Genomic DNA, 70,397 nt, shown 5'->3' on the forward strand with positions numbered 1-70,397 from the left:
ACACATGATGCTTCCATCCACGTCACTGCCCGAATCAGAAACCTACTCTGCCTCACCACTGACATTCCATTAATCCCCAATCCCTATCTTCTCTGGAAGGTGTCCACTTCTCTCTAATCCCTGCCTCATGGCTCCAGGCACTAGCTCTCTCCTAGGGATTGCTGCACTTGTCTAAATGACCTCCTAGCCTCCAGGCTCAGCCTGTTACAGTCCATCCTGCACACATAGTCTTTCTGAAATGGAAATCTGAAAGCGTGCCACTCTCCTGCTTCACATTTCTTCCATGGGTTCCTGGGCTTAGAGGTAGGAGGTGTGGAATTTGAGCCATTCTGCTCAGATCTTCCAACGTCCTTGAATCACAGCTTTGCTGTTCGACCTTGGGCAGGTTATTTAAGCAGTCTTTGCAGCTTCCTGATCTACAAAGAGGGGATCACAACAGTAATTCATTTTATAGTAGTTGGGGGGATTAAATGATTCCAGATCCTCCTCTCTTATGTGAAGTCTTAAATTTGGAGTGTCCCTGGAATCTGGTTCTCTTATCTCTCCACACTCCTTCCCTCAGTCATCTCGACAGGTCCTACTACTTTAAATATCCATATACTGAAAACACCCAAATTTATATCTCAAGCTCAGCCCACTCTCCTGAACACTGGACTTATATGTCCAGTTGCCTTCTCAACATCTCCACTTGGATAGCTAATGGAGCTCACAGATATATTGATATACTTTGGATGTTTGTCCCCTCCAAATCTCATGTTGAAATGTGATCCCCAGTTTTGGAGGTGGGTCTAGCAGGTGTCATGGGGTTGGATCCCTCGTGAATGGCTTGGTGCCCTCCCCATGGTAATGAGTGAGTTCTCACTCTGTTGGTTTATGAGAGAGCTGGTTGTTTAAAGAAGCCTGGCACCTCCTCTCTCTCACTCCTGCTTTCACCATGCAACTGCCCGCTCTCCTTTCACCTTCTGCCATAAGTAAAAGCTTCCTGAGGCCTCACCAGAAGCTGAGCAGATGCTGGTGCCATGCTTGCATAGCCTACAGAACCATGAGCCAAATAAACCTCTTTTTTTTAATATCATAAATTACTGAGTCTCAGGTATTCCTTTATAGCAAGCTTGTCCAGCCCAAGGCCCATAGGCTGCATGCAGCCCAGGATAGCTCTGAATGCAGCCCAACACAAACTCATAAACTCTCTTGAAACATTATCAGATTTCTTTGTGATTGCTTTTTTTTTTTTTTTTTTTTTTTTGAGGCGGAGTCTCGCCTTATTGCCCAGGCTGGAGTGCAGTGGCACAATCTCGGCTCACTGCAACTTCCACCTCCCAGGTTCAAGCAATTCTTTTGCCTCAGCCTTCCGAGTAGCTGGGATTACAGGTGTCCACCACCACACCTGGCTAATTTTTGTATTTTTAGTAGAGACAGGGTTTCACCATGTTGGCCAGGCTGGTCTCGAACTCCTGACCTCAGGTGATCCACCTGTCTCAGCCTCCCAAAGTGCTGGAATTACAGGCATGAGCCACCATGCTTGGCCTACCCATAGTCTTTCTAGTCTCAGTTGATGAAACTATCCTTCTCCATGCTGAAGCTCAGTGGCCCTCCCTTCTCTCTTGTTCTCATTCCCCACATCCCATCCATCTGGAAATCCAGCTGGCTCCTCCTGGAGACTACATGCACAGTCCACCTCCTCCTCACCACCTCCATGGCTACAGCCTGGTCTGAGCTCCATCACCTCTCGCCTGGGTCACTGCAGCGGCCTCCTCACTAGTCTTCTTGCACAGTCTTCTCAATCCAGATGACTGATAAATCAGATCCCATCACCCCTTTGTCCAAACCCTCCATGGGCTCTCTCTTTCACAACCATAATCTTTAAAAGAGCTTTCCAGCCCCTTTGTGATCAGGCCGCTCACCCTGTAACCTTGTCTCCTCCTTTACCCTGCGCTCATTTCACTCCAGCCACTCTGTCACCCTTCCTGCTCCAGCAACTCCCCAGGAGCATTCTGGCCTTACAGGCTTTGCAGTGCCTGTTCCCTTTGCTGGAATGCTCTCCCCTGAGATCTCCCTATAGTTAACTCTTCTGCCTTCTTCAAGTCTTTGCACTAATGTCTCTTCTCAATGAGGCTTATTCTCACTACTCTTTTAAAAACTGTAATTTACCCTCCAATCCCATAACACTCCTGGTAGGTTTTTTTTTTATTGCACATGCCATCTTATAACCTACTATATACTTTATTTATGTATATTGATTATTATCTGTCTTTCCCCACTAGAATATAAGCTTCACTAGGACAGGGAATTTTTTTTTTTTTTTTTTGAGACAGTCTCACTCTGTCGCCCAGGTTGAAGTGCAGTGGTGCAATCTTAGCTCACTGCAACCTCTACCTCCTGGGTTCAAGCGATTCTCTTGTCTCAGCCTCCTGAGTAGCTGGGACCACAGGCACGTGCCATCACGCCTGGCTAATTTTTTTAATTTTAGTAGAGACAGGGGTTCATCATGTTGGCCAGGCTGGTCTTGAACTCCTGACGTCAAGTGATCCGCCCACTTCAGCCTCCCAAAGCGTTCGGATTACAGGCGTGAGCCATCGTGCCCAGCTCCAAGGGATTTTTGTCTTTTGTTTACTGGTGTTATGTATCCAAGCACTGGAACAGTGCCTGGCACATGGTAGGGCTCACTAAATATTTATGGAATGGTACTTACAAATTATAAAACACAGTGTATGGCACACAGTGTTTTATAAATATTAACATTTCCAAGGTTCACAACCACTTGGCTCCTACTTACCTTTCCAGCCTGATCTCCCTGCGCTCTTCCTATCATTCCAGCTCAGCTATACTTAACTTGCTCATCTGCAGAGCCTTCCTTATGTACTTTTTTCTCTGTCCATCTATCCCTGCATTTGAGGGATCCATTCTCATTTTCAGGTTTCAAGGTAGAGGGTCTTCCCTGACTCTAGGTCAGCCATCTCTACAGCACTCCTCCCACTCCCTATGCGTCCCTTATTCATCACACTGCATTGCAATCCCTTGCTTCTCATTATTTGTCTTTCCTGCTGGGCCCTGTAACCACAGGGACAATGCCTGTGACAGCAGACATCGCAACATCTCCAGCATCCAGAACAGGTCGATACGTGGGGGTTTTCGGCAAATGTTAATTCAGTGAATGAATGAGAAATTCTCACGGCAGCGACTGCATTTCTGCACCTTCGACACACATTATCACATGTTATTGTATCTTGTGCTGTTCCTTAGGGCATAACAATTGCTAGCATTTTCTAACTCAATCCTCACAACTCTAGGAGGGAGGTACTATTCACGTCCTTATTTGAGAAGTGAGGAAGTTTGAGAAGTGAGAAGTTAGAGGAGTTAAAGTTCCTTCTCACGGTCACCCAGGTTGTAAGTGTTGGAGTGAGTTCAAGCCAAGTCCTCTGGCACCAGCGTCCCTAAGCCCACCCAGAGTCATACCATTCTGCCATTGTTTCTGGCTTTTCTCCTTAGTTCAAAGTCAGCCAACTACCTGCCCTTAGCAAGCGTGGAGAGAACCCCCCGCACCACCTCAGCAAAGGGCTGTGTGTGGAGGAGCTGCCACCTACGCTCCATTTCACCAAAGTGAAAACTAATGCCAGGGAGGGAGAACCCCTCATCGGCGAGGTGGCCACTGTCACCAGCGCCCACTGCTGGGTCCAAGGCTGGCGACGCCTCACCGCATCTGCGCCTGACTTCCTGCGTCACTGGGGCGACCCCTGGTCCTGACTTCCACTCCACGCCTTCGTGGATCATGACGACTGGGACCACTCAAAAGCGTATCCAAGTCCTGAGGTCTCCAAAGCGGTGGAGAGACCCGCCCAGCCCCTCACTCCCCGGCTGGGAACTGAGATTCTGGAGGGTGGGCGCCCTGCCGCGGCCCAGTGGGGCTGGGGGCCTCCAGAGTCGGGGTCCAGGGCTCGGCGTCCGAGGCTCCACCGCCAGCCGCGCCGACCTGACCCAGGGCCCGGTACAATAGAGAAGGTGGCTCTTCCCAAAGGCACCGATGGAATGGAGGGTAGCCGCCGCCCTCAGGATTTATCACCCGCAACTCGTGCCCGGAAGCCACCCCGCCCCGGCACACACATACTCCAGCGCCCCCTCCAGGCGCACTCCGCAAACACGCGAGCGCGGCGGCCGCCCCAGCCCTTTGTGACTGGATGAGTGGGGCCGAACGGCCCGCTGTCTTCGACCTCCAATCAGGGCTCGGGGCCTCGGAGCTGCACCAATCGGAGATGACGGTGGCCTCAACAGGGCCAATCGGGGGACTCGAGCCCGACAACAGGGAAGCCGCCAACAGCGATCAATCAGAGGGGAGGAGCGGCTCCCAGACGCCCAATCAGCGGCCTTCAGGCGCAGATCGTGGGCGGAGCGGTAGCGAGGCCAGAGGGCCGGCCAATCAGCGGGCGAGCGGCTGCCTCAGCGCGCGCGGTGGGCGGGGCGGGGCCTGTCCGCGCCTAGGAGCAGTGGGCGCTGCGAGCAGCGAGGCCGGGTGAGGAGTAGGGACGACCCCGAGCTTGGGGCGGGGGCAGAAGCGGGGGCGCGCGAGGGTCGGAGCGGCGTCTCAGGATGCAGCCGGGCGGCCTCTCAGGGCTGCGGGACGCGGCGGGGAGAGGTGAGGGGCCGGGTTTAGGGCTCGGGGAGGGGGTCCGCCCGGGCGCCGCGGCTGCGGGCGGAGGGGACACTGTTGCCATGGCAGCGCACGTGCGCTCGCTGGCGCGGCCCAGCGCCCCTGCGCTCTTCACCCCGGAACAAGCGTGCCCCTTCAGCCAGGCCTCTGCCCGCCTGCGCCCCGCGGCCTCTGTCGCCGCCGGCTCTGGGCCGGGGCCAGCGCAGGGACCGCCCGCCTAGGCCGCCGCCTCTCTCTCGCACCCCCGGCTGCCCGGCTGTCCCTCCCTCCTGCTGTCTCGTCCGGGCAGCGCTGGGCACCGCAGGCCTCTGCGTTTTGACCACCCGCGCCGGTTCGCGGAATGGCCACATCCTGGCGACTGGCACCGGAGAGATGCAACCGTCTGAGGGCCTTGGGATATCTGTCCCCCAGGGGAATTTTTTTTTTTTGGAGTTGGGGGGGGGGGGGGTCTCGCTCTATTGCCCAGACTGGTCTCGAACTCGTGAGCTCCAGCGGTCTGCCCGCGGAGGCCTTCCTAAGTGCCTTTTAAATGTCTTTTTAAATGTCTTACTGCTTTAACAAGTGCCTAAGGAGTGCTCAGAGAATAGCTCTGATTGGATGAATAAAGACCCCCAAGGGCAGCTTTCCATTCCTCCCACCAATTCTGGCGGGCAGAAATAGAAAGCAAACCATATATATAATTGTACATGTTCTGGTAACCACTTTAAAATAATAAAACAGGTTAAATTAATTTAATATATTTGATTTAACCCAGGATATCCAAAATGTTATTACAACATATAATCAATATTAAATTATTGGTAAGATATTTGAAATTTTTTTTCTCATACAAAGCCTTCCAAATTTGTAGTGTGTCTTACACTTACAGCACATCTCAGTTCGCACCAGCCACCTTTCAAGTGCTCGCTGGTCCCATAGTGGCTATCGTATTAAGCTGCACATTTCTTGTGTATGTGTGAGCTGTTGCCAAAACATGACATCAAATTCAGTGTTCTTCGAAGCCCTCTTCAAAGAACACTGTGTTGCAGTCAGGCAACGCAAAACATGAGGCACGGCTGTTTTCTTCAAGGACTTTGCAGTTCGGTTGAGAAAACAGACACCCACAGATAAGTAGTATTTTAAATGGATGCAATTTGGGCGATAGTAAAGATAACTGGGAGTATATGATTGACAGTCAGATGACTGATCATTATCCTTTCGAATTCAAGGGAGGGCTATCTTCAGGCTCATGCAGGAGGGGAAGATTGGGCCTGGTCTTGAAAGATGAATAAATCTTGGACTGTTGGGAAAAGATGGGGAGGGCGTTTTGGTTGAATGGAACTGAATATCGCTGCTTTTGTTTTTAGAGTTGAAAATTTACAGAGTCCTGAGGCTTTCAGACTGAAAAAGGCTTTCTTCTGTCACTGACAATCGCCACCATGATCCATAGTCTTTTCTTGATCAACTCCTCTGGAGACATTTTCCTGGAGAAACATTGGAAAAGTGTGGTCAGCCGTTCTGTTTGTGATTACTTTTTTGAGGCGCAAGAGAGAGCTACTGAGGCAGAAAATGTGCCTCCAGTTATCCCTACCCCTCACCACTATCTCTTAAGTGTTTACCGCCACAAGATCTTTTTTGTGGCCGTGATCCAGACGGAGGTCCCCCCTCTGTTTGTCATTGAGTTTCTTCACCGAGTGGTGGACACATTTCAGGTTCGTGAATGTGGGAAAGTTCGTATATGTAAACCGTGAAGTGCCTTTATAGTCCTGTTCCCATTGTATAAAGCCTGCATTAAGAAACTTAAAAAAAAAATCAAAACTCTGGTATTACTCACTTCCTCTCCCATCTGATAAGATTCTGGTTTCTATTTATTGAATTGGCTGCATACAAAATGACAAATGGAATACTTTTGATCCTCTTGCGTGGGAAAGCCATCCTATTTGCGATGACTATATATAGCCTTTCTAGTTCTGATTCTACTTTTTGCTCACAAATTAGAGTTTAGATTGTTTTTGCCTGGTGGTCTTGATCCTAACCATTGTTATCTGCATTGCTTTGAGTTGCATCAGAAAGTGATTGTATAAAGTTTTAGAGAAGAAAAAGTAGAAAAAGCTAAGGATTGCTTAATTTAACTCTCCCAGTCAGGGGTAACTCACGAACCTGTACTAGTTCTCAGGTTTGGGGTGGTTCTTTATAGTGAGAGAGTGCTACTGATGAGCTCTGCTTGCAAAGATGAGATTGGGAAATCTCATGTGCCTATAAGAATTTAAGTGAGCCATTTTATGAGGCAGTTTTCATGTTAAGCTTTTTCTTCAGGAATAGATTTTAAGAACTTAGGGGGTGATGTCTAAGGGAGGTCAGTGATAACAGGACACGACACCACTTGCAGCACAGGAGTTCAAACTGTACCAGCCCTGGATTCACACAGAGGAACCTCCTCCCAAAAGAACCAATCAACTTTTAACTATTGTGGTTATTTGCATAACTCAAATGAGAAGCAAAGGCCCTTTGGTTTAACTTCTGTGTCATATGAGGTCTGGAATGAGTCATATGAACACTGGAATTGTGGAATTGGAGAAGAGAATGAGGACCCACACACTATGATAAAAAGCAAGTCAAAGAGTTCCTTCTCTTGTACTCATAGCTGCACCACGTCTAGAACAACTTCCCTTCCCAAGAGAATTAAAATATGTTTTATGTTTTTCCCTGCAATACTCTGATAGTACTACTATTCTGGAATTTCAATTCTCATGCAACATACCAGCCCCTTTGCACAGTGAAAACGTTAAGTATGATAAGCCCCGGTATGTGGAAGAACTAGAGGAACCCAGGAGTTGTGATCCTAAACAACTTTAACTGGGCCTTGTTATGATTTCCACATGTGATACTTTACCCATTCTGAGATTAACAGTCCCACTGGTGAAACTGACAGCCGCTATATGGCCATACTAATGTAACTTATTACAAGACAGGAAGTGAGAAGAGTTGTTTGATCTAGTTGAAACCATGGAGGAATTTGGGAAAGCAGAGTAAAGTTGCTAATTTGGAAGTCTGAGACTTCAGAGCTTGTTATTCTTGAAGCAGTTGTTAAAAGTCAGTGGATATCCTGATTCTCAGGTCTCCGATGTGCATCCTCTCCGGCAGCATGATTTTTCCAGGACCAGAATGTGACAGGAGCGGCCCCGCAATAGAATTGCAGGCTCACAGGCTGGCTGCAGCACTTGGCCGTATTGCGAGGCTCCTTTCCAGCTGCTTAGTTCACGTGACGCCTGGTTTATAAAACCTAGTGAAGTGTTTTATTTTTTAAAAATAAATCACTTTTGGGAAGGAAATGTGTGACTTTTTCTTCTTTTAAATTCTCATTAAAGATGAGAATTTTCCTCTTAAAAAGAGGAAATCTTTTTGTTTTAGGAATACGTTCCTGACTCTTAGGTGACCCGGGTGTTGGAATCTTGTGGATAATTGACGTTATCTAATGTAATTTAGACTCTGGTAGAGTCTGTTCAGTTTTGGATGTCAAAGAAATGGAAAGATGGTGAAACAACCTGGAAACCATATCTTATCATGAACAGCGGAAGTATCTTGGAAGTGTGGCCCTGAGAAGAAAAAAACTGAAGTGAAACTCATAGTTTTCAAATAATTGCAGGGCTGTTATGTACACTTGCTCTGTAAAACAGAGCTAGGAGGCAAATTTCAGTTTAGCAAAAGAAAGAACTTTGGAATGATCAGAGCTGTTCATGAATAGAATGGACGTTCTCAAAAGCAGTAAATTTTCCTTCATTCTATGAGTTCAAGAGGGTTGCGTGGCCCTCTCAGAGGTCCTGGAAAAGAAATACTGACATTGCTGGAAGGGAACATTGAATAGCCACAAACATTTCTTGCTAAATAATGATCACGCATTCCATTTTGTAGTGCTTTATAGTTTACAAAATACATTCATGAGCGTTAGTGCTTAATTAGTCATGCCTAGTTCTTACAGCCCTGTACCTCCAGTGGTGTTATCCTGATTATACCATTAAAGAATCAAGATCAAAATTAATTAACATGAATTAATCTACAAATGACAAAATTATAATCCAGGTCTTCTGGTTTGAAATCCAGTGCTTTCCCACAATCCAGATAATTTAGCACCTAACGATAGTCTTTTAAATACAAGGACAAAGTTCTTGGAATGTTAGCATCTTAAAGATAGTCCAAAGGAATTTTCAGATGTGCTAGCTTGTCCCCCTCATTTCATTTTTTTCCCCCTCTCAACTCTTATTCACTGCATGAATGTTAAGAAATAGCACAGCAGTAGGGGTAAAGATTTTCATGTACTGTTCTTTATTATATCAAGTATTATTTTGTATAATTCTTTCAAATTCTTGTTGATAAGCACATATAATCAAGATTCAATTTTGTATTCTGTGTATTTTATCAAGTTGAGGAAATTAACCCAAAAGATTTAAGTTCCTCTTGTTTGTAGAAGCAGCTAGTAATGACGGTAGTACCATAAGCCAGTCTAGTGCTTTCTACCAAACAGACTGCCTAAGAGAACTATGGTTATGCTGCATTCCCTCATTGTAGAAGAGTAGCCCAGAAACACATGGACAGGACAGATCCTTATTCTCTGTAGGCACATTCTTTTATTTATTTATTTATTTTACAGTATCTGAGTGATCAATGCGTATATTCTGTCTCCATCAGGATTATTTTGGAGTCTGTTCAGAGCCAGTGATCAAAGACAATGTAGTTGTGGTTTATGAGGTATTGGAAGAGATGCTTGACAATGGTTTTCCATTGGCTACAGAGTCGAACATTCTTAAAGAACTCATAAAGCCTCCCACTATCCTTCGAACGGTTGTCAACACCATCACAGGTATGGCGGAGGGGGAAACTGATAGAGAGTGGCCATCCTGCAGCCTGAGTGGCTTAGTCCAGTGTCGCACATTGTTTTGAGTGTTTGTCTTTGGGGATCTCAGGTGTCCCGGTGCTTTAATTTTGCTCTTTGTAGTTTTTTTTTTTTTTGAGACAGAGTCTCCCTCTGTCACCCAGGCTGGAGTGCAGTGGCGTGATCTTGGCTCACTGCAACCTCCGCCTCCTGGGTTGAAGTGATTCTTCTGCCTCAGCCTCCTGAGTAGCTGGGATTACAGGCATGCACCACCACACCCAGCTAATTTATGTATTTTTAGTAGAGATGGTGTTTCACTATGTTGGCCAGGCTGGTCTTGAACTCCTGGCCTCAGGGGATCCACCTGCCTCGGCCTCCCAAAGTGCTGGGATTACAGGCGTGAGCCACCGCACCTGGCCGCTCTTGTAGACTGAGTACAACCTGAAATAATATTTTTGCTTTGTGGAAAATACCCTGATTTTAATGACAAAATGAAGTGTTCTTTAAAAATATTTTTTTTCTGATTACAGAAGAAACACATGATTATTGTAGAAACTTCAGAAATACAGAAAAGCACAAAGAATGCAAAAATTACTCTTAATCCCACCACACTTTTAACGTGATATTTTATGAACATTATCCCATGATGATGTCTTCTACATGGTTCTTTTTTTTTTTTTTTTTTTTTTTTTGAGATGGCGTCTTGCTCTGTTGCCCAGGCTGGAGTGCAGTGGTGCGATCTCAACTCACTGCAACCTCCGCCTCCCGGGCTCAAGTGATTCTCCTGCCTCAGCCTCCCGAGTAGCTGGGATTACAGGCACACGCCACCATGCCCAGCTAATTTTTGTATTTTTTAGTAGAGATGGAGTTTCATCATGTTGACTATGCTGGTCTCTAATGCCTGACTTCAAGTGATCCACCCACCTCGGCCTCCCAAAGTTCTGGGATTACAGGTGGGAGCCACTACGCCTGGCCTTCATTTTTAATAATTTATAGTTTTCTTCCATGTGGAGTGGACCCAAAGTTATGTACTGAATCCGTATTTATGATGTTACTGATTTTTTGTTCTTTTAAATAACAAGGATTACCATTCTTATACTTGAACCTTGGTGCACATCTGGGATGATTTCTTTAAAGTAGTAGAGGTAGCAATGCTGTGTCAAGGGGTGTATACATTTTAAGTACTGTAATGTGTTGCCCTCCAGAAAAGTTAGGCCAATTTATACTTTCAGTAACAATTTCAAAGCACTGTAGTGAACCCTATTATTGTCATTAATAATTTTTTAGAAACATTGGCAATTTGATAGTTTCTTGATATCTTGTATTTACACAGTCGTTTTTTGTTATTAAGGAGACTAAAATCTTTTCAAGTATTTATTGACTGTTTTTCCTCTATTGTGAATTACCTTTTCATGTCCTTTGTTCATTTTTTTGTTGTTGAAATGTATTTCTTTTTTCATGTGGATTTAAAATCTCTTTTATGGGAGATCTTTATGTCTTTTGATTACTGCATTGCAGATATTTTCCTACAGTCTGTCACTTGTGATTTAGCTTTGTTCTGATGGTGTTTAGCCACATTTTAAATGTTTTGATTTAATCAAATTAATCATTCTGTTTCATTAAGGTTTTACATTTTGAGTCTTGTTTAATGCATAAGCAAGCATTTTCATGGAATTTTATAAACTGATTGAAAAATACATTTTAAAAGTATAAATATTGCAAGAATAGCCAGGACAGTTTTGGAAAAGAATTACAAAGGGGTTGTTGGGAGTATTTGCCCTGTCAAATATCACGACAAGTTAAGTTTGTATAGTACACAAGACAAATATTCATACAGTAGACATCCTATAAGACCCAAGAGAGTTTTGAAAATGATATTTTTAAAAAGAGGAAAGATAAAATGTGTCCTACCAGATATCAGATATATTACAGGTTTAACATCCCAAATCCAAAATCCAGAATGCTCTACAATCCAAAACTTTTTGGACACTAACATGACACTCAAAGGAAATGCTCATTGGAGGATTTCAGATTTTTGAATTTGGGATGCTCAACTGGTATAATCCAAATATTCCAAAATTTAAAAAAATCAAAAATTTGAAAAACTTCTGGTCCCGAACATTTCAGGTAAAGATTACTCAATCTGTATGAAGTTTGGGTAGTTTTTAAAATTTGATATTTGTCTGTAACAGACAGGTAGGTCATTGGGATAAAATAGTCCAGAAACAGACCCTTGCTTTTATAGGAATTTGGTGTAGATAGATGTGGTCATTTATCAAATCAGTGGACCAGGGGCTGATTGTTAACTATATTGTATTAGGACAGTCAGTTTCAATATGGAAAAAATTAAGTCCCTCCACTTCACACTATACACAAAATAAAGTCTAGCTAGGTTAAGGAGTTAAACACAAACTTTATAATTATTAGACAAAAACAGGAGAATGTCTTTTTGATCTCAGAGAAGGGAAGATCTTTTTTAGAAGTCTAGTTTGTGATTTTATTTTTGGATTTAATTATTTAATCCATTTGAAAATTATCTTGGTGTGCAATAATGTTTATTTCTTCAAAAGAGTTTTCCTAGCACCATTGTGTAATTTATCCTTTTCCCCTGTTTTAGAATGACATTTATCTTGTCCTGTCATTATGGATTCTTGGTCTGTTTTTAGGCTTTCCTGCCTTTTCCCTAGACTGCTTTGATTATTGTATCTTGATGATACATTTTAATACATAGTTCCTCTTTTTAAGGAAACAAATTTGGTGGTTTCTTCAATATGCTGAGTTCATTTTAAGCCTTAAAAGCTTTGTTAGTGCCTGAATCATTTACGAATATTATGAAGTGAGTTAAGCCTGTATCTCACTTTAATCTAGAAAAGGGTATCCAAGAACCACTTTTGAAAAGTTGAAATGGGCCTGACATATTGGCTCACGCCTGTATCCAGTACTTTAGGAGGCTGAGGCGGGAGGATCACTCAAGCACAGGAGTTCGAAACCAGCCTGGGCAACTTGATGAAACCTTGTCTTTACAAAAAATACAAAAATTAGCCAAGCATGGTGGTGCATGCCTGTGGTCGCAGCTACTCTGGAGGCTAAGGTGGGAGGCTCACTTGAGCCCAGGAGGTCGAGGCTGTAGTGAGTTATGATTGTGCTCGTGAATAGCCACTGAACTCCAGCATGGGCAACATAGGAAGACACTATCTCTTAAAAAAATCTTTTAGCTGGGCACAGTGGCTCACACCTGTCATCCCAGCACTTTGGGAGGCCGAGTCGGGTGGATCATTAGGTCAGGAGTTCAAGACCAGCCTGGCCAACATAGTGAAACCCTGTCTCTACTAAAAATACAAAAATTAGCTGGGTGTGGTGGCACGCACCTTGTAGTCCTAGCTACTCGGGAGGCTGAGGCAGGAGAATTGTTTGAACCCGGAAGGCAGAGGTTACAGTAAGCCAAGACTGCACCACTACACTCCAGCCTGGGCGATAGAGCGACGAGACTCTTATCTAAAAAAAAAAATTTTTTAAAGACAGAAAATAAAAGGATCCAGGTAATGGAAGAGGGAAATAGAATTTAAATTAATGTATTTTATTATGTCAGTATAAAACCTTTTAAATTAAAAAAAAATTTATGCCTGTAAAGGAGAAAACAAGTGAAGGAATTGATCTACAATTCTTAAAGACAGGGAGAGATCAACTTTGTATTCTTTTCCTAAGTTTCAGTGTTGGAACTTAGGAATGAGACAGATCGTATTGATATGTACATTTTAATACCTACCATAAATGTACCTAAGAACCTACCTCAGGCTCAAATACTGTTTTTACCCATGAAATTTTTATATCGATATGTAGATTACGAACTCTACTGAAAGCCAATACATTATTTAAGCTGCAAGCTATTGTGGAATCTGAGATACTAAGTTCAGGTTACTTTCAAAACCAAAATATGATATCTGTTTCTCAGGTAACTTTTTCTTAAACCTTTGTTCTGTTTGAAGAGGCAGACCAGATGGCAACAAGGGGTTTTAAAAATAGACTAGGTTACCCCATATAGAAGTTGGGAAAAACCTCATCTTCTGTTTGAAAAATTCTTCAATTGAGTGCATGAATAGTGGGAGCATAGAAACTTCTAGGGAGGTGTTCTGTGGTTTCTAGAGTCAAAATGGTGTTAAAATACAGTAATATTAATTGCCTCAGGAAGCACGAATGTGGGTGACCAGCTTCCCACTGGGCAGCTGTCAGTGGTGCCTTGGCGACGGACTGGGGTGAAATACACCAACAATGAGGCCTATTTTGATGTGATTGAAGAGATTGATGCCATTATTGATAAATCAGGTAGGTGCTTTTAATATGTTCTCAGAAATATGAAAATAGAAAGGGGCCTCTTTCATATGATGCTTGTAGTTTCAGAATTAAGCCCCATTCAAGGTCATCCACTTTAATTTAGTGCCTACTTTGTGCCAGGCACTGTGCTGGGTACTGGGAATGGACGTTAATATTATGATGCAGACCAGGGTTTATTTCATACTTTTACTTGCTTTATTGGTCTTATCCTCTTGAATAAAAAAGAGAAGTAACAGGCCAGATGCAGTGACTCACCTGTAATCCCAGCACTTTGGGAAGCCGAGGCGGGAGGATTGCTTGAGCCCAGGAGTTTAAGACCAGCCTGAGCAACATAGTGAGACCCTGAGCAACATAGTGAGACCCCATTTCCACAAAAAGTGAAAAAAATTACCTGAGCGTAGTGGTGCATGCCTGTATTCCTAACTTCATGAGGGGCTGAGGTAGGAGGATTGCTTGAGCCTGGGAAGTTGAGGTTGCAGTAAGCCCTGATCATGACACTGCACTCCAGCCTGGGCAACAGCAAAACCCTGTCTCACAAAAAAAAAAAAAAAAAAAAAAAAAAAGAAGTAACAAATTAATTTCTTATTGACTAAATTTTCTTCTCGAAAGTATTTGGCTCCCAGTTCTGATGGCAGAACTAAAGTTGTAATCTCAAAATTCAGGGAGCCGCCTTTTTTATGTGTTCTGAATTAGGTAAATATGACTAAAGTCCTGGAGCTTCAGAATTTGTAGAAGCCAGTCATGATGGTATGAGCCTATAGTCCCAACTATTGGGAGGCTGAGGTGAGAGGATCACTTAATCCCAGTAGTTGGAGACTGCAGTGAGCTATGATTATGCCTGTGAATAATAGCTGCACTCTAGCCTGGGCAACATAGTGAGACCCTGTCTTTAATCAAAAAGAAAAAAAATTGTAAAAAGTCCTTTTCACATTAGTGAACTTATTAAATTCAACAGATGTTTATTGAAAACTTGCATCATAGCACAGTGCTAGATAGTGGGCACTCGATGATGAATAAGACATAGTCTGTGGCTGCAGAAAGCTTAGTTAAGTCTAGTGAGGGAGAGAGGAAGGTAAAAAGGTGGAGCATATGAGAGGTACCCACCCCTGAGCAAAGTGCAACAGAGAGATGGGGGTGTTTATGCTTCATCGGTGGATTGAAATGAAGTTATTAAGATGTGTGGATTTGGGAGCAAAGTATGCACAAACATCACAATATTGAGCAAAAAATCAGATGCATAAGATTATAGACAGTGGGATTACATGTATATGAAGTTTGAAAACAGATGCAATTTAGTTTAAGGTAATAGAAGTCAGAATTTTGGGGATGTGGATTACCTGGGATGGGTACCAGGGAGCACTTGGATGCTGAAAATGTTCCGTATCTTGCTGTAGCTAGTATTTGCATAAATGTATATATATTTAAAAATTCATTGAGCTGTACACTTTAAGATTTTTACATTTTACTGTTTACCTCAACGAAAAAGTAAAATATATATGGCCAGATCATGAAGAACCTTGCCTGCCAGTTTAAGGAGGGCAGATATGAGTGATTGAAGAGTTTTAAGTTGGGAATGACTTGATGAGACTTGTAGTTTAGAGCGATGAGTCTGGCTGCTGTACGAAGAATGGCCTGAAGTGGGGTGGGCCTGAAGGCAGGGAGCAGCTAGGAGGCTGAAATCCAGGCCCAAAACATAGACGTCCATAGTGCAATGAGGCCAGAGAGGAATGCACAGACCGGAGAGAGGTGAGTCCTCGAAAAGAAAGGAGCTGATCATTGGCTGGATGTGGGCGGAGGAAGTGGACATCGTCAGGGATGCATCTGTGTTTCTGTCTTAGGCAGCAGGATAGATGGTGCCATCACACAGATGTGGAAATGGGAGCACCGGGTTCAGGGCATGAGAGAATGGACTCATTTCTGACATGTGCCTCAGTGTCATCCAAGTGGAGATGTCCATTAGGCAGGAGTGGGGCTGAACTTGAAAAAAGAATGGGTAATAATAGGCCGTAAATGAACATTGAAGCCTTGGGAAGTAGGTAAAATAACCCAGGAGAGTGTGTAAAATGAAAGAAAATAGAAGTTCAGAACTGAAAAAGCATTTAAGGGATGTGCAAAGAAAAAGAACCTGCCGAGGACACTGAGGAAGAGGAGCTGGGAAAATAGGAGGACACCAGGAGAGGTTAGGAGGGAGGGACGTTTGAGAAGGCAGAAGTGATTGACAATGACACATGCCACATAGAGGACCTGTAGAATAGAGACCGGGAGTGACCACTCACTTTAGCAGCAGAGCTCATTGGCGACCTTAGGGAGAACAGTTTCTGATAGGAAATTTTCTGAACCATTGGCTAAAATAATGATGCTCTGTTTAATTCTGATATTAGACTGAAAACTCCTTTAGGCTAATAACTACCTCATTAATCTTTTTATCACCGTTACCTCACCATAGTGTCTCATACTTGATGTGCAGTTGATAAATGTTCAGAATGATGGATAGATGGATTGTATAAATGAATTGGATGGCTAGGCAGAAGGAAAGAAGGAGAGAGAGGAAGGGGAGGGAGAGAGGAAGAGAAGGAGGGAAGAGATAAGTTTGTTGAGAAGGACAGAGAAGTATTCAGTAATCTGTGTTCTTTTTGTCTTATTTCTGTCTCAGGCTCCACAATTACTGCTGAGATCCAGGGGGTGATTGATGCCTGTGTCAAACTGACTGGCATGCCAGACCTTACACTTTCCTTCATGGTAAAATCCTGGGCCAGAGATTAAGTTCTTGGGATGAGAAATTAAATGCTGCTGGAAAGAGAGTAGTGGGAATGGAATAGAACAAGAAGAAATAATTAGGACAGCCACGAAGCTTGTCTCAGGCTTGAATTTTCTAGAAGTTACTGCATGATTTCTGTGTGTGTGTGTGTGTGTGTGTGTGTGTGTGTGTGTGTGGTGTGTTTTAATTAAAAACAGCATTTAAATTGCTTTCCTGAAAGCACTGCGGGTGTTTAATGCCCACTTCTTGCTTCTCCTCTCCTGGTGACTGTAGAACCCTAGGTTGTTGGATGATGTCAGCTTCCATCCTTGTGTTCGTTTCAAGCGCTGGGAATCTGAGCGCATCCTCTCCTTCATCCCTCCTGATGGAAACTTCCGCCTGCTGTCTTACCATGTCAGTGCACAGAAGTAAGCAGCTCTTATAATTAAGAATGGAATCTGTGTATGTACATGTATGTGGAAACCGTATCTGTAGTGATTAAGAACTCAGGCTCTAGAGTTACCTGGGTTCACATTCCAGCTTCTGTGGTTACTAATTGGGTAACCTCGGGTGAGTTGCTTAACCTCTATGTATCTCTTTTCTCATCTGTAAATTGAAAATAATAAAAGTACCTTGTTCTGAAGATTGAATAAGAGAATCTGAATAGTGCTTAACACAAAGAAGTGCTCATTAAGTTTGCTGTTATTTTTGTTGTTATGTGTCTAAACAAGAACATTATTTTCTCAAATCAGAATCTGGGCATACTGTGTTCAATGTCCCTGATCTGAAAGAAGCATTAAGTTATGCTATGAAAAAGCATAAAACACAGTGATTTTTGGTCTTGAACATTCTCTTTAATTTGGAATCTAAAGGCTTTTGGAAGCGGTTTTGTATAGTATAAGGTATGCAGACAGAAGAGAGTCAGGAGGCCTCAGAGCCACCAGTCCCTTCCCGTGTGATGTGGAATGAATCATTTGGGAAAATATCTGAGTGCTTGAGGTCAAAGCCTCTGGAATCAGACTCCCTGGACTTAAACCGCATCTTCAGTACTTAGAACCTTGGGCAAGTTACTTAATCTCAGTTAAGTATAAGGACATCAGTATTCATCTATAAAATCAGTACCTACTGCAGAGTTACAGTAGCAGTATCTACTTCATACTTACTGGGAGGATTAAACACGGTAGGAGTTAAATGGATAGAAACCATTTAGCATAGTGACTGGCAAACAGGAAGTACTCAATAAATGTTAGGAACTGTTATTACTTCAGGGTTATTCCGTGACTTCTCTGAATCCTTTTCTTCTGTCAAATCATGACAGCCTACCCTACCTTATGGGGTTTTTGTAAGGACCAGATGAGGTCAGATGAGAGCATTCTAAAAAAATTAGACAAGAGGATCACTTGAGCTCAAGAGTTCAAGACGAGCATGGGCAACATGGCCAAACCTTGTCTCTACCAAAAAAAAAATAAAAATAAAAATAAAAATTAGTGGGGTGTGATGTTGTGTGCCTGTGGTCCCAACTACTCCGGAGGCAGAGGTGGGAGGATCACTTGAGCCTGGTAGGTCGAGGCCGCAGTGAGCTATGATCGTGCCACTGCACTCCAACCAGGCTGACCGAGCCAGACCCATCTCAAAAAAAAGAAAAAAAGAAATTATAAAAGGTCCATGAGCTATGAATATTATTCTCCCCAGTGCAAATGATGATTGGTCACATGTTACAAGTTAAAAACAGAGACATAATGACAATACATTTTTGTACATTATGCCTTTGTCATAGTAGTATACTTTTTGATTTTGTTTATATTATTTAGTCATTAGAAAAGTTAATTACTAGACAGTAGCTTTTCAAAAAGAAAAAATTAGATTACTGGGGTTTTTTTCTGTTTATTTTTTCAGATAAAAAGTAAGGACATAGTTAAGGGAGAAGAAGCTACCCACAGGGCAGAAAAAGCATCATGTGAAAGGAAGAACTACCATTTTCCCAGTGCACGAATGAAATGGCTCTTTGTCTCTCATTTCCAGTCTGGTTGCAATCCCAGTGTATGTCAAACATAACATCAGTTTCCGGGACAGTAGTTCCCTTGGACGCTTTGAAATAACAGTGGGACCCAAGCAGACGATGGGGAAGACCATCGAGGGAGTGACTGTCACCAGCCAGATGCCCAAGGGGGTCCTGAACATGAGCCTTACTCCATCACAGGGGACACACACATTCGACCCAGTCACAAAGGTAGGGATGAGCAGGACATCTTGAATTGCTGATGTTAAGCAGAAACCAGTCTGCAGGCTCTCTGCGTAGACTCTAGACCTTGTTTGGAAGGTGAGATGAATCAAAGGGACCTTGTTTTATCCTACCAGGTAACTTAACAGTAACACACAGGATTCTCAATGGAAAGATACCCAGAGGCAGCTTATAATGTTGTGGACAGGTGCCCTGAGTTTAGATCTCAGCCACCTCAAATGCAGGATTCTACTGTAACTATTTTTTGGAAAGACCACTTCTCCATTTTTATTTTCTTTGAAGATGCTGTCTTGGGATGTAGGAAAAATAAATCCACAAAAGCTACCAAGTTTGAAGGGGACCATGAGTCTTCAGGCTGGAGCTTCCAAACCAGATGAAAACCCCACAATTAACCTGCAGTTTAAGATCCAGCAGCTGGCCATTTCTGGTAAGTGACCCAGAGCTCAAGAGGCTCCAAAGGGAACAAAAACGGCTTTCTGCCACATGGCGCAGGCACCAGGAAGCCTTTCTGGGCTTCCTGTTTACAAGGTTTAGTTTCATTACCTGATAAACAATCTTTAGTAACATCTTTTCTGGCATGTTTCTGGGGAAAATTTACAATCCTTCCTTTGAAGTTGGCATAAGTGACCTGAATAAAAGTGCCTAAGACACACTGAGAAAGAAACAGTATTGGTAGAAGGAAGTATTCACCAGCCATTTTTGGATCATGTTAGGGTTGTTCATTTCAGGTTCCCAAGGTTTTCAGTATGAGAATCCATGTGCATTCTCAGCTATAACTGAAAAGTAATTTCCACTCCTTTCTTCTGATTTCAGAAGACTTTCATGTTTGCTCTTATTTCTATTTTGGAACCACTGGGCCTTTCCAGGTCAGTTCACTATAGTCTGTGCTGACCTTAGCACGATAGTCATCAGTTACCACTTTGGGGGCATTTACCATGTTCCGGGCACTGTTTTAAGCTCTTTTCATGTGTTTTCTTTTTTAATCCTTAGAAACTCTGTGATGTGGAAAGGAGATGACTTTAGCTTTATATGAAGTTTCTGTTTTTCTGTACAAACGGGCCTTATACAATCTAAGTGATTGGAATTCATTTGAAGTATAAGCTCTTCCATCTTAAAACAATAAACTATAAAGCTCTATACAGTATAAAATATTCTTGGCTTAGTCCAGTGAGAATACTTAGGAAGCATTCGTTTATTAATTTATTACTTTCATTGTTAATTCCTTTAGTTATAATTTACTTCATTATTCATTTGTTTTGTTATTCATTTATTCAGTCCAATAATTTGAGAAAAATCATGCAGTGGTCTAATTTTTTCCTTATCCTCATTTCAGTCTGCACATTACTTTGTACCCTTTCCACTTCAGGGACAGGTCTTCTCATAGGTAGCTTGTCTGTTGGAGCCTTTTTTTGCTGTCAGTATCTGTCCCAAGACTGGAGAATCCATCTGCTCTGCATAGGTGGTTCCCTGACATGGCAGTGTCGGTCCCACTGACCTCAGTGTATTGAAGTGAACAGAAACAGTTAGGCGACCTGCTCCTTTTGAATAATACTCATGTCTATTTTCCCTCTCTCCCTCCTTTCTAGGACTCAAGGTGAATCGTCTGGATATGTATGGAGAAAAGTACAAACCCTTTAAGGGCATAAAATACATGACCAAAGCTGGAAAGTTCCAAGTTCGAACCTGAAGGGAGCATTTGCTGAGGGAATAGTCTTGCACACTTTTTCATTTCTTACTTATCTAAAAGTAAAAAAAAATATCAGCCTGTCTCCTAGGTCAGTCCCCTCCTGGACCCACCCGCTCCCTTTTTTCCTTAGCCTTCAGTGCCATGGAACTAATCAAGGGAGGAAAAGGTCACCAGGGAGAACTGGACAGAACTGAAACACAGCAACACGAGTTCTCAAGGACAAGGTGTGTGATGGGGGTAGGAAGCTTGGTGCTTATGTAACCATTTTAAATGTGGTTTCTATAGGAAAGACCAACATTTGTTTAGCTTGCTTGGCTTTAATTATATAAAGCCAATGAAAGACTTCTTTGTTGATTTTTTAAGATAGAAAGATGAGAAAGAAAGAAAGATGGGAAGAAAATGAATGTTAGTCAAGGAAAGGCCAGTTAAGGATCTGATCTATGAAGGAGAAGAAAGAGGAAAAAGAAGTAAAGGAGTTAGGAGGAGACACTTAAATGAAAGATTGGCAAGAAAAGCGGTCAGACTCTACCTTAAGGAGGGATGGGAAGGAAAGAGTTGAGTTGGTTTCTTTCTGATTCCTCTACTCATGTAGAAAACACTTGTACTTCTGGAAATGGACTGGAGACTTCTTAAATTTGAGTCCACTATTGACATGGAAACCCCAGTGGAATCAGATTTTCCCTCAAAGACCATGATGGTATCGGAGTAGTTTTCAGACACTGCCTGTTGCTGTCCATCAGCACTTGGTCTCTTATCTTCAGTGAGAAGGTGACCCGCCTTCTTCCCATGGTGGCTGCCTAAAATGCTTCTTTTCTAACCCAAAACAGTTCTACTCACTTCCTTTTACAGAATTCACCAGCCATTTTCCTGTTACCTGATCCTTCTACAGGATTTTTAAAAATTAAGAGAGTTTCAGAGAAGCCGATCCCATAATCCCCAGTGCAGCCAGGGTTTGTGTGTCATCGTACTGGAGTAGAGAGGGCTGACTCTTCCCATGAAGGTGGGCACAGCTGTGAGTGAGTGAGCTCATATCTCCATTTGTCAGTGCTGGACGGGTACCAGATCGTAACCTTCCCGTTGGTCGGAAACTTTTCCATCTGTTGCCCTAGAAAAAGAGAAAGCTTACCATCGAGGGTGTGGTTGATCCTTGAAGCTGCTTGGTAAAGTTATCATTTCCTCACAGTCTTTTCTTTTGTACTCTATCATGTATTCATTAATATCTACCAGTCCCTTTTCATTCTAAGACAAAACATTTCCCCTAAATCTCTGAATAAAATCAGTGCTGTAGGAAGATGGACTGTGTTGATCATGGGTGTAAGCAACCCAGTTTAAGAAACATGGCAACTAAAGGGATACCTCAGGCTTTCTTTCCCAGTGGGTCATTTTTGTCCTAGTTCAGTGTGTCTATTACTATTTAAATATTTATACAAAAGGGTTTTTGTTTAATTATAGCTTAAGGAATGATACTGTGCTCTGCTTCGTGCATGGAGAAAAAGGAAGACCCGTACTCTCCACACCCTAGAGCTTTTCTCTGAATATTGTGCAAAGTTTTTGCTAGTTTTATCTTCCGACTTTGGGACTAGTTTTTGCTGCAGAGTTGTGTTGCTTTGTGATTTTCCTTTGGGATAAAGTGTACTGTACACAACCAGATGTGTTCCACACTCCATCACTCCGCAGTTTGTCCTGGAGTGACATACACATCCACCACGGAAAGGGAAGCATCTCTGCCTGTGGATTCCCAAGTACTTGGAAGCACCTCTCCTGAGGAACCTACAGGATTCTAAGGTTTCCTAGGTCACTGAACAACTAATCTTGGTCCCTGAATATTTCTAGGTTTGTAAGTGCAGCAGTTTTATTTCCTCTAGAACTCATCCTGTTTCAAGGGAAGTACCTAAGAAGATACAGAGTGTTTCTAGAGTAAGGGACCTGCAGGTGTAAACACAGATGAAATAACTGTCCTGTCATGTGTGCAGCAGGCAGTGGAGTGCAGCGGGCATCGCCACCACCATCCCTGCAGTGTCAGCATAAGCAGTGCAGGGTGTCTCCATCGAGCTGTTTGGTTCCATGTGTGTTTAACGTGCAGAAGTAGCTTCTCTGTTTAAGTTTAATAAAGTTGAGTTTCACCAGTCTTCTATGTCCTAAGTGGTTTGTTACCAGAACTAGCAATAGTGCTATGCCACTGAAACCTCAGTAGAAGCAGTGAGTAAGGAACTCATCGACTCAGGAGGATCTTACTGCTTCTGTCCTGTCCAGCCAGCCGACCTAAAGCATGTGTTTCGATCGATTCTTTGGTCACATCTGGAAGATAGCAGATGCTGATATTAACGTCATTTTTAGGGTTGTGAGCATAAGGTCCAGATCCACCTAGTTATTTTTCACCAGGGTTTTAAAAGACGAAATTTTTTGAAGCTGCTGGCATTTAGTCTAGGGCTTTCCCTATTCTCTTGACCTGCTTCTCTTGTCTTGTTAATTTAGGCATGAAACAGGGTGTCGCAGTACTCTGGCATCTTTATTCCAGGAGAGGCTTCTTACAAGATAAGGCACTGCGAGTCGATTGTTATGCCACACCTGTAACAATTTTCTATAAACATCTCATGGCCATCAAAAAACCTTAAAACTCAATGCGTACTCGCTGTGAGTGTTCAGTGCCAGCTAGTGCTCCACCCCTTCTCCCTCTCAGCCAGCGTCGACTGTCTGTTCGCCTGTGCTCCCGGTGCTCTGACCCTGGTGGTGGGACAGGAAATTGGTTGTATACATGTACTTTTCTCTGTGGCCGGTAGGTGGGGACTCCATGCCATCAATACTCATTATTTTAATGGTTAGATTTTTTTTTTTGGGACGGAGTCTTGCACTGTTGCCCGGGCTGGTGTGCAGTGGTGGGATCTTGGCTCACTGCAATCTCTGCCTCCTGGGTTCAAGAGATTCTCCTGCCTCAGACTCCTGAGTAGCTAGGATTACAGGCGCCCGCCACCATGCCCAGCTAATTTTTTTTTTTTTTTTTTTTTTTGTATTTTTAGTAGAGACAGGGTTTCACTATGTTGGTCAGGCTGGTCTTGAGATCTGCCCGCCTCGGCCTCCCAAAGTGCTGGGATTACAGGCATGAGCCACTGCGCCTGGCCAACTGTTAGAATTTTTTTTTTTTTTTGAGGCGGAGTCTCGCTCTGTCGCCCAGGCTCTGGTGCAGTGGCGTGATTTTGGCTCACTGCAAGCTCTGCCTCCCGGGTTCATGTCATTCTCCTGCCTCAGCCTCAGAGTAGCTGGGACTACAGGAGCCCACCATGATGCCCCGCTAATTTTTTGTATTTTTTTTTTTAGTAGAAACGGGGTTTCACTATGTTAGCCAGGATGGTCTCGATCTCCTGACCTCGTGATCCGCCTGTCTTGGCCTGCCAAAGTGCTGGGATTACAGGCGTGAGCCATCACGCCCGGCCTTGTTAAAATTTTTAAAAGGAAATTTGACCAGCCTGGCCAACATGGCAAAACCCATCTCTACTGAAAAATACAAAAATTAGCTGGGCCTGGTGGTGGGCGCCTGTAATCCCAGCTACTGGGGAGGCTGAGGCAGGAGAATTGCTTGAACCCGGGAGGCGGAGGTTGCAGTGAGCCGAGATTGCACCACTGCACTCCAGCCTCGGCAAAAAGAGTGAGATTCCATCTCAAAATAAAATAAAATAAAAGGAAATTTAATTTCAAACTCTGAAACTTCCTCCAAGATCCTAAGTACTGAGGATTGCATGAGTCTTTGGCTTTTGAAGTTAAGTGGAACGAAAAGTTTATGCACTTTTTGATAAACAGACGTAACTGGGGCTCTGGGAGGGTACAGTGTCACCATCCGAGAGTTCCTCTAGGTCTTAACCCAGTAAGGAGTTGCACAGGTACCTGGAGATCTTATTCTCCTGGACTGTTACCATCTATTTGTTTTATTAACTAGCTGGGAATAATGAGAAGATGATAATTTCCCCTGACACCCATTCCCGGTAATGATATGTTGCTCTTTGAGCGTGTTTTAGAATTTGCATCGCTGGGCTAGGGCCCCGTCTCTCAGTCAGGGGCCTCTTCTGAGCAATTGTCTCTATCTAGTCTGTGGTTCCAAGACTGCGTGGGAGGAATGCTGGGGCCTTTTTACCTCCCATTTTCATCCCCAGGGGCCTCACTGCCTCAGTTCATTTCATTAATCCTGAAGAAGAGCTTGTCCTGCAAAGGGGGAGGGGATGAAACCAGCTGAATTTCTGCTGGAGATTCAGTGGCTGGGGGTTCCTTTGTACTGGTCCTCAGTGTTTTTCTTTTTTTTCTTTCTTTTTTTTTGCTAGACAGCGTCTTGCTCTGTCGCCCAGGGTGGAGTACAGTGACACAATTTCGGCTCACTGCAACCTCTGCCTCCCAGGCTCAAGCGATTCTCCTGCCTCAGTGTTCCAGGTAGCTGGAGCCACAGGCGTGCACCACCACACCCGGCTAACTTTTGTGTTTTAGTAGAGATGGGGTTTCGCCATGTTGGCCAGGCTGGTCTCGAACTCCTAGCCTCAAGTGATCCACCCACCTCAGCCTCCTAAAGTGCTGGGATTATAGGCATGAGCCACCGTTCCTGGCCTCAAACAATGTTTTTCTGAAATGGCTGAGATACACATCTGTCTAAAAATTGTAGAACATGCAAGTGAGCAGTCTGAAGTCAAGAAATCTGTGACTTAAGTTCTGTGACCTGCATTTATTTACTGGCTGGCCTAGGTACTTCAACACTTCAGGGATGTCCCCCGCTGCCTCCCCCACCCCAATCAAGCTCTTGGGCTTTAAAGAATCTCTTTCTTTTGTGAGTTTCAACGATTTTTCTTCCAAGAACCTCTAAACTGAGCAGTTCTGACAACTCCACCAGAGAGACGACCACCTTTCTCCTCTCTGAGGAGCTGTGTCAGCATATTCCCAACAGCAGCATTGCAGCATCTGATTTATTCTTGGAACTAGGATGTCAGCGAGAACAAAAGCTGCCAGGCAGCAGCCAGGAATAGGGGTTGCATCTCGTGAGTAGAAAGTAGTCTAAGAGGGCCGGGCACGGTGGCTCACGCCTGTAATCCCAGCACTTTGGGAGGCCGAGGTGGGTGGATCACGAGGTCAGGAGATCAAGACCATCCTGGCTAACATGGTGAAAACCCGTCTCTACTACAAATATGAAAAATTAGCCAGGTGCGGTGGCGGACACCTGTAGTCCCAGCTACTTGGGAGGCTGAGGCAGGAGAATGGCATGAACCCAGGAGGCGGAGCTTGCAGATAGCGCCACTGCACTCCAGCCTGGGCAAAAGAGCAAGACTCCGTCTAAAAAAAAAAAAAAAAAAAAAAAGAAAGTAGTCGAAGAGAAGCAGAATGCAGCATTACTTAGATAACACACTTGTGTGGACTGGTTTTGGGGTTCGATTTCTAATGAGCAGAAAATTAAGACAGAATGGGAAACAGATGGCCCAAATACCAGCTTCTAGGCCAAACCAATGGTTGGGATGTTGCTGTGTTAGCAAGGTCTTGCGAGGTTCTTCCTCCCTATCCCCACAACATTCCTCTCTTGCTGTCTGCTTGCTTGCCAGCCACCCCCTGGTTAATTTTCCCAAGGCATGCCCAGTTCCTCACTTCCCTGAGCAGAATCTCCATGGCTCCTTGTTGCCTACAGAATTAAGTCAATTAAGTCCAAACTCAGTTTGGTGTTCAGAGCCCCCATAATCTAAATTCCAGCTTATGTTCCTCTTCCTGAAGTTCACTTCAGACAAGCTCAACTCCTCATTTCTCCCTGTACTCCCCTCTCTTGGCCCTCTAGATATTCATACCTCCATGGAGAGTGCCTTTTCCACACCTGTCCACAGTCCACGTCTCACCCAGTTATTTTTTCCTTAAGATTCTATTTTTTCCTTAAGATTCCCTAATCCCTCTTGCAACTGAATTCTACTACAAGTCTGCCCTTTTGTGACCGGCTCCATTGTACCTTGGTACTTCCCTAAATGCCATATCATCCCATCAGACCAAGCATCCCTGTCCCTCCTTTTCCCGGTCTGGAGCACCTAGCCCATTGCCTTGTATGTTACAGGTGTTGTGTATATGTTAAGCGAGTGAAGCAGAATTCCAAATGATTTTAAAATGTGATCATGAATAAAGAGTGGGATACAGCATCTATAACAAAACCATTCCACTCTGATTTTGGAAAAACCGTGAAAAATAGATCTGAATTTATTAAGTACAGTATAAAACAGGGTTGTGGCAACAGAAAGTAAAAACTAACATGGATTGCTATAAATATGCTGAAGCCTAGTTGTTCAAATGATACAATTCTCTCATGCTACTCTAAAGTTTATAAAGAAAAAGGATTTACACTTTACACTGTACACAAAAGGAATACCTTCTGAGAGCCGGAGAGTGGGGAAAGGGGAAGGAGACTTGATGTCAAGGGTGCTTTTGAGGAACATGACGGGCTGGCCAGCCTGCCCCAACTTTGAGGCCCTGCTGGGCTCTTGTGACTATAAATATACTGTCTATTTCTAATGCAATCCGTCTTTCCTGAAAGATCTTGTTATCTTTTACTATTGAGACATGCTTTTATTTTTGTGGTCCTGTTTCCAAAGCTGCTCATGGTGACAGGTCAGGAGGTTGGGCTTTAGCTGAAAACAGGGTGGCATGGCCACTTTCTGCCCAGGAAGGAGGCATTCCTGGAGAGGCTAGTGTGCATTCATGTCTTCCCATCTGACAGAGTATCCTGAAATCAGACCAAGTCCTGAAAACTTCCAAAATGGGAAGTATCTGGGAAAATGCACTCTTCCCTCTCCTGTAGGGTCTCCTCCCGCTTCTGCGGTGTGGTGGGTCTGGAGAAGTCTGTATAGAGAAGCACTCCGCCTTTGCAGTGTCTTCTGAAGAGGAAGAGGCGGGGTCTCATTTGCTTTTGAGGAGTCGGGTGTTCCTGGTTACGGTCGCATGTTGTCATGAATCCAGTCTAGGTAGTTGGTAACCTTGGTGTACACACCCGGGACATCCTTCTCTCCACAGCCCAGGCCCCAGCTGATGATGCCCACCAAAGTCATGCGGCCATCGTTCAGACACACCAGGGGGCCTCCCGAATCGCCCTGCAAAGGAGATAGCAGGTTTGGCGTTTGCAAAAAAAGCAGACTATCTGGAGAAAGTCAGTATGTGTAGCATGAACATCGTAATCTTCAAAATACAGCAGGCCCTTCAATAATATTCCATTCAATGTCATTTCATTATAACATTGATGAGGAAAACAAAAATCAATTCCTGTCTGGGGACACTGTCTGCCTGGGTTTTGTCCAGGTACCCCAGTTTCCTTCCACATCCCAAAGCTTGCACGTTAAGCCAACTGAGGATGTGTCTACGTGGGCCCAGTCTGAGTGAGTGTGGGTGTCAGTGGCTCTGCAATAGGATGGTGGCGTCTGTCCAGGGCTGGTCCCGCCTGGCGCCCTGAGCTGCCAGGTGGCTCTGGCCACCCCCACCTGAGACCCTGAACTGGAATAAGCAGGTTGGAAAATGAATGAATACAAAGTGTTATAAAGTAAAAATCTGTCTAGTCTGTGATAAATACACGAATGAATGATGATAAACTGTGAGGTGTGGAGGCAGTCAGGGAGCCTGCCCTATTTGTGATTGTTTTTGAACCTCATGGTAGTAAGAGGTGTTCCTTACCATTTTTGCTTTGCAAACATTTATTCCCTGAATTAACCCACCGCTATTATGACCACCATCACTCACTTATTCTCAAAAATTGGGTAAATAAATACCATGTTTGTTTTTATTAACCTTTCTTAAATGTTGTATAGCTCACATTTATTTCAATATTGAATGTTAGAAGTGTTTTGGGTCTTTATTTAGAAGTTTGCTGATGTTTTTATGACTAGAAATATTGCCACAAAAACTTCACTCTTCTTTTTTTGTGTTTTGTTTGTTTTTTTGTTTGTTTTGAGACAGAGTCTCACTCTGTCACCCACCCAGGCTGGAGTGCAGTGGCACAATCTCAGCTCACTGCAACCTCCATCTCCAGGGTTCAAGCAATTCTCGTGCTTACGGGCACGCACCACCACACCTGGCTAATTTTTGTGTTTTTAGTACAGGCAGGGTTTCACCATGTTGGCCAGGCTGGTCTCGAACTCCTGACCTCACGTGATCCGCCTGCCTCAGCCTCTCAAAGTGCTGGGATTACAGGCATGAGCCCCGCACCTGACCAACTCTTGTTTATATCAATTAGCTGATGGTAAAATTGGTTTTGGAATTAGCTGATGGTAAAATTGGTTTTGTTATACATCATTCCACTTACAGTTGCAGTTTCTAAGAAACTATTTTTTCCAGGCATGCTGTTAAGTGGAGACTTACTGAAGAGTGGGTAAATTGTATCTCAGTTATCTTGGTCCTCTGGAGGATTAGGCTGTATCTATTCTGGTAAAGTAGAGTTAATTACTCAAACGTTTCAGGCCTCATAAACCCTGGCTTGGCTCCACCACTTACTAGCTGATGGCCTTACACTAACCATACTTCGGTTTTCTTATCTGTACCATACAGATAATATACTACCCATAGATGGTTATGGCGTTCAGTAGAAGAATGCATGAAAAGCACTGGAAGACATCTAGTAAAACTCTTGGTAATTGTTAGCTGTTCTTATATTGAATTAAAATGATTTGGTTTTGCTTGCAGATAATGGTTTCACTTTGGTACAACCTTTTTGTTTTTGGACTGTAAGTTGGTACAGCTGAGGTTTCTGAAGAAACCATTCAAAAAGAAACTAAATCCTGTCAGGGAATCAGAGGGGAAACTGCCGATATGACTGCCTTGCAAAAACAAAGCCCACACATCCTTCAGCACCAGAGCCTGACCTCACTTCTCTTTGTATCTCTTCTACCCCCAGCCCCTAAAGGAGAGCTTGGCACACTGCAGGCACTGAAATGTCTGAGGAAGATCAATTCCTTGGCTCTGTGTAGGTCTTAATACCAGCAGGCTGGCCTGTCCTCCCATACCCCAGTATCTGGCTAATCATGAAATATAAGTACTAATTCTGATAAGGATGCCCACACAAAGGACCTCAAATAGTGTGCTTTCCCAGGGTATTAGGGCTGAATGTGAGTTTTGAAAACTTCTTTCTCACATCATCTAGATCCTGCTTCCCAGTAAGTTGCCTTTCTGCCTTCTCCTTCTACAAAGCAGACTCCAATTCTCTAGCGCCAACAGAGGCAAACATTTCTTTTTTTTCTTTCTTTTTTTTGAGATTGAGTTTTGCTCTTGTTGCCCAGGCTGAAGCGCAATGGCGCAATCTGGGCTCACCGCAACCTCTGTCTCCCGGGTTCAAGCAATTCTCCTGCCTCAGCCTCCCGAGTAGCTGGGATTACAGGCATGTGCCACCATGCCAGGCTAATTTTGTATTTTTAGTAGAGATGGGGTTTCTCCATGTTGGTCAGGCTGGTCTCGAACTCCTGACCTCAGGTGAGCCTCCCACCTCAGCCTCCCAAAGTGCTGGGATTACAGGCGTGAACCACCACACCAGGCCGAGGCACACGTTTCTTAATTGTGTGGCTCTCTCCATCACTTCAATAGTCAATCAATTGCCTGGGCTGAAAGGAAATCCTGTACAGGTGGAGTTTCCTGTGCAGATCCTGGGGAAATTTCCTGTAGTTTAGAATTCTTAGGTTTAGGTGACTTTGATTTTCCTCCAGTTGCTTTATTCTGTGAGGCCCTCATCTAGAATCCCCAGGGGTATCACTAACAGGAAATCACTCCACTCTGGTGATAACTTTTTTCTTTGGTAAAGAACCTGTTGTCCCAGGGGCATTTTCCCCTGGGTTGTGCCCAGCATGGGTGTACCACTCCTGGTTACCTGGCAGGCGTCGTGCAAGTTTGCCTGGGGCCCGCCGCTCCGAGTGTCTCCAGCACACAGCATGTTGTCGGTGACCGTTCTGTTAAGTAAATGTTGTGATGTGCAGCGGCTGGATGGGTACAGTCTGACATGAGCCTCCTTCAGCCGCTCCGAATAGAAAGGAGACACTGAAAGGGGAGAACCGTCATATGGTTTTAGGGAAAGTTATTTATAAACGTTTTTGAAAGAGAAAGCCAAATTTTCCAATAATAGCTAACATTGATCAAGATTCAACATGTATTAGGTCGAATCCTATGACACTGCTGGTATTTTATCGTTTTGACCCACAAAAACAGCAGGATTCCGGGACTGAACCCACAGCCTCTCCGTAGTGGCACTGCTGATGCTTCGGACCAGGCAGGTCCCTGTTGTGGGGGATGGGGACAGTCCTGAGCCCTGCAGTGTGCAGCATCCCTGGCTGCACTCGCTGAAGGCCGGTGTTAACCCTCACCCTGAACTGTAACAACCGAAAACGTCTCCAGACCTCGCCAAACGTTTCCTGGGGGACGAAATCACCCCAACTGACAACCATTCGTTCAATATTATCTCATTTAACCCTCCTAATCTATTTAGGGAGATAGTTCTATCTCCACTTTACCAATGAGGAAACTGAGGCTGGGAGCAGTTCAAAATAAAAATCCATGTCCATGGTCACACAGCTCAGCAAGTGGGATTTGAAATCGGGTCTATGTAACTCCAGCTTCCCAGAACCCACACGCTTAGTGACTGTACTCCACTTCCTACTCAGAACCTTCCCAACACCTGCAGCACTTCGAGGCCCTCATACTGTTGTGTCCTTTCCTGGCCTGCAGTGTCCCTGTGAGGCAGAGACAGCAGAGACGGGCCCCCACGACACAGGGAGACAGGACTGGCGTCAGTGCCTGACCAGGGGCTGGAACTTCGCTCTCCTGACCCCATTTTCCTCTGGTGGACCGCAGCCTCCGCTGCTGTCCCGCAGACACGATGAGGAGGCCGAGACTTCCACTTACAGGCCTCATGCTTGCCGTAGCCGGAGAGCTCACACTCCGTCCAGTCCGGCAGCTGCAGGTCCGCCGGGGGAAGGCACACAGTGCGGACCACGCTGCTCTCCTGGGCACAGCGGGACGAATCCGATTTCAGCTGCAGCAGCGCTGGGAGGGAGAAAGGAGGAGTGAGCTGGCGTGAGGGCCACGTCCCTGGGAGGGGAGGAACACGCAGGAGGGGCAGGGGCTGGAGGAGGAGGCCCGTCTGTGTAAACACAGGTGAGTGCATGTGGGTGTGTTGTGTGATCTGTATGAACTGGAGCCGGGAATGACGAGCTCTTACCAATGTCATTGTCGTAAGTGTCATCATCGAATTCCTTATGGACAATGTATTTTTCTACTTCAAATTTCTGCTCCTCCTCGCCGGGGACCACCCGGTATGTTCTGCCCAAGATCACCGTCAGGTGGTGGGGCGGAAACCTGGTAGAGACACAGCCTTAGAATGCTATTTTTGCTGTGGGATTTCCCCTAAAGGGCTTGGTTTCTAGGCGTGAGAGGGTGGAAAAACCAACTGGGTTTCCGAGCCCCTACCTCTCCTGGAAGCAGTGGGCGGCGGAGAGAATCCAGCAGGAGCTGATGAGTATGCCCCCGCACAGGAACCGCTCTCCGGGCGACCTCCTGTGCTTGGCAAAGATGGCAGCCTGCCAGGGGTGGGAGGCGATGTCGGCGAAGAGCCCTCCTTTGATGCGAAACTGAGGCTGGCTGTACTGTCTCAGGCCGCAGGTGGCTGGGGAGGAAAGGACGAGGAGGCCGTCAGTCCCACAGGCTTCCTGCAGATGTGTAGGTAGAGTGAGGGGGCCATCTGCATGGCTGTAAAACCACAACTTTCACTTGGTGGGATCAGCATGCCGAGTGTTGTCCATACATTCTCTTTAGTTCCCACAGCGATGAGTTTCAGGAGGCGGAGACGTTTTTGCCCAAGGTTGCAATGGCACCTGGATTAGTTCCCAAGTATGTTTGACTCCAAAACTGGGGATCTGCCATCCTTCATTCCTTCTAATGTTTTCCTACAGCCATTTCCTGGCCTAAGAAATAAAGGATTGCAGCTTCCTTCTGAGGAATGTCTGCTCATTTCTTTTCCATCTGCCCAACCTTACCCATGCTTCAAGGCCCAGGTGCAATCCTGCCTCCTCACAAAGCTTTCCTGACGTCCGCACCTGCTCAGCTCTAAGGAGCTTAGGGACACGGACCACTGAGGACTCATATTAATGCCCTTGGGTGTGAGTTAGCTGGTGGTCTGTGTCTCATCGTCCCAGCTGGACTTGTGTTCCTTGGGGAACATTCTGGCTGATCTGTGTGTTCACAGGAGCTGATTAATAACCTGCTCTCTGGCCATTTCCAAACTAAAGTTTCAGTTTTTAGCAATATGCACCAACTTGAATCTCCTATCTCCCACATACATCATGAGCCAGCTCCCCTGTGTGAAATAGGTCAGCAGAAAACGTGGAAGATCTCACAGTGGAAGTACATGCCTTGGGGTCAGAGGGCACGATGGCAGGCCCTAGCTTTACCTCCCGGCTCCCAGCGAGCTTGGGCAGGCCACCTGGCGTCTAGGGGACTGCTTCCTACTCAGTAAACTGGAGGTAGGAAGACCACCTCCACCACACTGTTGGACGAATGTGGTGAAGGCACTTTATTATCTAAGGAGCCATGCATGCGAGGCCTCCTCCTCATTCCCCATTACTCTCAGCATCACCAATAGAGGCGTCTAGAGAGAGCGGGGTAGAGCCTACTGACTTCTCAGAGAGGTTGCTGTGTTCTTTTCTTTCTTCTCGCCCCTCCCCACCACCCCCATGCATGGGACATGGACACCCGCCCATCCACCATGGCTTCAGTCACGGAAGCCCCTCCCCACCCAGCCTGGAAGTGTGGTAGGCACACAGTCTGCACCAGACAGCCATGGAGGCCTAGAAAGTGGCGAGGAGATGGTGAAGAAGGGAGACCAGGTGCAGGGAGGCAGCCGGGGCCCAGCCCTTACAGCAGGAGGGCACATCACAGTACTCCCACGTCAGCCTGCGATTCTTCAGCACATGGCACCAGGGCTTGGCGTCCCCATCAGGATTCCTAAATGATAAGAGAGTTTAAGGTTTCCTTTTTATCTTCTTCTTTTTTAATTTTTGTAGAGATGGGGTCTTGCCGTGTTGCCCAGGCCAGTCTTGAACTCCTGGGCTCAAGCGATCCTCCTGCCTCAACCTCCCAAAGTGCTGGGATTACAGGTGTGCACCACCACACCAGGCCAGGAGTTTAGGGTTTTCAGTCCCATTTTCGGTCACATCACAGGCCATGTAAGAGTAGAAGGAGACTCAGTAAACCAATGAAAACCACTGAGCTGGGAGGGAGGACTTTGTGGCACACCCCCACCCTGGGAGAACTTCTCTTTAACTTTGTTATCCAATCAGTAATGTAGTGTTCTAATCTCATAGGGTTGTCGGACAGAACTGTGAGCTGTCCTGTTACGGAACTCTTACAAATCACTGGAATAAAGATGTCATGAGAACAGCTGAGGACTAAATGGTTACAGGCCAGGACCCTTAACTTGGGATTTAGGTTGGAAAACTGGCAGACCTTGCTTTTCACAATACGTGTTATTCTAGCAAGTGAAGAGGTTGGACTAGATAATATCCATGGGTGCCTCCCACACACTGGGTCTGTCATGCAACTTGAGGCATTGGATCTTCCCCCATCTCACACCCTAATCCCACGTTCTGCCAAGATCTGAACCCCCCGCCCCTGTGCTACCTACCGGCAGTAATTATGTTTGCCCAGGCCCAGTGCCTGGGCGTTGGGGTTCTGTGCTGTGTAAACTTTGCCTATCAGGATCATGGAATTCCACAGGAGGCAGGAGGCACCCGACTCGGTGAGGCTGTGCGTGCCACGGTAGGCTAACCCATTCCCAAAGTAGCAGTCACTGTTTCCTAGAAGAAAAGAATTCTCAAACTGAAACAAAAACAAATTCTGAAGCACGCAAGTCAAGGCTGGGGCTTGAAGTGGAGCTGCCGACCGAGGAAACTGGAGGCCGCTAGCCCGGCACTGAGAAGAGTGTAACACCTTATACTTCCCCTTTTGTTGCCCAGGCTAGAGTGCAATGCGTGATCTCGGCTCACTGCAACCTCCACCTCCCGGGTTCAAGCGATTCTCTTACCTCAGCCTCCCGAGTAGGTGGGGTTACAGGCATGCGCCACCATGCTAGGCTAATTTTGTATTTTTAGTTGAGACAGGGTTTCACTATGTTGGCCAGGCTGGTCTTGAACTCCTGACCTCAGGTGATCTGCCCGCCTCAGCCTCCCAAAGTGCTGGGAGTACAGGTGTGAGCCACCGTGCCCGGCCTGAGCCTTTTCCCCCCTCTTTGAGTTCTTTTACTTAGAGATGGCAAGGGGGTTTCATCTCCACCGGAAGTGGCTCCCTAGATTGCTATGTTGAGAGAGAGTCTGAGGGCATCTTCAGGTTCAGCAGGAAGGCTGCTACGTTCCATGAGTGGGGGCTGTTTCTGAAGCTGCTTTGAAAGCCAGTAGGGGTTTCCTTGTGTTACTTAACAGGCTGCAGTGAACCAAGGTGCTTCAGTGGGGCTGGGGTGGGGGTTATTTCTTGGACTGTGTCTGCCAGTGTCCTGAGGATCTGATGATGGGCTTGGGAAGGAGGAGGGTATGAGCCGTAGAGTACTGCCTGTTTTCATCTATTTCCCCCATTTTTCCATTTTTTTCTCCCCACCTGAAACTGACAAAGCATACCTCTATACATAAATACCATAAATAGAAGGGATTTTCAAGATTATCTAGATCTGCGAGTCCTCATTTAGACCAGACCATGGGGGATGTGGAGGATGCTGTAGAGTGACTGTAAAGTTTTCAGAGTCACAGGCATCACCCGTGGACCTGGGTGCTGATTGCATATAGCTGGTGTGTGTTTATATATCATATATAAATTTAATATATGTGTATTACATATATATATACACACACACACACACACACACACACACATATTTATGTATTTATTTTGAGGCAGGATCTCACTGTCACCCAGGCTGGAGTGCAGTGGCACAATCATTGCTCACTGTGGCCTCAACCTCCTGGGCTCAAGCGATCCTCCCACCTGAGCCTCCCAAGCAGCTGGGACCATAGGCACGAGCCACCACACCTGACTAATTTTTGTATTTTTTGTAGAGATGGAGTCTCACTTTGTTTCCCAGGCTGGTCTCAAACTCCTGGGCTCAAGCAGTTCTCCCGCCTCAGCCTCCCAAAGTGCTGGGATTATAGACACGAGCCACTGCACCTGGCCCTATATATATTTAGAACTTAAAAAAAATCTTTCATAGTGCTGTGATAAATGTGATAAGTAATGTAATGATTTGTAAAAGCACCACTGAATTCATAGTACTTTTCTGTAACTTAGCATTTCATTTTTTTCTTTTTTTTGAAACCGTTTTTTGTTCTATCACCCAGGCTGGAGTGCAGTGGCATGATCTTGGCTCACTGCAACCTCCATCTCCCAGGTTCAAGCAATTCTCCTGCCTCAGCCTCCTGAGTAGCTGGGATTACAGGTGCCCGCCACCATATCTGGCTAATTTTTGTATTTTTAGTAGAGACAGGGTTTCACCATGTTGGCCAGGCTGGTCTCAAACTCCTGACCTCAGGTGATCCGCCCGCCTCAGCCTCCCAAAGTGCTGGGTTTGTAGGCATAAGCCACTGCGCCTGGTCTTGTAACTTAATATATTTTTTTTCAATTTTGGAAGTTGGTTTTTTTTTTTTTGCATTAAAAGGTTTGAGAGGGAGTGAAAGAGAGAGAAAGCCCCATTCACCCATTAATCAAAAAAGGGAGAATCTCCATTCATTCTCAAAAGGACTGAAAACCACTGATTCAGCCCCATCCTCTCCTCCATAGAGGAGGAAATTGAGGGTCAGAGTGTGAGGAGATCAGCTCCAGGTCAGACAAATAACCAGTCAGAGGCCAAGCCCAGGCACTGACCTAAGTCCTGTCTTTCTTCCCTCTGCAACCAAAATGACTCACTCCTGGCCTCCCCCTTTCTCCCCTCAGGTGCAGGAGGACTGTCGGCCTGTCCTCCTGGACTCTCCTCCCCAAGGGACATTCAGGGAAAGGCGGGGTGGCTGCCACTTACCCTCGGAGCAGGCAGGGGTGCTGCAGAACTCTGAGCTGTACTTCCCCGCCTTGAAGACGTAGCACCAGGGCTTTGAGTCTCGATCTGGGTTTCTGAAAAATCAGCCAAGGGGAGGGCCAGGGTAGGTCAAAGGTGAAGCCTCTCCTTTAGGACCCAAGGATTTTGGTATCCTTTTCTGGAGGAATGGGGATTGCTTCTTCTTCTTTTTTTTTTTTTTTTTTTGACAGAGTCTTGCTGTTTCTCCCAGGCTGGAGTGCAGTGGTGCATCTCCTCTCACTGCAGCCTCCGTTTCCTGGGTTTGGGCAATTCTTCAGCCTCAGCTTCCCGAGTAGCTGGGATTACAGGTGCCTGCCACCATGCCTGGCTAGTTTTTGTATTTTTAGTAGAGACAGGGTTTCACCATGTTGGCCAGGCTGGTCTTGAACTCCTGACCTCAGGTGATCCACCTGCCTTGGCTTCCCAAAGTGCTGGGATTACAGGTGTGAGCCACCACGCCCAGCCAGGAGTGCGTTTTTGGTTGTACACTGGTAGTTGTATCATGTTAGGCAGGAGTATGATTTTGTTCCTGTGTTTACTTGGAGGTGAAGGATGGTTTAATGAGATGCACGTGAGTGCCAAATTGACAAGGTGTGGACTGGAATAGTCTTATATGTCAACTTGGCCAGGCTGTGGCACCCAGTCAGTTAACCAAACATTCATCTAGGAGTTGTGAAAGTGTTTTATAGATGTGGTTAATATCTACAGCCAGTTGACTTTAGAAAAGGAAATTGTCCTAGATAATGTAGTTGGGCCTCGTCCAATCACTTAAAGGCCATAAGAGCAAATATGAGGTTTCCTGAATAAGAAATTCTGCCTTAAGAGAGCAGCCCCAGCTTCTGCCTGCAATTCCAGCCTGGCTTACCTAGACGTTTCAGACTTGCCAGCCCCCACGATCCTGTCAGCCAGTTCCTTAACATAAATGTCTATCTATCTAGTATGAAAGGAAAATAAATCTCGGGACCCCAACGTCAGTGAGCCAAGGGAAATGTCAAGCCGGGAACTACGTCAGGCAAACCTGCCTCTCATTTATTCCTCAATAAGATAGCTGCAAAGTTTTGTTTTTTTTAAAATTCCCTACAAGGACATTCCTTGCAGGCCTAAAGATCTTTACCCTAAAGCAGTTCTGTTGACTTTCACCTTGGCATTGTAAACGGATAGCTTATCTTCCCAGGTGCAGGACAGAAAATCATCCCTCTGCTCATCTGAGACAAATGCATATCTGATTGCTTCCTCTGCCCTATTGTTTATGTAAAAATGCAGATCAACTGAGCCAGATTCAATTGTGTGTTCAGTGAAAAGCTGATCAAGGACTCAGAATACAGCCTTTTGTCTCTTATCTACCTATGGCCTGGAAGCCCTTGCTTTGAGTTATCACAACTTTCCAGACCAAACCGATGTACATCTCACACATGTTGATTGATGCCTCATGACTCCCTAAAACGTCTAAAGGCAAGCTGTGCCCTGACCACCTTGGGCAGATGTCCTCAGGACCTCCTGAGGCTGTGTCACGGGGTGTCCTTAACCTTGGCAAAATCAACTTTCTAAATTGATTGAGACCTGTCTCAGATACTTTGGGTTCACACACATTCTCTCTCTCTCTGTCTCTCTCTCCTCTCTCTCTATCTCTGTCTATCTCTCTATCATCTATCAGTCTGTCTATCATCTATCATCTTACATGCACTATCTATCACCTATGTATCTATCATCTAATCTATCACCTATCAATCATCTATCATCTATCAATCTATCACCTATCATCTATAATCTATCCATCTATCATCTATTTATCATTATCTATCATCTATTTAATCTATCATCTATCAATCATCTATCATCTATCAGTCTATCATCTATGTATCTATCATCTATTTATCTTTCTAATCATCTATCTATCATCTATCACCTATCATCTATCTATCATCTATCCATCTATCATCTATCATCTGTCTATCTACCATCTATCATCTATGTATCTATCATCTATTTATCTAATTTATCTATCAATCATCTATCAATCTATCATCTATTTATCACCTATCATCTATCTATCTGTCATCCGTCTATCATCTATCCATCTATCATCTATTTATCATCTATCTATCATCTATGTATCATCTATTTAATCTATCACCTATCAATAATCTATCATCTATCAATCTATCATCTATCACCTATCATCTATCATCTGTCTATCATCTATCCATCCATCCATCCTGTATTGGTTATGTTTCTTGGGAGAACCCTGATGGATCTGACAGAATCTTTCCCCAGCTGTAGCAGCTTCTCACAGGGGGAATCCCTCCTTGGGGATGTGCCCTCACCTGCAGTAGTTGTGGTTCCCCAGGCCCAGCCTGATGGCGTCTGGCCTCCGCCCGCTGTAGGGCTTCTGGGCCAGCGCGCTGCTGTTCCAGTTGGTGCACTCGGCGCCGCTCTCCGCTGTGCTCCACGTGCCCCTGTAGCTGATGCCCTGGTCCTCGTAGCACGTGGCCCTAGTATCTGATGGAGAGCAGGGCATGGATGCCTCACATGGAAATCCCCTTTCATTCAGCCCTCAGGAGGCTCCCCTTTCTGCCCTGTCCTCCCCCAGGCCTGATGCAGGCTGGCTCGGAAGCCACAGGCTGGGTGGCAAGGGTGCCAGCCTGGATTCAGGGTCACACCTAGGCTCTGCCTGCTGCCTGGCACTGTGCTTCCTGACCCATGGCAGAAGCGCCTTCCCTATCCCTGGCCCCCACCCCTGGCCCTGCCATCACACCCTGCCTTTCCTTCCGGGGGCGGGGGAGACTGGAGAGGTGGGATTTCAGCTTGTTTCACGTGCTCTCACCTACTCACCTATTTCACAGCACTTCCCAGCAAATCCTTCGGGGCACTGGCACACGAAATCGGAGAAGTACAGGGCCTGCTGGCAGGTGCCCCCGTTGAAACACCTTGGCTCGCTGCAACCTGTCAAGTATAAACAAGGAAGCCCCTAATGACAGCCTCTCTCTGTGAGCTCGGGCCATGGTTCCAGGAGCCCTGTCTACCACAATCCACACACACTCAAGTCGCACAGCGTGGAACACGTGTATACCAGTTCTGCATCCTACAAATACTGTTTTCATCCTGCCTTTGGTTGAAAAAAATCCTCAATAAGATAGCTGCAAAGTTGTTTTTTTTTTTAATTCCCTACAAGGACATTCCTTGCAGGCCTAAAGATCTTTACCCTAAAGCAGTTCTGTTGACTTTCACCTTGGCATTGTAAACGGATAGCTTATCTTCCCAGGTGCAGGACAGAAAATCATCCCTCTGCTCATCTGAGACAAATGCATATCTGATTGCTTCCTCTGCCCTATTTTATTTTGAGATGGAGTCTTGCTCTGTCACCCAGGCTGGAGTGCAGTGGTACAATCACAGCTCACTGCAACCTCCACTTCCTGGGTTCAAGCAATACTACTGCCTCAGCCTCCTGAGTAGCTGGGATTACAGGCGCCTGCCACCATGCTTGGCTAATTTTTGTATTTTTAGTAGAGACAGGGTTTCACCATGTTGGCCAGGCTGGTCTCGAACTCCTGACCTCAAGTGATTCGCCCACAATATGACTGTCCTATAAGTGGACCCTGCAGGTCAGACAAGTGTTGTTCAAGGTTCCCCTGTACTTTCAAAGCAGCTCCAAGGATGATGTGAGTTAAAATATGAAGAATGTGCTCTATGTGCCAGGCGCTGTTGTACAGTCTACAAAAATTAGCTAATTTAATCCTCACAGCAAACCATGATGTGTGTACTGTTATTACCACCTCTTTACAGATGAGGAAACTGAGGCAATTGGGCATTTGCCCAAGGTCACTTGGTCTCGCTCCCTTTTCTGCTTGTACCTTCACCTCCGCCTAAGGCCGAACAGGCCTGGAGGCTCATTTTGAAGATTTGAACTTTCCGGGGACCATGAAAGACAGGGCTCATGAGACTGGACCCCTGAACTCGAAGCCTCAGCTTGAAGTCAATTTGTACTGGGCTTTTCTGTGTTTTTGTTTTTGTTTGTGTTGTTTTGTTTTGTTTTAGAGATGGGGGCTTGCCCTGTCGCCGAGGCTGAAGTGCAGTGGCGCAATCATAGATTACTGCAGCCTCCAACTCCTGGGCTCAAGTGATCCTTCCGCCTCAGCCTACCAAGTAGTTGGGACTACATACCAGGTCTGGCTAATTTTTTTATTTTTTATAGAGACAGGGGACTTGTTATGTTGCCCAGATTGGTCTTGAACTCCCGGGCTCCAGCGATCCTCCTGCCTTGGCCTCCTAAAGTGCTGGGATCACAGGCATGCACCACCTCCCAGCCTCAGTACATACTTTTGACAGGCACCGAGTGGCACTGTGCCCTGCCGCTGTTGCACCAGCAATATTCCACCCGGTTGCTTCTGAGCACGGGGCGCAGCCATGACTGATGTTGCTGGTATATCATCTGCGTTTTTTCATCTCTGCAGATCACTATGAGAAAAGACAGGCCAGCCTCATCAGAGTATGACTCAAAATGAAATGCCTCACCACCCCTGGACCTACTGAGAAAACTCCCTCACTTGCTTTCTATAGACTGCATTGCATACTCTCTTATTGAAGAGACACAACTGGAAGATAACAAGATAATGAATACTGGCCAAACACGTGACTGATGCCTGTAATCTCAGCACTTTGGGTGGCCGAGGTGGGTGAATCACTTGAGGTCAGGAGTTCGAGACCAGCCTGGCCAACATGGTGAAACCCTATCTGTACTAAAAATACAAAAATTAGCCAGGGATGGTGGCAGGCGCCTGTAATCCCAGCTACTCAGGAGGCTGAGGCAGGAGTATTGCTTGAACCCAGGAAGTGGAGGTTGCAGTGAGCCATGATTGTACCACTGCACTCCAGCCTGGGCGACAGAGCAAGACTCCATCTCAAAATAAAATAAAATAAATTTGCATTTATTTTCTGAGTGCCATTGAATATCTTCTCATATGATTTATTTATTTTATTTATTATTTATTTATTATTATTATTTTTGAAACAAAGTCTCACTCTGTCACCCAGGCTGGAGTGAAGTGGCACGATCTCGGCTCACTGCAACCTCCACCTCCCGGGTTCAAGTGATTCTCCTGCCTCAGCCTCCTGAGTAGCTGGGATTACAGGTGCCTGCCACCATGCCTGGCTAATTTTTGTATTTTTGGTAGAGACGGGGTTTCACCATATTGGACAGGCTGGTCTCGAACTCCTGATCTCAAGTGATCCACCTGCCTTGGTCTCCCAAAGTGCTGGGATTACAGGCATGAGCCACCGCGCCCAGCCTAATTTTTTCTTTTCTTTTCTTTTTCTTTTTCTTTTTTTTTTTTTTTTGAGGGTCTCTGTCACCCAGGCTGGAGTCCAATGGTGCTGTCTTGGCTCACTGCAATCTCTGCCTCCCAGGCTCAAGCAGTCCTCCTGCGTCAACCTCCCAAGTAGCTGGGACTACAAGTGCACACCACCACACCCAGCTAATTTTTAAATGTTTTGGAGAGGCGGGGTGGGGTGTGGGAGGCAGAGGGGTCTCACTATGTTGCCCATGCTGGTCTTGAACTCCTGGGCTAAAGCCATCCTCCTGGATCTGCCTCCTAAAGCGCTGGAGTTACAGATGTGAGCCATTGCACCTGGACTTTTTCTCATTGTAATTCACCAAAAAATATATATATGCATAACTGTCTACCAGAGTTTTCATCCACATAAGTATTACCACACAGAAATGATGCATTTTTGGCCCCAAAGAAAATTGACATTTTAGTCTTTGCAGAAAATGTGCTACTTCTCCAAGTATTTTTGGCATAATGAAAATAGTTGAAGTAGTCCCATTAATATTTTCATGCCATCTTTCTGTTTTCAAGCCAGAATGGCAACTTAAAAAACAACAACTTTACTTTCAATTAATTAAAGAAGTAGCACGTGCCCACTGTAAGTCAGACCCTTGCTGCTTCAGAGGTCACTGAGGCCAGGATACCCTGGTAGGAAGCAGGGTGCCATCCAACAACGAAGGCATTAAGAGTCCAGGTGTGACTCACTCTGGGGAGCGAGTCACCCTTTTTAACACCTTTACAAAGGGTATTGCAGAGTCTTCCAGACTCAAAGGAACTAGGTCGTGAAGGAGGGAAATTGAGGGCCTAAGTTGGTAGTTTTGGACCTGAAGCTGGGCCTCGCATTCCTCAGCCTTCTAGAGTCAACTCTAGATGTGGACTTAGGGACCCCACCATGTCTAGGGGTTGCCTGGGTGGGACATCCCAGTTGGGACATCCCGGTTGGATCAACAGAGGGAAATGGATACACAGGGATGTTGTTACCAAAGCTGCCAGTGCACTGCGGTGGGATCACAGCCTAGGATGAGACCCAGAGCATGGGGCTGGCCTCGGCCGTGACTGCCCTGGCTCTGCTGCTGGCAGCTGTGTGACCCTGGGCAAGCCACTTGCTCTCTCCTGGGCTTTGCCTTCTGATCTGTATAACCAGGACCTTGGGCCAGTGGCCGCCCCCCGCAGCCCCTGCTAGGTTGTGATCCCTGACAGCCTGGCTCCTTGAGGGGGAACACGTGTTTCTGCTCCCCTTAGAATCAGAACCCGCCCAGTGGCCGCAGCTGATGGGAGAATGGTGCCGACACAGGCATCTCTGTAGAATCATGCTGCAGTGGCACTGTCACACCATAGGCAGGTGGTGGGTGGAATAAGGCAGGTGGTGGGTGGAATAAGGCAGGTGGTGGGTGGGTGATGCACCCTGCACCCCACCCTGCCTCCCTCCCTGACGACCCCATGCACCCCTCAGCTTCACCCGACCTTGGTAAGATCTGGCTCCTCTTCTGACTCGGGCATGGATTTCCTGCGAAGAAACCAGAGGTGGAGGAAGGATCAGCACATGCCAGGTGTACTAAGAGTAAAGGTGGCCAACCCAGAAGCCCACATGAACCTGCTGGCCAGATACCCCTGCTCAGAGACCCCCTCGGGTAACTGGCCCAAGTGAAAGTCCATCTCCTGCCTTCTAGTCCAATTGTTCCCCTCCTTCCTGACTGGCTCTGTCCAGAAGAGCTTTCTGCATGGTGGAAATGTTTTCTGTCTGTGCTGTCCACGATGGAAGCCACACAGGGCCACCGAGTGCTTTGAATGTGGCCAGTGGGACTGAGAAACAATTTTTAACTTTAATTATTTTAAATTTAAACAGCTGCACATGGTAAGTGGCCACCATATTGGGCAATGGAGTTGCAGCTGCCTGTCTGCTCCACGTGGTCACCTGGCTGTCCCCGCTGTAGGGTCCTGTGGGAGAGGTGTGGTTAGTTTGGACTTCCGTGAAGCCCTTTATTGCTAGGCATTTTCAGAGAGTGTGTGTAGCGCTTCCATCTCAGCTAGAGAGTAGGCACCATGAGGGCAGCTTGCCTCTGCTGTGGCTCACGGCACTTGCATTGCCTTTTTCTTTTCTTTTTTTTTTCTTTGAGACGGGATCTCAGTTTGCCACCCAGGCTGGAGTGCATTGGTGCAATCATATCTCACTGAAGTCTCAACCTCCTGAACTTAAGTGATCCTCCCGCCTCAGCCTCCTGAGTAGCTGGGACCACAGGTGCATACTAGTACACCCGGCTAATTTTTAAATTTTTTGTAGAGACAGCATCTCACTATATTGCCCAGGCTGGTCTCAAACTCCTGGGCTCAAGCGATCCTCCCACCTCGGCCTCCCAAAGTGCTGAGATTATAGGTGTGAGTCACTGTGCCCTGTCCTGCATTGTCTTTTATAAATACAGTCCACTTTGTATATCTGCAGGTTCCATGTCTGTGGATTCAACCAAAACAGAAAAATAAAAAATAATAATAGAAGCTGAGCTTGTGGCTCACACCTGTAACCCCAGAGCTTTGGGAGGCCAAGGCTTAAGCCTAGGAGTTTGGTGCTGCAGTGAGCTATGATTCTGCCAGTGCACTCCAGCCTGGGTGACAGAGTGAGACCCTGTTTCCAAAAAATATATAAATAAATAATACAACAATAAAAATAACACAAATTTAAAAATACATTATTACAACTATTTACATAGCATTAACATTGTACTAGGTATTATAAGTAATTTAGAGATGATTTAAAGTATACAGGAGGGTGTGCATAGGATATGCAAACTCTACACCATTCTATATGAGGAACCTGAGTATCCCTGGATTTTGGTATCCTTGGGGGTCCTGGAACAAATACCCCATAGATATGAGGGACAAGTGTACTTTATGGATTAATTTGAATACATTCTTTAAAAACAGCTGCAAAAAAAGGCAGTCACAGGCAGGGAGTGGAATGTTAATTCCGCTTACTCAGGTCAAAATAAGTGCCTAGGGCTCTGCACTGGGCCCCCAAATACAGCGTCTGCTGTACAGAAGGGAGTGTGTGCTGTGTGCTCCACAGTAATGCCAGCCCCTTGTCCCTGTGCCTCTCTGCTCCCTGACAGCATTCCCACCTCCATGGCCCAGATGGACACAGACCCCTGGAGCCTCCGGAAGCATCGCAGCCTTGAGGGGCGGGACACAGGGATCCTGGACACCAACCTGGCTGGGTAAAGCGAAGACTGCTCCACAGAGCAGCAGCACACAGCAGAGCCCTCTCTTCATTGCATTCATGATTGCTTCACAGCGTCCCTTAAATTCTGGAAGGAGAGAAAAAAGAGCTTGATCACAGGGTGCGAGAGGTCCCTGATGGCAACAGAGGAGGAGAAGCTGCAACGTTGTCCTGGCTGGCTTCCTCCAGTGCCAGCCCTGCGGGAGAAACGCCAGACATGCATCTAGAAGAGGATTCTAGAAACTACGTATTTTTTATTGTTGCAAAATATACATAACACAAAATTTACCACCTTAACGATGTTAAGTGCACAGTTCAGTGGCATTAAGCACGTCATATTGCTGTGCGGCCGGCCGTCACCACCGCCCATCTCCAGAACTTCTCCATCACCCCTAACTGAAACTCTGTAGCCATTAAAGAACAACTCCCCATTCCCCTTTTCCCCAGCAGCCACACTGCTACTTTCTGTCTGTATGAACCTGACTGCTCTACATACATCCTAGAAGTGGAATCAGACAGCGTTTCTTCTTTTGTGACTGGTTTATTTCACTTTGCAAATGTCTTCAAGGTGCATCCATGCTGTAGCATGTCCTTTTTTTTTTTTTTCTTTTAAGATGGAGTCTTGCTCTGTCATCCAGGCTGGAGTGCAGTGGTGTGATCTCGGCTCACTACAAGCTCCACCTCCCGGGTTCACGCCATTCTCCTGTCTCAGCCTCCTGAGTAGCTGGGACTACAGGTGCCCGCCACCACGCCCGGCTAATTTTTGTATTTTTAGTAGAGAAGGGGTTTCACCGTGTTAGCCAGGATGGTCTTGATCTCCTGACCTCGTGATCCGCTCGCCTCGGCCTCCCAAAATGGTGGGATTACAGGCGTGAGCCACCACGCCCGGCTGCCTTTTTTTCTTCTTTCTTTCTTCTTTCTTTCTTTTTTTTTTTTTTTTTTTTTTTTGAGACAGGGTCTTGCTCTGTCATCCAGACTGGAGTGCAGTGGCATGAACACGGTTCACTGCAGCCTTGACCCACCAGGCTCAAGAGATCCTCCTGCCTCAGCTTCCCAAAGAGCTGGGACTTCAGGCATGCACCACCGTGCCTGGCTAAGAGAGAGAGAGTGTGTGTGTGTGTGTGTGTGTATGTGTGTAGAGACAAGGTTTCTCTATGTTGTCCAGGCTAGTCTCGAACTCCTGGGCACAAATGATCCTCCTTCCTCAGCCTCCCAAAGTGCTGGGATCAGGCGTGAGCCACTGCGCCCAGCATTTTTCCTTCCTTTTTAAGGCTGAATAGTACTCCACTGTGGGATAGAACACATTTTGTTTATCCATTCGTCTGCCAATGCCAGGAGATAATTTTGCCCAGAGATTTCTGTGGGCTGAAGGGCTAGACCATTTCTGAGACGTCTTGGCAGCCCAGAGACCACAGCGCTCTGGCTTGGTTTCCTGGAAGGGAATTCCTGCCCTGGGCTTGACTAGATGGAGCCGCAGTCATGTCCTCTTGGACTTCTGCAGCGGAAGCCGTTGGGATTTTATTGCCAGCACATCATAGAGCCAGCCTGCCTTAGACTGCTCAGGTTCCTCCACACAGGATGGAGCCTACTCCCCTGCCTGAGGGTCTCCCCACAAAGCAGAGGCCCCCCAACCCAACCTCCACCCCCCACCCCCTCACCGCTCTGCCGGAACATCTGTCTCCTTTTTCACAGACTGCAACAGATCCGGCAATGTGCATATTTGCAGGAAGGAGGGGAGGCAAATGATGTTTGGTCAGAAGACTCAGATCTTCCTGGACCCCAGAGCCCCAGTTTCCATCTGCCTCTCCTCTGTGATCCTGCCCTCGGCAGCTAAAAGTAGGTTAGTCGGTCGGGTGTTATTTTGTGGTCTGGCGGCCTGTTCCCTCCTTCATCCACAAAAATTAAAGCATGGCATTTCTTTCCCTGACTCATTTCCCTTCGGTCACAACAACTTCAGGTCCCACCCTCCCCCTCCCCCAAGTGTCCTAGGGGCCTGGAGGCACAGGGGCTTCCAGGCCTTGCCTCCCTGCCTGGGTCCAGCTCTGGATCTTTGATTCTTACTTCGAAAAGAACTCCCCCGTGGGAGGTGCTGATCACCCTCCTTGCCTCGCTACATTTCACGCCTGACAGATTCTCCCTGGGCTCCTGTGTCAGGCAGAGGGGCGTAGGAAGAGGGCGAGGGAAGCCTGCAGGAGGCTCCGGGTACAGCAATTCCATTGAGAAAACACAGCTCAGAGGGAGGCTTGCCAGCCTGGCATCCTCCCAGCCTTCCTGCACCTGTCCCATCAGGAGGGAACAGAAGTGCCATCTCCAGCCTTTGAGCCTGCAGTGCCCGAGGTCTCCCTGGAGTGCGCTCTTTGGGTGTCCCTTTCTCCCCTGGAGGAAGCAGCTGTGCTACTCCCTGGCTCCAGGCAGTTTCAGAAGAAAGGGAGTTGGGAGCCGAGGCCACCCAGAACAGGAGTGCGGGGTGGAATCTTCTCATCACGGAGACTTACTCCAGATCTTCTCTTTCTCAGCTTTCCTCAAATTTCCTGTTTCTCAAAACTTCCCAAAATTCCTCTTAAATTCCCCATTTAAATTTTATCCCATTACTTAATCTTGTAAAAATAGCTCATGTGAAACTCCCTCCCCATTTCTCCCTGATGTTCATGTATTTCTAGGTTGCCCCACTCCTTACTCTTAAGCAAGACCCAAGGATGGTGAGAGCTCCCACCTCACAGGAATTGTGAATGAAACAGCAAATGAGTGAGTACAAGGAACTTGACCTTCTTCATCGTGCTGTCCACACCACCCAGCCCTCTCGATAGGCTCCTGCACCCCAGCCTGGGATATCAGTTTGGGTGTTTTTTCCAGATGCCCACCAAGTTACTTCTTTATTTCAAGAACTCAAAGTCCTTCCAAACGGAATGCAATCCCAGATGCCGGGAAACTGCAATGTGAAGAGTGCAGTATGGACACGTTGGCATTGCCTGGGAACATCCCCCTTTCTGGATAACTAGGGGTGGGGGGACCAGATGGAGGAGGAGCACGACCTAGGGCTGGTCCACACACACCACCCGCTGCATCATGTTCAACCTTTTTGCAACTGAACAGTCTGAATAAGAGATAAGAGAGCAGGAGCATATTTTTGTCTTTGCTCCTGAGAGAGTTGGAGACTTGTCGCTTCTCTTCCTTGGCCTCCCTGGACCTTCCTGCGCCTTGAGCTGATTCAATGCAAGTGAATCTCACCCCAGCAGGGCGATAGCTCTGTCCGCATCACGCAGAGGCGATTTGAGCAGCTGGAAAGGCCAAGTGGGGTAAGAGATGACAAAGAAATGAGTCATCTGGCCAGCAGAAAAACAGTGCAGCCTGAAAACAAGAAAGAGAGAAGAGAGGGAGGAAAAATGAGTCCTTGTTTCGCCTTTGCTGAAGAGGTGGGCATCGAGGTCTGGGGGCAGTGCCGGGATGCAGAGCAGAGTGAAAGCCAGAACAATGGACTCAGACTCGGGACCGCAGGGCGTGGCTGGGATGGACTTTGGGCCTCACCAAAGGGAGGTCCATGAGTGCTCTGGCGAGGCCCGGATGAGAGATGACATTGTTGGAAGGGATGGAAGAGGCTCATTTTTATAAATAGAAAGACTTCTAATTTTGTTCTGTGTTATCTCCCTTTTGCTATATTTAGTAGCTTCTCAGGATCATCAAAGAACTGAGAAAAAAAAAAAAAGCAAATGAGAAGAAGGAAGGAAGGGGGTAGGAAGGGAGGCACAGAAAGATAGAAAAGGAAAAAAAAGAAAGGATGAAAGAAAGGAAGGCCCCAAGTTTGGCTGACTTTTGCTGGGCTGGAATCCGGAATCACTGTATGAGAGGAGAGGTGGAATGCTGGTCCCCAAGACCCCAAGGCCTAGCTCCGTCAGGCCACCTAGCACGCAAAGTTGATTTTTGCAGATTTGCAAAAGGCACCCTCTCTGTTGGATGAAGTTCAACAGTCTCAGGGCATGGCAGGTTGACAAAGAATCTGTGCAAATTAGAAAAAACGGAGTCCATGGGTTGGCTGATAGAGTGCAGCCTGGATCTGAAGGATGTGTGTGTAGGCACCTGTGTGTAGGACACAGCCAGCATATCTGTGCTCAGCTGGCCCTGTCTGCTTCCAACCTGCATGTGCGTCCTGCAGAGCAGCTCTGACCTTCCTGCCTGGAAGCCGTGTTTGGTCTGTTGGCTATAGCAACCAGAGTGACTCTGTTCCCGGGCCCCACCAAACAACCTGTGAATGATGACTGTTCTCGGGGAAAACGGGAACAATAGTCTGGTAACCAGGAAGTGGGGTACCGTGCTGTAAGCTCACTTTCCTGGGAGATGTACTGTTTCCCAGAGCCAAGGATGCATGCCGTTTTGGCTGAGAAATTGATGATCATGCCAACCAGAAAGGCCACAGGGGGAAATGATGGTCGATGGGCACCAGTGAGTAACTGATTCTGGATTGGGCACAGCCCCTGGAAAGGAGGAGGCCAGCTGGAGGAGAGACAGGGGAAAGTCGGTGGGGTGCTGTCTCAGCGCCTGTGTATTACATCCCCCTCTATCTGCCTCTGCCGGCCCCATCTTCCCTCCATAAAAGCCAGCTCCTAGAAAAGGAACTAATCAGCTTGTTCGCATAAGGTAAACATGACTGAAAAAAAATTAATGTGCTGTCCTTCCAAAAAGCATCTATATTTTGAGACATAAAATCTCCTGCCAGCAATGCAAAAGCAAGTGGGCTGGATGCTTCAAGGTTGCCTCTGTGGCTGACATCCTGTGGTTTCTGTTCTGTTGTGAGAACATGCGATATGGGGAGTGTCACATGCGGTATAAACTGGGAAACTCTTACAAATGGCGCTATAGTTCTATTGTTTCAATTATATAGGAAAGCGAGGTCACATGAGGTGGTTCACGCCTGTAACCCCAGCACTTTGGGAGGCCAGGGTGGGAGGATCACTTGAACCCAGGAGTTCGAGATCAGCCTGGGCAACACAGTGAGACTCTGTCTCTGTTATTTTAATATAAAAACATTTAAAAAATAGATTATATGGCCAGGCACAGTGGCTCACACCTGTAATCCCAGCACTTTGGGAGGCCAAGGCGGGCAGATCTCTTGAGGTCAGGAGTTCAAAACAAGCCTGGCCAACATGGTGAAACCCCATCTCTACTAAAAACACAAAAAAATTAGCCAGGCTTGGTGCCGGGCACCTGTAATCCCAGCTACTCGGGAGGCTGAGGCAGGAGAATCGCTTGAACCCGGGAGGCGGAAGTTGCAGTGAGCCAAGATTGCACTACTGCAGCCTGGGCGACAGAGCAGGACTTTGTCTCAAAAAAGATTATACAGAAAAGTGACTTGCAATAAAGGAACTGTACACATGTAGTCAATCAATCAAATTGCAAACAGTGCAGTCGCTCCAGATGTTAGTGAACTGGAGAATTATAGTCTGTACTCTTGCCAGCAAGAAGAAGGCAGAAACATGAGCAAGCTAGAGAAGGAGGGAAATTGCAAGGGAAAGACAAAGGTAAATTGATACTATTATCAAATGTTGCACCATGTGCAAAGTTTGCTACATTTATCTTTGGTCAAGGAGATTCTTAGGTTATTGTTGCTTTGCAAAAGGTCTCTCTGAAAACCTGAGCAAGAGAAAGTCAGTCTCCAAGAGTACCAATACCCTAAAATGACTCATGGATTTAAAACAACACACTTTCCACTGCCACCCCCGCCACAACCACCATAGCCCAGATGGATGCCAACAATTAAGAAAAGAAATGGCCAGGATTCCTTGGACCAGCAAAGGCACGTTTCTAGAGCAGGACGAGAGCTGAAGTGAGATGCTGGGAGAGGAACTAGCCTTGGAAAGGGTGGCGTGCTCTCACGAAAGCACCCCTTTGTTCGGGACAGGAGCTTTGAGCCTGGTAGCTCTCATCCCACTTCTCCAGGCCCTGCATAGTACAGAGGCCATGATCTCAGAATAAAAACCACTTGCAAAAACTACCATCACATAAGTAATTCTTAACTTTTCGAAAAGGTGATTTTCTATAGGCTAAATGGTTATTTTCCCTCTCTTAACAGAACTGTTTATAACTAGGGGAGAAGAGAGGAAGAGTCTGTTTCTTATCTAATTTCACCAATTCCAATGAAGTGAAGAGTATAGCATCCTCTCAGGGCTGGGTGTGGTGGTTTGCACCTGTAGTCCTAGCTACTCAAGACGCTGAGGCAGGAGGATCACTTGAGGTGAGGAGTTCAAGACCAGCCTAGGCAACATAGCAAGACCCCATGTCTTCAAAAGAATAGAATCTTTTCCTGGCACACCCTGCCCCCCACCCATCAGAGCAGAATTTTCTCCAAAACATCTTCCAAATGTAAGCATATGGCCTGCATCTAAGCTATATGGAATTAAACTCAGAAAAAGCTACAGCAGGCATGTCCAGTTGTCATCTCCTCAATGCTCCACCCTCTGCCCGGTAATCCTGGTTATTTGGAGGAGTGGGGAATGTTGGTTGTGGGTCTAGGAAAACAAAAGTCTATCCTGCCTCCTCCCACAATCAAAACATAAGAAACCCTGTCCTAATAAACTTAGATCCTTCTGAAGCAAACACAAGGTCCACCTGGTGAAAACTAAATCAGTCAGTGCAATAAAATGTTAACCGCAAAGTCTGCATCTAAACAAGCCCTGAAATCTAAAGTGAATCTAAATGAGTGTCATCTTCCGTGATGAAGGTCGTTTGTTCCTCATGTTCCTTCCACTCCCTAAAGCAAACATCACCACGAGGTAATTAAATACGCAATGATTTAACAATTCTCCAGCCCAACTCCACATTTCAACACACTTGAATTAGGAAATACTGATCAGAAACTTTCATTGTATCATTACATGACTGTACCCACATTTTACTGGCCTTAGGTGAAAGTGACATTATCGTTACCTGAGAAATGTACACATGGATTAATGCCACTCACTCAACAGATATTTGAGTAGCTTCTACCTTTCCAGGCACAGAGTTTACTAAACCCTTTCACGTCCATTAAGTCATTTGAGGCAATATTATTACCTCATTTTTACAGATGGGAGAACTGAACTTCAAAAAAGTGTGAGGGGCTGAGAGCAGTGGCTCACGTCTGTAATCCCAACACTTTGGGAGGCTGAGGATGGTGGATCATTTGAGCCCAGGAGTTCAGGATCATCCTCGGCAACATAGGGAGACCCTCGTCTGTACAAAAAATACAAAAATTTGCAAGGTGCGGTGGCTCACATCTGTAATCCCAACACTTTGGGAGGCCAAGGAGGGTGGGTGGCTTGATCCCTGGAGTTTGAGACCTGCCTGGGCAACATGGCAAAACCCCATCTCAACAAAAAAATACAAAAAATTAGTTGGGCATGGTGGTACATGCCTGTAGTCCCAGCTACTTGGGAGGCTGAGGTGGGAGGATGGCCTGAGCCTGGGAGTTTGAGGCTGCAGTGAGCTGTGATCATACCACTGCACTCCAGCTTGAGACAGAGCGAGATCCTGTCTCCAAAAAAAAAAAAAAAAAAAAAAAAAAAAAAGTATAGGAGTCATGCTGTATGGTGACACATCTTGTGAGAGTTGTCATCAGAACTCAAGCCCAGGAGACACAGTTCTCTTACCCCAAACCTAACACTCTTTCCACTACTCCTCACTGTCTATGTGACACCCAATTGTAACTTTTTTTTTTTTTTGAGATGGAGTTTCACTCTGTCGCCCAGGTTGGAGTGCAACGGTGCAATCTCAGCTCACTGCAACCTCCACCTCCTGGGTTTAAGCGATTCTCCTTCTTAAGCCTCCCGAGTAGCTCGGGTTACAAGTGTGTGCCACCACGCCTGGCTAATTTTTGTATTTTTAGTAGAGACAGGGTTTCGGCATGCTGGCCAGGCTGGTCTCGAACTCCCAACCTCAGGTGATCTGTCCACCTTGGCCTCCCAAAGTGCTAGGATTACAGGCGTGAGCCACCACCCCTGGCCATAAAGTTCTTAATGTGTTCCACATGGTGTACGACAGCAGAACGCCACAAAGAAGGGGCGTGGTCACTGGATCCTCAACCTGGAAATCTAACTGCATTTACAGCACACGTTCTGTGTGGGCAACTCACTCTCTCTGAGCCTGTTTCCTGGTTTTTGTCATGGGCTAATCATTTCCATCTTGCTGAATTGTAAGGTAATTGGAGAAGAAGCAGGAAAGTCCTTCCCCCACACCTGGGTGCACAGCAGGAGCGACCTGCACCTACTGTCATGAACATCCTTCCTCAACAAAAGCACTGAGGCTTCCTGCTTCTCCCTGGAACAGCTTGAAGCTGCCGATGCAGAAGAGATGCCACGCTTCATGGGGTCCTCATGGATCCTTGTTAATACTGAATCCAGCTTCCTAGATCATCTAACCACCTGTGTTAGCCTATAACCAATTCTCTGCGATTGATGTAGAATTTTGTGCCTTCATCTGTGTTCGTAGAACAGTATCAACAGGAGCCATTATTTCCTGAATACAGGGTGATGTCTTTAATCCGGTTTTTAATCTGCTTTTTTATTTGCCTTTCCCACACCACGCATGCAGAGGCCACCGTGGACTCCCAGCAGAAGCCGGAACTAGCAGCTGAGATGAGACAGCTGGGACATCAGGCCATCTCTATTGATAAGGCCCATCTGAGCAAGCCACACCATGAAAGTCAGAGCATCATGTGAGAGAAATGAGGAAATCGGAGCTTCCCAGAAAAAAACCCTTCCCTTTCTCTCAGTAGCCCAGGTGGTAGACACTGGCTCTTGCTACAACAAGATAAAATACAACAGGTTTCTCTTTTTGGTGAACATGACAGAAAGAATAACCAGCAGAAATCAAGTTGACCAGTAGTCTCTCTTTCTTATTTATTTATTTATTTTGAGACAGGGTCTCACCCAGTCACCCAGACTGGAGTGCAGTGGCGTGATCACAGCTCACTGCAGTCTCAACCTCCCTGGCTCAAGTGATCCTCTCACCTCAGCTTCTCAAGTAGCTGGGACTACAGGTTCATGCCACCATGTCCGGCTAATTTTTTTTTTTTTTTTTTCATTTTTTTGTAGAGACAGAGTCTTCGCTAAGTTCAAGACCCAGGCTGGTCTCAAACTCCTTGGCTCAAGCAGCCCGCCCACCTCGGGCTCCCAAAGTGCTGGGATTACAGGCAGGAGCTGTGTGCCCTGCCTCTTTTAGCTCATCCATATGGGTTACTGGGTTTAGCATCCCCTCCCAGTCCCTGTCCCCTGCCTTCTGGAGACTCAGCTGAAATAAAACTGCCCACAACAAGAGTCCCATCTATGGGGCTGGAGAAGCTGCAGGGATGTCCTCCTCCCAGCGCCTACCAGACACCCACCCTGCCCCTCCAGCCCTCAAGCACCCAAGTGAGCTGCTTCTCTGTTAAGCATTCACAGACAATGATCTACCCATGCTGTATATTCACCATCAACATGTAAGGGGCACCAGCCATGCCCTGGCACAGGCTCTGGCGATGCAAAGACACAGCTCTTATCCTGAAAGATCTCATAGTTAGGAAGGGGCCTGATGAATAACTAGACACTCAGGGTACAGCAGAGCAGTGCCATACCACACAGCGGGGTGGGGACGGGGGTGGGCTTGGAGTGGAATGCGGAGGAGGTTGTCCATCCCAGGCTTGTTGAGGTGGGGGTGGTCAGGCAGGCTTTCTGGAATGCATAACACAGAAGCTGTTCCGGGAACACACGAAGGAGTTAGGCAGACAGCGAAGGGGTCTGCTCTGGACAGAGCACATCCCCATGGCTTGGGTCTGGGCCACAGCAAGCACAGAGCCCCCTACCCATCAGCACAGCTCCCGACAGCAGGCAAAGGTGACAGTCGCCCCCGGGCTCTCCTGCCAGGGTGTCCTGGGAGGACGTGTGCTTTGGAATCTCTGAGTGCTCTAAGGATCTAGGGGCCTTTGTAGGAGTCCAGCATGGGTTCTCTAATGCCTAGCTGTATGTTAATGGAATATTTGTGACTACATAATAAATACAGAAGGCTCTCAATACACAGGTCTCCTGGTATCTGGGTTCAGCCTAGCCCGGATATGATCACTTCAGAGGCTCCAGGTGGAATCAGATCTTCTGATCAATCCTCAAAAAAACTTCCCTAAGCCACCAGTCCGTGTGGCCACCCATGGACATCGTGTGGTCACCCATGCACATCGGCTGGGCCTGTTAGCCAAGTCGCTGCTGGGTCTTGGCCATTGGTGTGTGCAATTCACAGCCGGGCAGCTGCTGCAGACGCCCAGTCATATACTTGTATAGGAAGAACAGCTGGCTAGCATTTCCTGGCAGTCATGATCAGCACCACAACTCAGGCAAAGTTGAGTTCAAAAATGTTTCTAAAACACTGCTGTGTGCCCAGCACCTGTTTCATCTTCACTGTGTCATAGGTGTTATTTTTTAGTGGATCAAGAATTGGGTTTATCTGTCCCTCTATCCCATTCTACAGAAGTTTCCCAAGTGGCATACATAGAAAATATTTTTTGAATATATAATATGCAAAATATCACTAAGAGGGACTGGGCACAGTGGCTTTTGCCTGTAATCCCAGCATTTTGTGAGGCCATGGCAAGAGGGTCGCTTGAGGCCAGGAGTTTGAGACCAGCCTGGGTAACAAAGCAAGACCCTGCTTCTACAAAAAAATTTTATAATTAGCTGGATGTGGCAGCATGCCCCTGTAGTCCTAGCTACTTGGGAGGCTGAGATGGAGGATCACTTGAGCCCAGGAATTTGAAGGTTCAGTAACCTATGATCACACTGCTGCACTTCAGCCTGGGTGATGGAGTCAGACCTTGTCTCTAAAAATATATATATATGTATGTATATATATATATGTATATATACACACACACACATACACACAAACACATATTGCTAAGAGAATGTGCTGTCTTTATATGTAAGTAGAAAACTGAGCCACTATCAGAAGACCATGTGGCTTGACTTAGGGTTGGAGCAGGGTGGATGAGTTTTAAATTTCTTTCTAGCTCTAATTTTCTTTGAGTCTAAATCATCCTCACTCTTTTACCTGGTTTGATGTGAGACCCACCATATGGTTTTGTGAGCTGCTTGACTAGGATGAGGTTTATAGCCTGACACTATAGACAGAAATTTTCTCCCGTATATACAAAAGAAATGGCCCCAAGAAGGAATGAGCAGAATGCACTGGTCCCTCATTGTCCGTCCCAACAATCTCATCAAAGCAGAAGCGAAAATCACTCAGAGAAAGTAAAAAATTTATTCTGAGACTGCAGATGCATAATGCCAAATAATCAAAGGAAAACCTGTCTGGGCGTGGTGGCTCACACCTGTAATCCCAATACTTTGGGAGGCCAAGGCGGGCAGATCACTTGAGGTCAGGTGATCAAGACCAGCCTGGCCAACATGGTGAAAACTTAGCCGGGCGTGGTGGCGGGCGCCTGTAATCCCGGCTATTCGGGAGGCTGAGGCAGGAGAATCGCTTGAACCCAGGAGGTGCTGGTCGCAGTGAGCCGAGATTGTGCCACTGCACCCCAGCCTGGGTGACAAAGCGAGACTCCATCTCAAAAAAAAAAAAAGGAAAAGAAAAATTGGCCGGGCATGGTGGCTTATGCCTGTAATCCCAGCACTTTGGAGGAGGAGGGCAGATAACGAGGTCAGGAGTTCGAGACCAGCCTGATCAACATGGTGAAACCCTGTCTCTACTAAAAATACAAAAATTAGCCGGGCGTGGTGACATATGCCTTAGATGGTAATGGTGGCTTCAAGTGACACTACCAAGGTATGAAAGGAAAATAAATCTCAAGACCCCCAAATCACTAAGCCAAAGGGAAAAGCCAAGCTAGGAACTGCATGAGGCAAACCTGCCTCCCATTTTATTCCTACATAAGACAGCTACAAAGATAAAAAGCTACATAACTCCCTCACAATTTACCCACAAGGAAACTCCTTGTGGACTTCAAGATCTTTACCCTAAAACAGTTCTGCTGAACTTCACCTTGGCAATGCAAATGGGTATAGGACAAAGGACAGAACTCAAAGTCATCCCTCTGCTCACCTGAGACAGACGCATATCTGATTGCTTCCTCGGTCCTATTGTTTTTGTAAAAATGAAGATTCAGGCCAGGCATGGTGGCTCATGCCTGTAATTCCAGCACTTCGGGGGGGCCGAGGTGGGTGGATCACCTGAGGTCAGGAGTTCAAGACCAGTCTGGCCAACATGGTGAAACCCTGTCTCTACTAAAAATACAAAAATTAGCCAGGTGTGGTGGCAGGCGCCTGTAATCCCACTTACTCAGGAGGCTGAGGCAGGAGAATCACTTGAACCTGGGAGGTGGAGGTTGCAGTAGCCGGGATCACGCCATTGCACTCTAGCCTGGGCAACAAGAGTGAAACTCCGTCTCAAAAAAAAAAAAGTAGATTCACTGAGCCAACTAAGGCATAAGTGACTCTTCCTCTGCCCCGCTCTCACATGCAAATTGTGTATTCAGTGTCAAAGACTCAGAAGAATGAAGCCTTCTTTTATCTACCTATGACCTGGAAGCCCCTACTTCGAGTTGTCCTGCCTTTCCAGACCGAACCGGTGAACATCTTACATACATTGATTGATGTCTCATGTCTCCCTGAAATGTATGAAACCAAGCCGCACCTTGGCCACCTTGGACATATGTCCTCAGGACCTCGAGAGGCCGTGTCACATGTGTGTTCTTAACATTGGCAAAATAAACTTTCTAAATTGACAGACCTGTCTCAGATACTTTTGGGTTCACAAAGGAGTGCCTGGGCTGTTTTTTGGAATCCTTTGAAATCTACTGGCCGCTGGCTCTGCTCGGCAACGTCAGGCCCTGGGGGAAATCAAAGCCTCAGTGAACTCAAAAACCAACAAAGGGGAACTGCTATTCCCAGCTACTCCCTGGCTGCCTGGACTGTCCCAGGCCTGTGATGAAGCAGGGGGAGCCACAGACACTGGCAGAATCCGATGCGAGGCATTGTGAAATAAACCGAGCTGGTCTTGGGGAGTCGGGCAGAGAAGGAGCACTTTGGAGACAGGGCAGCTTTCATTTGCCCCTAAGATTTTGATCTGCGGCTTTATCATTTGATCCAGAGCTTGGAGGCTGGCGTTTTTGAGAACATTTTAGGTGGAATAAATGGGTGGGCAGGATGGAGCTATTCATATCTCAATACTCACGGCGTCCCTGCCAGTGCTGGAGTCCGACTCTGCCTGCACAGGAAGCACGCACCCAGCAGCTCATGCTGACCGTCATGGATTGATTCTAGATCCCAGAATGAGCATTCTTGCCACAGCAAGTACTGCTAGGAAGTCACCTCTGAGGGGACTCCACCTGACAATGGTATTTGCAGGACCGCTTCCTGAGACTGCAGTGCACACGCATACACTCACACACACGACATTTTTTCTTTCATCAAGCAGCTACAGGAGACCACCATATTATTCCCAATTGGCCACCAAATGCATCGTTGTTACCACACTTCTTTGAGCTTGAGTTTGTCATTAGTTACCTGGGACCTCGGCGTGTTTTCGTCTTCCCTCGCTCCCTTCCTCTCTCTCTCCCTGTGAGGTTAAGAAAATAAAGGTAATAACAGTGAAAATCTGGAGAACCCCACATGCTTCCTGCAGAGTGCTTTAGGAATAAAAGACATTAATGTTAGTTTTTTCCCCTGTAATTAAAATGTCCTTTAAGGAGGACTGCACACTTGACTGATGCACCCTGGGCAAAAAGCCAGAGGGCCAAACTGACCTGTGGAGACTCGTAGGGGTGGCACCTAGGGAGGAGATCAGAGGCATTTCTCTACCCGACGGGGTAATGTGGGGTGTGAAAGCCACCTGCTTCTCTCTCCCAGCACCTAGCAAATAGTGCTCTGGAAGTAAGGCCCCCTCTGCCCCATCCACAGCCTCAGTTCCTTCCTGGGGGTTCATCGGGGGAGGGAGGAAACTAGGGGACCCAGAGGGCCCTCCCAGCTGTCACGGCCACGTGTCCCAAGGCAGCCAATTTTCCTTTTATTGCTTGCTTGTCTTGAGGTACTCCCACAGCCTATTTGGGGCTTTTCTGTATCATTCTTTTCACTTTCCCCTTTACTCTGTCAGCAGAGGCTTCTCCAATGAATGCAACCTCCCTAGTCTCCCTTTTCCCGACTGCCTCTCCCCTCCAAAACACTCCAGCCTATCCCAATCACATGCAAATGCAAACAGACATCTCCCCTCTGGAGTGGATTCTAGCGGATCCTCTAGTTGCCTGAATTACAAAGTTGGTCCCTTGGTTAAAGCATTCCTTCACCGGCTCAGCTTGCTGGAAAGACTTTTAAGAGAGAGAAGAGGAGACAGACCTCAAGGCATAGAAACCCGACTGACCGCGGCTTGCTCCTTGCCTTTCCTCGCAGAGGTTTTCTCTCCAGCCCTGGACTCCTGTAGGATCTCAGCTCTGAGCTCCCCACAGCTCCGGCCTCCTTTAAGTTTCCAGGCAGGGGGTGGGGTCGGTGGCCCCGGCTGGGCGGGTTTCTGTGTGGCGGGAGGATGCTCAGTGGACAGGGCCATGAGGGAGCTGGGGCGGGCCTGTTTTTATAAAGCAGGGGGAGGAAGTTCACGGTGGAAGCAGCACAGCCCATCCTGGCTTCGGGCCAGGCTGATTATTCACAGCCCTGATGTCATCGAATCGCAGGAATTTGGAAGTGGGATGGGACCTTAAGAATCATCTTCCTTTAGAGTCCTAGTGTCCAAGGCTTAAAAGGGACTTTCAGGACCCTGTGATGACAAGAAGTGTTTATAATTCTAAAGGCACCAGGATGGGGCTGGGAGTGGGGTGTCTTCTGGAATCTGTGGCTGTAGCTCTGGCCTCTCAGGACATGACAGGTTAAAAGGACTGGAGGATGCACCAGGATTGGAACACTTTGTGTGGTGGCGGGAGCTCAGGAGGGTAGCCACTGAGAAGGCAGGACCAGCCTTGGGCTCACCTGCGGTAGGAGGTGCCCCCATGGGGATTTGCTCCAGTAGGCATCTCGGGCCCAGCTCTGTAATTTTAGGGAGAATCTTTCTCTTCTCTGTAAAGTGCAGGGCTGCAGTAGGTGGCCTCTGGGGACTTTCCGGCTCCAGCATCCCCTTGAGTGGGCCCACGGAATATACACAGGGCCTTGGGGCCAACATGCCTGAAATTTGATCAAAGCCATCAGCCCTTAAGCCCACTGAAGCCTTTCAGTATTTGCTTGTAAAATGCCCCTGGAAATAGACAAGCCATTTCCCTTGCTGACACCTTTTCAGATGACTGAGAAATAAAAGCCCTGTCATGTAGGGGAAAGTCTTAGGTTTAAATCTGGCTGTGCCAGTAACTGGGATATAACCTCAGTCAAGATTTTCAACTATGCTGAGCTCTGGCTTTTGCATCTGTGGGTCACGTGAGGATCAGAGAGAAGCCACGCATGTCAGGGCCCTGGCATGTCACGGGGCTCAGCAGGAGCATCTATCATCATTGGTTCATGTCTGGCTGAGACTAGACCTTGTAAAAATGAGAGAGAGGTGAAAGAAAGAATGCAGGGAGGGAAGAGAAGTTTGACAGAGGAAATTGTGGGATGACCGACTATTCAGGGGAGGCCAGATTTCATACATTCTGATCCTAAATATACTCATATTTGTCAAACCATGAGTGCTGAGTTTGAAGTTGAAAGGCGCCTAACTGCTTTTCACATTGCTTTCAAGCTTGATTTTTATCAAGCTGCAGCCCTGCTGATGGTCATTGTAGAAAAGGGGCACTGGGGGTGGGTTGCCTGCTGAGCACGGGAGGTAGACCTCCCATGAGCGGCAGCAGCTGTGGGCCTGTCTGGTGGGCATGGGGCTGCTTTCCCGCAATGTGGTCTAAGATGGTGAGGATGGAAGCTTTTTTGGGGGGTAGGGCATTGCTGTTCAGCAGGGACTGCTGGTCATGAGGACTCTCATCTGAACTCTTGAGAGGATGGTTTTCCACTGAATGGTTGCACTTAAATCCTGGATCCTGAACCTCTATGGAAAAAAACATGCAGATTTCCCAAATAACTAAAAATAGAACATCCATTTAACTCGGCAATCCCACTACTGAGTATCTATTCAAAGAAAAAGAACTCATTACATCAGAAAGACACCTGCAACTCATACGTTTATCACACACAATTCACAACAGCACAATTCACAATAGCAAAGACACAGAATCAACCTAAGTGTCCATCAATGGAGGACTGGATAAAGAAAATGCACATATACACCGAGGAATACGACAAAGCCATAAAAAACAATGAAGTCTGTCTTTTGGAGCAACATGGATGAAGCTGGAGACCATTATCCTAACTGAAATAACTCAGAAACAGAAAGTGAACAACCACATGCCCTCACTTATAAATAGGGACTAAACAATGGGAGACTGAGAGGAGAGGGTTTGCAGATCATTAGCAGGGGCCTTGAGCTTTGCTGAAATATACCCGAATGATTAAGACCCAGTAATATCCTGCAGCCCTAGAAACTGGGGCCTCTGTGTTCCTTCTGAATTGAGATTGGTTTCCCTCGGACAGGTTCTGGGGAAGCCTGGGAATGCAGAATTAGGCATGGGCAGGCTGATAAGGTGACAATGGGAGCCTTGATTTTAGTCAAGGGATCACTTCGAGGAAAAGACAACAACAGGAAAAAAGGAAAAAAATCTTGGTGACCTCACATCCTGTGAACATTTCATCAAAGCCCTTCATTTTCAAAAAAGAGAAATAAATCCAGGCCTAGATAACACGGAGACAAAGCGGGCACAGGGAAACTGGTCGGGGAATTGCTGCAGGGCTTTTCCCAGCCAGCCCGGCTGTTTCTGCAGCGGGCGCCTCCTCCACAGAATGCATGAGTCATAGAGGTGGTGGGGACAGAGAACAGGGGCTGCTCCGACCCTTCTCACTGGGATAGGTGACAGGATGGGCATTCGAATGAGAGCCATGCTGAGACTCTGCTCAGCTGGGTAAGAAACGATGTGATGTCTCTGGAAACTCAGAGAAAGGAAGAGTGGGCAAGAAACTTATGACAAGGAGGTTTTGGACCAGAAAACGGACATTTTGTGTCTAAACTAAGATTTAATTTTGGTAGCCATCTGGTTTTGCAGGGGATGGGGTAAATGTCATGATGGATCTGAAATCGGTGTTATTGTCGCACGCCTTGTCTAGGTCTCCATCTAGACCGGGAATCCCTGGCCCCGGGGCCACGGACTGGTATCTGTCCATGGCCTGTTAGGAACCAGGCTGCGCAGCAGGTGAGTGGCTGGAGAGCCAGTGAAGCTTCATCTGTGTTTACAGCTGCTCCCCATCGCTCGCGTTACTGCCTGAGCTGCACCTCCCGTCGGATCAGCAGTGGCACTAGATTCTCATAGGAGTGCAAACCCTATTGTGAACTGTACATGCGAGGGATCGAGGTTGTGCACTCCTTATAAGAATCTAATGCCTGATGATCTGTCACTGTCTCCCATAACCCCCAGATGGGACCGTCTAGTTGTAAGAAAACAAGCTCAGGGCTCCCACTGATTCTACTATGCTGAGTCATACCATTATTTCATTATATAATACAATGTAATAGTAATAGAAATAAAGTGCACAATAAATGTAATCCTCTTGAATCATCCCAAAACTATCTCCCCTCCCTCTGTCCGTGGAAAAACTATCTTCTACAAAACTGGTCCCTGGTGCAAAAAAGACTGAGGACTGCTGATCCAGACTAGACGCCCATGGCGGTAACAGCACCAGTTGTGTGAATTCCACACAAACAATGAGAAACATCAAAACAGGACAAGCTGAAGGCATGGGAAGAACCTTACAAATCTTATTCTTGTTAAGAGCTGTTCACCAAACTGTAGGAGGAGGTCTTTATTCTTGCAACTCTTTGGTAAGTTTGAAATTATTTCAAAATATTAAGTTAAAAATTGGATTATTTTCTTGGAGCAGTAATTTTTTGAATATTTAGCCTGCTGACACGCATTTTTTAAATCCCCACACAAGATAATGATAGGTATTCAACATTGTTTTGGCTATCTAAAAACTGAAAATAACTTAGATGTCAAAACATAGGGGCCTAGTAGACTAGGACATGTTAGAATAGTACAATATTGTGTAGCCATTGCGATCACTGGTAACATAATTATACCGACATACCAAAATCAATCATAAAATTGCCTTGCCCAAAAGAAGAAGAAAATAAATTTGTACATGAGCTGTGATATAAATAATGTAGATCAGGCGTGGTGTCTCACGCCCGTGATCCCAGCCCTTTGGGAGACCGAGGCAGGCAAATCACTTGAGATCAGGAGTTCGAGACCAGCCTGGCCAACATAGTGAAACCCCATCTCTACTAAAAACACAAAAATTAGCCAGGCATGGTGGCGGACAACTGTAATCCCCACTACTCGGGAAGCTGAGGCAAGAGAATCGCTTGAACCTGGGAGGTGGAGTTTGCAGTGAGCCAAGATCGTGCAACAAGAGTGAGACTCCATCTCAAAAAGTAATAATAATATAAACACTACATAGATGTATGGATAGAGATTAGAAGATAAAATTAGGTGTTGGAGTACTGTCATTATTGATGAATTGTTTTTCGGTTCCTTTAGTGATGCTTCTAAATGACTTTCATAAAAGTAGATGTACTGGCTCCACACTGGGTGTGCCCAGCCCAACACTCTCTCTCTGGCATTGAAAGGACCTGGTTGTTCGTAGAAGCGTGTCAGAAGAATAGGAATTTTCCTTAATAACTTATGATGGAGTATCCATGAGTTTATTCAAGTTGTTTTTGAACACATCTCATTTTCAATCAATTCCTTTGTGGAGTAAGTTGAGTTTCTTAGGTTGGTTTGCTGATTCTCCAACACAGAACTTTCTTTCTCTGCTCCTAAATCTACCTCTTTTGAGCTTCCTAACACATCCCCAGCTATCAGTCTTCAAATACACCCCCGTGGTGAATGTGCAGGCTACTGGAATGAGCCTGGGACTGGAAGTCAGAAAGTTTCCTTTCTCTCCTCTGAGGTCAGTTGCACGACTCTGGTCAAGTCCGTTTGCCTTTGATAAGCTATAGGTTCCTTGCATTTCAGATAAGAGAAGTAAACTCACAGGATTATTATTTGACTCAAATAGGATACCATGGGAAGGAAAATGCTTTGGGACATGCTGCTGGTGACTTAGTAAACTGTCTTATAAACATTTTTGGTAGCTTTGTTCTTTAGCTATATCCATCCTCAGATGGAAAGAACTTTGGAAGGGAAAGCCTCGTACTCTTTTCTCAAAGATGAAGAAAGGAACTTTAAAGAGCCCCTGACTCAAATTTTTTCCAAATGCCTCCTAAGCAACGTTAGTGTCACACACACGAACAAGAACCAAGGCTGCCAAGTTAAAAATTGAAGTACTCTCTTAGAGCAGTACTTTTTTTGAATATTTAGTTGATATGGTTTGGCTCTGTGTCCCCACCCAAATCTTACCTTTAATTTTAATCCCCATAATCCCTGCGGGTCAAGGGCAGAAACAGGTGGAGGTAATTGGATCACGAAGGCGGTTTTCCCCAAGCTGTTTTGGTGATAACGAGTCTCACAGGATCTGATGGTTTTATTATCGTCTAGCATTTCCTCTCCTTGTGCTCATTCTCTCTTCTGTCACCCTGTGAAGAGGTGCCTTCCTCCATGATTGTAAGTTTCCTGAGGCTCTGTCAGCCATGGGGAATTGTGAGTCCATTAAACCTCTTTTCTTTATAAATTACCCAGTCTTGGGTATTTCTTTACAGCAGCATGAGAACGGACCAATACATTAGCCCAGTGAAATACATTATTTAAATTCCCATACAAGATAATGATAGGTCTACAACTTTGTTTTGACTATCTAAAAACTGAAAAACAATAGTAGTTTAAAAAAAAAACAATATCACTGCACTAAGTACAAGATAATAACAGGGGAAACTGCGGAGGGAAGAGAAGGGATAATAATATGGGAACTCTGTGCTTCTTGCTCAATTTTTCTGTAAACCTGAAACTGCTCTAAGGAATGTCTATTAATTTAAAAAATATTGACAGGAGGCAGTGGCTAACATCTATAATCCCAGCACTTTGGGAAGCCAAGACAGGGGGATCACTTGAACCCAGGAGTTTGAAACCAGTCTGGGCAACAGAGCAAGACCCTGACTCTGAGAAAATATTTTTAAAAAGCCATTCAGGGCTTGAACCCGGGAGATGGAGGTTGCTGTGAGCCAAGATCGCGCCACTGCACTCCGGCCTGGGCAACAAGAGCAAAACTCCATCTCAAAAAAAAGCAAAAACCATTCAGGAGGCTGGGGCAGGCGGATCACTTCAGCCCAGGAGTCCAGGGCTGCAGTGAGCTATCATCATGCCACTGCAGTACAGCCTGGGCAACAGAGCAAGACACCCAACTCTAAAAATAAAAAAAAGTACTTGCAAATGAAAAATATGATCATTTCTGATATTATAAAATTATATCTATATTTATGTATGCATACTATACATAAGAATTTAATTTTATTTGCAGAAATATTTGGTCTGTGAGAACATTCACTGCCATCTGCTTATTTACATATCCAAGCATATCATAGCTAATGAATATCTATAGGAATTCTATCACAGTCTTATAATTTTAAGGGTGTCTCTGGTCAATCTGTTTAGGAAAATTGCGCTACTCTTTATTTAACTTAATTAATTAATTTTTTGAGACAGGGTCTCACTCTATTGCTCAGGCTGAAGTGCAGTGGCATGATCTTGGCTCACTGCAACCTCCACCTCCCCGGTTCAAGTGATTCTCTCACCTCAGCCTCCTGAGTAGCTGGGACTACAGGCACACACCACCATGCCTGGCTAATTTTTATTTTTTTTTGGTAGAGACGGGGTTTCACCATGTTGGCCAGGCTGGTCTCGAACTCCTGAACTCAAGGTATCCTCCTGCCTTGGCCTCCTAAAGTGCTGAGATTACAGGCGTGAGCCACTGTGCCCAGCCTACTCCTTATTTTAAATGTGCAAACTCTGCAAAGTGGCTGTGCTGAGGCAATTCCAAATGCCACCCAGCTGGTGCTCAAGCTCTGGTTTCTGCTTTATGGGCCCTTCTTCTTCTGGACCTGGTGCCACCAACCCTTGCAGCCTCCTATGGAGGATGGTGCGTGTTTCCTTTCAGCCTTTCTGGTCATTTCTTTTCTTGTTTTAAAATAACAACACCAGGCCAGGTGAGGTGGCTCACTCCTGTAATCCTAGCACTTTGGGAGGCCAAGGTGGGAGGATTCCTTGAGCCCAGAAGTTTGAGACAAGCCTGGGCAACATGGCGAGACCCCATCTCTACAAATAATTTAAAAATTAGTCAGGTGTGGTGGCACATGCCTGTAGTCCCAGCTACTTAGGAGGCTGAGGTGGAAGGATCCCTTGAACCTGAAAATTTGAGGTTGCAGTGAGCTGTGATCCCATCACTGCACTCCAGCCTGGGAGACAGAGTGAAAGCCTGTCTCTAAAAATAAAAAATAAATAAACACACAAATAGCACTGACAATAACCAAAACCAAGTGAATACAGATAACTCAATTCCTTCTGACCCCAGGGTGACCCCAGAGTCCCAGGCCATGGCTGTGTCTGGGGCGGGCTCCTTTGGGAGAGCGGCCAAAGCCCTATTCACCTCGGCAATGAGATCACTCAGACCTGAGGGGAGGCGCGTTCCGGGAGAGCGTGGTGACTTCCACAGCAGAGGCTCTTGCATCAGTTCTGGTCACCCACGGGAGACTGCATGTGCTCAGGGTGACAGGAACACCACTGTTTACATGGGACCCACCTCCCACCATGGCATCACAGGACTCACCGCCCTGGCCTCCTTCCTGAGTCAAGCATTTTTGTCCAGTGAATACAGCTTTGGTGCAGCTTTCCATAGCTCGTCTCTCCTCCCCGCCAGGGAAGTGATGCATATTTTATAGAGATGTTCTTTCACTTCATTCTAACTGTACATTTTTTCCTCTGTGAGGAGTTTGCGCCAATCGAAATGAACTTGAGATCATTTTCCCCCCAGCCTTTCTTTATCTAAGGGGCACAGGGCTTCCTGTCTGATTTTAGTCACTGATTGGATTGATGGGCTTAATCACATCCCAAATGTCCGTTGTCCTATCTCCCTGTGTGTGCAGGACTGGCTCAGTTTGCAGCTTTTATTAGAAATCAACGGAAGCCACCAGAACGCAGAGCCCTGAATGAGCACTGTGGACCTGAATCATCCGACCTGAACTCCAATGCAGAAGAAAGCCCCTCTGTACGCACCTGCTGACCTGCCTGTCACCACCCTCACAGCTGTGCCGGGACAATGGCACAGACCCACCCATTCTAAAGTTACCATCTGATATGTGTGGGCTCATACAGAAAGTATGCTATAATGTGAAAACATAAATCAGATGGAAAAACACATTGATGCCAACTTTTTTTTTTTTTTTTTGAGACAGAGTCTTGCTCTGTCACCCTAGCTGGAGTGCAGTGATGCGATCTCAGCTCACTGCAACCTCTGCCTCCTGGGTTCAAGTGATTCTCCTGCCTCACCCTCCTGAGTAGCTGGGATTAGAGGCGCCCACCAACATGCCCAGCTAATTTTTGTATTTTTAGTAGAGATGGGGTTTCGCCATGTTGGCCAGGCTAGCCTCGAACTACTGACCTCAAGTGATCCACCCGCCTCGGCCTCCCAAAGTGCTGGGATACAGGCTTCAGCCACTGTGCCCAATGCCAACTTTTAAAAAATGTACACTCCTTCAAAGGGTTAACAGCACAGGAGAGGTTGTTGCTGAAGGTTTGCAAGGCAATTGCTCTGAAATCATATTGGAAACAAAAGCAGTAGGTGTGCTTCCCCAGTAGAGCGTGTTGACAGGGCCTTGGGTTTAGAATAAGAAGGGAAGAGTTTCCAGCCTGTCAGTGGGCACGGTGGTAATGGTTCACAATGGGTCATTGAGTCTAGGCTGACAGAGGGCAAAGGGCTAAAAGACAGGGAGGACTGGCGCTGAGGAGCCATGGAGACTCCAGGAGCAGGAGGCAGGGAGCTGGGAGGGCCATCACACACAGTTGTCCGCCTTAACCATAAGGATGTGTTCCAAAATCCCAATGGATGCCTGAATCCGTGGGTAGTACCGAGCACTATATGTACGATGCTCTTCCCTATACATCCATACCTATGATCAAGGTTAATGTGGCCGGGCGTGGTGGCTCATGCCCACAATCCCAGCAGTTTGGGAAGCCGAGGCAGGTGGATCACTTGAGGTCAGCAGTTTGAGACCAGCCTGGGCAACGTGATGAAACCCTGTCTCTACTAAAAATACAAAAAACTTAGCCAAGTGTGGTGGCGTGTGCCTGTAGTCCCAGCTACTCAGAAGGCTGAGGCACGAGAATAGCTTGAATCCAGGAGGCGAAGACTGAAGTGAGCCAAGATCATGCCACTGCACTCCAGCCTAGGTGACAGAGTGAGACCGTGTCTCAAAAAAAAAAAAAAAAAAAAAGGGTTAATGTATAAATTAGGCACAGCAAGAGACTAACAACAATAACCAATAGTAAAATAGAATAATCATAACAAGGTACTATAATAAAAGTTATGTGACTGTGGTCTCTATATATATACCTCTCTCTCGACTTATTATAGAACTGAGCTGGGCAAGGCGGCTCACACCTGTAATCCCAGCACTTTGGGAGGTCAAGTGAGGGATCGCCAGGACTTCAAGATCAGCCTGGGCAACATAGTGAGACCCACCTCATCTTTACAAAAAAATACAGAAAATTAGCCAGGCATGGTGGTTTGCTCCTGTGGTCCAGCTACTTGGGAGGCTGAGATAAGAGGATCTCTGCAGCCCAGAAGGTCGAGGCTGCAGTGAGTGCTATACCACAGGTAGTTACCCTGTGGCAAGTGAAACCACAGATAAGCCGGGGGGCCACTCTAACATGGAGCAGAGAAGGAAGCAGCAGTGGGGAAATGAAAGTTATTCTGAGACATCAAGGAAAGTGACAATGATTCCTGATTCTGCATGGCGTGGCCCTCCAAGTCATCATACCACCACCACAATACCTCAAGGGAGAGAGGAAGGAGAATCGAACAGGGAGAAGCAAGAGACTTCCCCAAGAGCCTGCCTTGCAGACCCCAGGTGGGCCTAAGGACCAACTTTGTTAGTGCATCGCCTTTCACAAAGCTCCTTCATGCACACCACCACATCTGCTCTTCGCAAATGTCATATCCTGAGAAATGGACAGAGACGGTATCATACCCAATGCACAGAACAGGAAACTGAGGCCCAGAGAGGTCAGGTGACTTGCCTGTGGCCACAGGTTTGCTCATTGGTACATAAGGGAAACCAACAAGGCCAACCACAGTGGAATCTGGGCTCCAGCCAGGGCTCCATGCACAGAGACACTCCATGCCCTTGGGCCACCTGTCAGCCTCCTAGGAGGCAGCTCAAGTGAGGACGGAGTTTGTTGATGTTTTGTCTGCCGTGCTACGCGCAGAGCCTGCACCAGAGGAGAAACACCGACAACAGCGTGCTGGCCAGGAGGGATTGCGGTGGCAGTTGCATGTCCTGTGGCTTCCTGGAGCTCACGCCGCCCCTGCAGATGCTGTGGCTGGGTCCCCAAGGCAGAGGGGGCAAGTGGGGCTCCCGTCTCCGCAGAACATTCCTGAGACTTTGCATGGCGTTTCCTCCTGCTTGCTCACCCATGATGGGAACAGAGACCCCTTCCTGAGTCCCACAACTGCCCTATATCTGCTCCGGGGCCTTCCGTGCCCATGTCCCAGTCAGGAGCCCCTGGCCGAGCACGGGAACCATTGGTCTCAGTTGCCGCAGCCTCCTGGCTGGAGGGCAGGCGCCGATCCGGGAAGCTGCAGCTGCAGTGGCACTTTGCCCTCACAGCAGCCTCCACCCTGTGGGGCCAAGACAGGTGGCCCATTTTCCATCCTCAGAGATGCCAAAGGCATCCCCTGGCCAAAGTCTTTAAGTTGTTCCTGCAGATGTTGGCAGCCTCCTGGCCTGTGCTCAGCCACTAGGATGTCAGAGCAGCAGGAGGTTGTGTTCCATAGGGCCCGAAGGGCAGAGCTGTCCTGGCTGTGCCACAGGGCCAGGAGGGGAAGCCGCTTTCCAGCTGAACGAGGTTGGAGGAGGCCAGTGGGGGAACAAGCCCACATCTGGAACACATCTACCCAAAGGCCCTGGCATCCCGCATTAGCATCAACACGATCCAGAGGTCAAACCACACCTGAGATCCTCTGCCGTGAGCCACTGAGCAAGGCACTTCACTTCTTGGACTGAGTTTGCTCGTCTGTAAAATGGGAATGTGAGCCGGGCACAGT

The 70,397-nt window shown here is 46.6% G+C and overlaps 2 protein-coding genes and 1 non-coding gene across 11 annotated transcripts; 1 reads left to right on the forward strand and 2 right to left on the reverse strand.

The window, feature by feature from the left end:
• The first annotated feature begins 3,932 nt into the window (after positions 1 to 3,932).
• AP3M2 (adaptor related protein complex 3 subunit mu 2) lies at positions 3,933 to 22,621 on the forward strand. Of its 3 annotated transcripts, none has more exons than XM_054499728.2 (9): positions 3,933 to 4,507; positions 5,992 to 6,336; positions 9,311 to 9,482; positions 13,680 to 13,817; positions 16,480 to 16,565; positions 16,858 to 16,991; positions 18,586 to 18,793; positions 19,088 to 19,232; positions 20,392 to 22,621. In XM_054499728.2, exons 2-9 carry the CDS (start codon positions 6,064 to 6,066, stop codon positions 20,490 to 20,492), a joined length of 1,257 nt encoding a protein of 418 aa, XP_054355703.1. In that variant the 5' UTR covers positions 3,933 to 4,507; positions 5,992 to 6,063; the 3' UTR covers positions 20,493 to 22,621. The 3 variants fall into 3 exon arrangements, with proteins under 3 accessions (XP_054355703.1, XP_063524791.1, XP_054355705.1); XM_063668721.1 differs by having other exon boundaries at positions 4,442 to 4,630; XM_054499730.2 differs by lacking the exon at positions 5,992 to 6,336 and having other exon boundaries at positions 4,463 to 4,630.
• Positions 22,622 to 26,661: 4,040 nt separating this feature from the next.
• Positions 26,662 to 59,650, reverse strand: PLAT (plasminogen activator, tissue type). 7 transcript variants are annotated; one of them, XM_054499731.2, is made up of 15 exons: positions 59,446 to 59,650; positions 58,596 to 58,647; positions 45,072 to 45,169; positions 43,335 to 43,377; positions 40,864 to 41,001; positions 39,379 to 39,489; positions 38,871 to 39,045; positions 36,511 to 36,602; positions 34,138 to 34,309; positions 33,373 to 33,458; positions 31,926 to 32,121; positions 31,678 to 31,814; positions 31,362 to 31,502; positions 30,334 to 30,500; positions 26,662 to 27,580 (listed from the first exon to the last, which is right to left on the reverse strand). In XM_054499731.2, exons 1-15 carry the CDS (start codon positions 59,626 to 59,628, stop codon positions 27,422 to 27,424), a joined length of 1,950 nt encoding a protein of 649 aa, XP_054355706.2. In that variant the 5' UTR covers positions 59,629 to 59,650; the 3' UTR covers positions 26,662 to 27,421. The 7 variants fall into 7 exon arrangements, with proteins under 7 accessions (XP_054355706.2, XP_054355707.1, XP_054355708.1 ...); XM_054499732.2 differs by having other exon boundaries at positions 59,421 to 59,636; XM_054499733.2 differs by having other exon boundaries at positions 59,463 to 59,622.
• Positions 36,315 to 36,435, reverse strand: LOC129043316 (small nucleolar RNA SNORA17). Its single transcript, XR_008504408.1, has one exon. It is a non-coding gene; the product is annotated as a small nucleolar RNA SNORA17 (small nucleolar RNA).
• Positions 59,651 to 70,397: the final 10,747 nt, after the last annotated feature.

This window comes from Pongo pygmaeus, chromosome 7 (assembly GCF_028885625.2).
Source record: "Pongo pygmaeus isolate AG05252 chromosome 7, NHGRI_mPonPyg2-v2.0_pri, whole genome shotgun sequence".
In the NCBI taxonomy this organism is placed as follows: Eukaryota; Metazoa; Chordata; class Mammalia; order Primates; family Hominidae; genus Pongo; species Pongo pygmaeus.

Excerpts from the sequence above, each read along its gene's own strand:
- AP3M2 (XM_054499728.2), top strand. The coding sequence starts at position 6,064 with ATGATCCATAGTCTTTTCTTGATCAACTCCTCTGGAGACATTTTCCTG. Across the intron at positions 6,337-9,310 it reads GAGTGGTGGACACATTTCAG|GATTATTTTGGAGTCTGTTC; the intron begins GTTCGTGAATGT and ends TGTCTCCATCAG. Across the intron at positions 16,992-18,585 it reads TACCATGTCAGTGCACAGAA|TCTGGTTGCAATCCCAGTGT; the intron begins GTAAGCAGCTCT and ends TCTCATTTCCAG.
- PLAT (XM_054499731.2), bottom strand. The coding sequence starts at position 59,628 with ATGGCCCTGTCCACTGAGCATCCTCCCGCCACACAGAAACCCGCCCAG. Across the intron at positions 34,310-36,510 it reads CACCCCTGCCTGCTCCGAGG|GAAACAGTGACTGCTACTTT; the intron begins GTAAGTGGCAGC and ends CTTTTCTTCTAG. Across the intron at positions 31,503-31,677 it reads CACTTACGACAATGACATTG|CGCTGCTGCAGCTGAAATCG; the intron begins GTAAGAGCTCGT and ends TCTCCCTCCCAG.